The following is a 61,648-nucleotide window of genomic DNA, read 5'->3' on the forward strand; positions in this document are numbered from 1 at the left end:
CTCAAAATGATGCACGGCCAACACCAAAGAAGAGCCTCCTTTTCTATGTTACTATAACTTCTTTGGTGCCTGTTACTTTTTGCCGAGAAGCAGCCGAGTGGTATTACTTGCCCTGCTCTACCCTGCAACAAGACTGCCCCAACCCCTGTAACATTTTGCAAAACCCGGGGTGGGTAACTCAGGATTATCCATAAAAGATCTTGAGGGTTAATGGCATACAAAAGGTTCAAGTACAGAGATATTAAAGTTACAAATATGGGTGTGTCCCTTGCACACATGGTCATGGGAATCAGATGATCCCCCCACGGTTCATTCACACAATTTACGTGTAGTTCATCAAGAGGAGACAAAACCTTATTTCTGAAATGTACCTGGCGGCAGTCAGTGCACGTTTTCAAGGTATCACTTAGTGTGAGACCAGTAAAAGGCAATGTCCACCGACTCTCGCTGGATACCAACACAGTCTCTAGAAATAAACACGTCACTTCCTTCAAGGAACCTATTTCACCCCAGCTTACATCATGCCAGGCCTGCTGACACTGCACAAATTTCAAAACCTCTACCTCATGGGGGTTAACATGGCCCCATTTTTCAGCATCCCAAAACTCTTTCACTAAGGTGCACCATGGCTGAGCCAACACTACAACTAGTCTTTCAGAAGATCTAAGTCTTCCACAATCTCTTACAATTTTCCTGCTTACATTATCTTTCTCAGGGACTTTATCCACCATCATTTTGAAGCCACCACACAGTTCCATCATAGCCTTCCCAGGACCAGGCTCCAATGCCAATCCCATCTCTTCAGCTTCCAGAATGTGTAGCACCACCTCATGGTCCCATGTCATCCTGGGCAGACTGGCAGACTGGTGCACTAGTGCCATCGACCTCATCTTAGCCAAGCATTTTCTGAAACTGAGAAAAAACACCGCGGGGGAAACATCACCATCCTCACGTAGCCCATGACTTAATGATTCCAGAGTGCTTCCCAACATGGTAATGAAAAGGAGGGGAGTTCCCTCATCCCAGTCCTTCTGGTACTGGGTAAAACAAACATGCATTACCCTGAGAGACTGGGAAAACCACTGTGATTTTCTTTGACTCCTAGGATGATATACATTGGTAAATTTAACCTCAAGTAGGCCTCTCAAAACTACATGACATTTCATAAAATATGACTTCTGGGTGATTTGTGCAAAGCCTAAGAGACAAAAATGTTTCACCAGAAATCTCAAAACCACACACACAAAATTATTCAGAAAGGGTATATCCACTGGTAACCTGTTAGAAAAGGAATTTATTAATAAACACCGATTATTTAGCCCTCCCGTCTTAACACTGAAATGCCGTTCCTTTAGAATCTGTAAAAAATACTGACAAAGACACTTTAATAGTTTGCCGCGGCCACGTAAGCACAGGTCATTTTAAAAAGAGTCTTGCTCATTTGATCAACTCTGCAAAATAAACACTTGGTAAATTTTGGAACCACATCCTCCACAACAGCTGATAAAAGAATAGCGTTCCGGAGGTCACAACCTTCCCGGGCCTCACTCAGCTGCTGCAGAGTCAGAGGATTTTTTCCCACATCAGCACCAAGACCACTTCTCCAACTGAATTCCGGCTGAGCCGGTTCATCACTGCTCAGAGTCTCCTGCAGGTCAGACTCAATGAACATGCTCCCCATGCCCAAACCATCACCACAGTGTGCAGAAGGGTCACAGGGAGGCACAACTCCTGCCTTGTTCCCCTGTTTAGTCCTAGAGCACACTGAAAAGTTTTCAGGCACCGTTGCTCCACTTAGGTCATTACCACCTTGTAAAGCCGGGTCTTGCAAAACCAAACATTCCTCACTTTTGAGGAGTCCCACAACATTGTTGCCTAGTAGAAGGTCAACTTCTGCAAAAGGTACATCTTCTTCAATACCTACAGGTAGGTACCCAGACTGGTACGCAGACTCTACCCATAATCTGTGCACTGGAGTCCTGACAGAGACTCCAGTTATCCCTTTAAGAAAAATGCCCAATTCGTTGTAGGTGTCATCTGACACTGGCAATACACCCCTGCAAAGCAAGGTGCATGTGCTACAAGTGTCCCTAAAAGACATAACACCCGTGACCCTACCTTCATTTAGGTGTAAGGCCACAGTAGACTTACTTGAATATACCTTCATCCGAGGGTCTAAGACAGCTGGTCTTCTTTGGATACCTTGGGGCAAGACTGCAATGCAAGCCACATCATGTGTAACTGGTGTATTTACTGGAGAAGCATCTGCCGCAGCCTGGTCCCTAAGCATCTTTCGACAATATGGCTGCAGGTGGCCCTGTTTATTACAATATGTACAGTGATAAGGTTTAAAAGCCCCCTGCACACTTGACATAGGCTGGGGCCCATGACCTTGGGAATCTGGACTCGTTCTACCTGTCCCCGGTAGTCCTAGACCTGTGACAACTGACTTAAAACCTTCTCGGGCAGGTACCGGAAAATTAGGCTTATTAAAACTCTGGTGGTTATTAGGCTGATAAATGGGTTGCTTAAACTTCTGAAATTTCTTATTCCTATTGGTGGGTGGAGAAAACTTACCATTATTAGTATGTGGGGCGTGGTAACTACTACCAAATTTTTGGTTAGCTAAAATTCTGCCACCCAGCTCTAAGGCATTATTAAAATCATCAAGATCCTTCTCCTCAAGATATGCCTTAAGGTCAGGAGGAACATTTCTCAAAAGATCCTCAAACAAAATTAAGGTAATTACACCTTCATAATTGCCTACCACCCCCTTTGAGCGACACCACCTATTTAGAAGTGACATCTTCTCCTTACCATATTCCACCAAAGACTGCCCTGACTGAAACTTTAGTCCTCTGAATTTCTGCCAGTACCTTTCCAGCAACATTTGATAAACCAGTAAAACTACCTCTTTTAGCTTATGATAATCAGAAAAAGCCGATCCTTCTAAAGAACTAATGGCCTGTAATCCTTTACCAACTAATTGGGTTCTTGCTAATGTCGCCCATTCCTTTTCCTGCCAAACTTGGGATTTGGCCGTAGTTTCAAATAACAGAAAAAACTGGTCTGGGTCTTTCTCTAGGAATTTGGGCACAAATTTTATGGCTTTATCCAAATGAAAAACATCTACCCTCGTATCTGTGGCTGGGTGAGAAGCAAGCTGCTTCTTTAGCTCTTTCTTGAGCCCTAAGCTCCTCTAAGGCTCTCTGTTCTTGGATCTTTGTATGTTCAATCCTTAACCGTTCCTTTTCCTCCTCAACTAGGGCTAATTTCATTCGTAAAATTCCTACTTCCTTATCCAGATCCCTAACATGGAAATTTGATTCAATGTCACCTTCCAAATACATGTCATCCCCAGAATTTTTACTAGTGTCAGCCATTTTGGGAAACAATAGCACCAAATCTTGCTATTAGCCACAGAACTTACTGATATAAAATAATATAGCACATAGCAAAGTACATACTCTGAGGTATTATATTCACAATGAGTGATTGTCATGTGACTCCCTAAAATTAAACAGGATTGCACACAAGAAAATCCTGGCAAAAAAAATCGAGCTTCTGCACCTGCAAAAGAAAATTATTCCCAGAAATTTAGGTAAACATAACCCCCTAAAAATCAGCAAGATTGTACCTGCAAGGGTAAATTATGCACAAAATACCAGGTATTAATAACACCCTAAAAATCAACAATATGGCACAGAAAGGTAAATTATTCACAGAGTATTAGTTAATAATAATACCCTAAAAACCATTAATATTGCACACAAAGGTAAATTATTCACAGGGTATTAGTTAATAACACCCTAAAAACCAGCAAATCTGCACACAAAGTTAAATTATGCACAGAGTATTAGTTAAAAATAACACCCTATAAATCAGCAATATTGCAAACAAAGGTAAATTATTATTTTAGTGTGAGTGTTATAGTGAATGCTTCCTCTGACCAACCCAGTAAAGAATGATTATTGACTTACCAGGTTGCAAACTTGAATTACCACATAAAATTTGATAATTCTCCTGGACAGGCCCCCATGTTACGCAGAAATGTGGGATAGATGGGGGCTTGAGCCTTGTCTAAGAGCAAAGGTAAAAGTTACACACATCTCAAGCATAAACAGGCCACCCAGGGCAGTCCCAGTCTAAACAGAAAGCGCTAAACCAGTATGTGTACTTCAATGGGTTGGTTAACAGAGGGTTAGGCAAAAATCCCAATTAGGAAAATATATCTATTTATTCAACATAACACTATATACACACTCTAGAAACACCTTAATCCTAAACGCTGGCTGGAGGTCCAGCCACAGTAACCACTAGACCTACTCAGTGCCAGGCCGATTCTACTCCACTCCCAACCTCATTTCTTATTTCCTCACTCCTCCCACAGCACCCTGACCATGTCAGAGCCTGGGTGAACATAGAGGAAAGCCATAGAAGAGCCTATGGCTTGGGTTAGCTAAACAAAAGGAGTACACAAATACAAGCTTAGCTTAAATACACAGCATCTCCGATGCTGGCCTCCACACCATGCTGACTCCACGTGACTACCCCAGCCACGCTTACTCCGCATACCCAAACACACTTGGAAAATAACTACCTAGAAAGATTTCTTTATAATTACAGTTAGAGTACTTTACAGTGCCCCCAAATGCACATTATGAATTATAAAATTATTCTTTACAATTATAGCATTCATACTATTATGGCACACTTCTCCACTATATGTACATTACGATGTCATGCAGGACCATGCATAACAATACGCCTTATGAATTTCTTCCCATAACAGCTTACTGCACTCTCTATTAAGGTTTGGGGGGGCCTATAAATCACACCCAAAGTTAATTTGTCACGACCCTCGGGAAACTGTAGCCAAACAGATTCTGTGTCCGTTGTTACTAATCTTATATCATGTCAAAGACAACAATTTAAATTTTAATCTGACAAACATCGCCACACCACCACCCTTCCTGTTGACCCTATCAGCGTGGAATAGTTTATAACCCTGTCTGTTGCATTCAGAAGGTATTTCTCTATCTTTCAGGTTGAACCATGTCTCTGTTATAGCAATAATATCTATATTACTTGCGCTTGCAAGTAATCTTAGCTCATCTAACTTATTTCTCAGACTCCTACTATTTGTATAGTAAACCTTATGAGAGCTAGTCACTCATTGCCCTGTACTATCTCTCTTTGTTTGTTGATCAATTGATTTGCCATTACTAGCAACTTTATTTTGAATATTGTCTTTTAAACATATCCCTGAGGTATCCAGGTAATATCTGCTGTTTTCAACCCTAATACTGCAGCCTGAAAATTCGCTCCTGCTCCTCCCGCTCCTCGACACACGGATTCTGCTTTTGACTCTCGCCTCGGCAGGTCATAGCAGCTCTCCTTACTTACTCAGTCTAACTACGATCCCCGTTGGGGAGGGGAACGTAGTCTTCGCCTTGACTTGCACGATGAGCTACTCAAATCGTGTAAAGATCAAGCCAAAAAGTGGTACCGTTGATGATTCAACGAAGCTTGCTCTTGCAACTGTTGTGCAGGGAGCATTGCATGTGAAATTCAACGCTATTTTATCACTCAAAGAAGCAATCATTGTTGTGTGCCACAATGATGCAGAAGCAGAGAAGTTACTAACTACAGAAGCCACCACTGCTCAAGGGTTTACTGTTATATCATCTCCTGCTCTCAGGGAAAGGGAATCAGTATTCCTGAAAAAGCTGGATAAGATTTTGACCTCTCAACCAATTGCTGAACTCACGTCATCTATAGAAACTCAAAATACTTGGGCTACTGTTGACAGCATTACCAAAATCCCGAATGCATCGTCTATGCTCAAGGTCACCTTTACCAACGTGAACATGGCTGCCACTGCTCTGAACGAAGGTCTTGCTGTTTACTACTGTTACATCAGTCCTACCTACATAGAAGCAGAGATACCACTACATCCAACATTGCTGGAACTGTTATTATTACCATCACACCACCAAGGCATGTCCAGCAAAAGACAAGAAGTTCTGCACTACATGTGGTAGTGAGGGACACACCTTCAGTTCCTGTACCGCTGCTGCTCCAACACAACCAGCGTGTTTAAACTGCAAAAGTAATGATCACCATACATTGGCAGCAAAATGTCCCACAAGAAAGGATATTATGAAGAAAACATAATATGCAGCAAAGAAAAAATCTAATGACAACACACCAATGTATGATGCAATTGCAAAGTTACGAGCAGACACTACAAAATTACTTCAAACATCTACTCTACAAGCTAATCAACAGTCGTCTCACCACCTCTCACAGCACCACCACCACCAGACGATATCTCTACCAAATTTTATTACTGCATGATGTTTGCTCACATGCAAAATGCTGCGAAACCTGGCTCTTTCAACACGACTATTAATGAACTTCTTACACTTAACAACATGCCATCATTTAGCTTCCCTGCAAGTCCACCATCAGCTGAGATTTTGAAAATAATCCCGAAGATCGTCAGTTTTGAAGCGCCAGAATACTTGAAGGAATTAATAATTGATAACGACGACGCCTCCTCTTTTGAATCCTCCAATCAACATTCCCCTGACAACAACCAAGACAGCACCACGCCTCCTATTCGTCGATTGGCTTGTCGCACCACGACCAACCAAGATCCTACCCTACCTCCCCCATCAACACCACCTTCCTCAACTCCACCACCGCTTTCTCCACCTCCCTCACGTCCTCTACCTGGATCACTAAGCGTTAAACATAAAAGACTCTCGTTCTTCACCACGACACAATACACAAAATCAATGACTCGCCTAGAACTCATCCAACATCTCCAAGACAACACTGCTAAGTACAACAGCGACGAAAAGCCATTCCCTACCGTCAACCAGATGATCAGCCAACTCCAAACCAACGAACTCTTCTACAGCTCTCCCATACGTGTGATACAACTCTCTAGAACAAAATTCAATGCAATGAAAAGCGGATCAAGAGAATTACCAACTCATCCTGCTTGCTGCCTTCTGACACTCTCTGCTCCTGACGTTGCCTTCGCCATCGTCTCCTAGCGAGCCAAGTAACGACATCATTCAAGCCTCTCCATCTACGCCTCCAGTACTTCGGTACCACATGTCCCAAAGTGGTTGGGCCACTTTCCTTGATTCCTCTTCTTCCCCTCCTTCCCATCCTTTCCCAGTTATTTCCATCCTTCCTTATCCTTCTTCCTTCCCATCTTATGACAGCTCTCGTCGTCTTCGATTCGATTCGACTGCAGCCTTATTGTTTCCCACAAACACCCATACCTCTATAATCTATCAGTTTAAAGTCCAAGACAAGTCATCAATTACCCCCACAATCGAATTGGCTAATGCAACCACTCCAACCCCAGAGAGATGAACCCCATCTCTTGTATACATATCATGTTTGCCATAGAATTTGTCCCAGTTATCAATGAATGGGATTGCAAGCAACTACTCAGAATTTCCCTCCTCCCCTTGACGAGTCCAGTAGGGATAGTGTGTATACCAAACATGAATTTACTTGCAGACGTTCAGACCGCAGTACACGTGCGAAGTGCAAGAAATAATGGGGATTACAATTTTCCAACTTAATGTTCAACATTTCTTTAATAACCGTTGCCTCCTTGAAGTTGAACTACACAATTACAATCCTAATGTTATACTCTTGAATGAGACAGTTAAATAACCGTGCCACATATAAACTAAATAATGTAGATCTTAATACTACTGATTGTGCAAAGGATTTAGGAGTTCTGGTTAGCAGTAATCTAAAACCAAGACAACAGTGCAGTAGTGTTCGCAATAAAGCTAACAGTATTCTTGGCTTCATATCTAGAAGTATAAATAATAGAAGTCCTCAGGTTGTTCTTCAACTCTATATATCCTTGGTTAGGCCTCATTTAGACTATGCTGCTCAGTTCTGATCACCGTATTACAGAATGGATATAAATGCTCTGGAAAACGTACAGAGGAGGATGACAAAGATGATCCCATGTATCAGAAATCTTCCCTATGAGGACAGACTGAGGGCCCTGAATCTGCACTCTCTCGAAAGGCGTAAAATTAGGGGGGATACGATCGAGGTGTATAAATGGAAAACAGGAATAAATTAAGGGGATGTAAATAGCGTGCTGAAAATTTCCAGCCAAGACAGGACTCGCAGCAATGGTTTCATGTTGGAAAAATTCAGATTCATGAAGGATATAGGAAAGCACTGGTTTGGATGAGTGGAACAAACTCCCGAGTACAGTTATTCTGGCTAAAACGTTGTGTAGTTTTAAAAATAGGTTAGATAAATACATGAGTGGGTGTGGGTGGGTGTGAGTTGGACCTGACTAGCTTGTGCTGCTCGGTCTGGTGCAGTGCTCCATCCTTGAGTGGAGATGACCAGACTGGGTGGGTCATTGGGCTAATCCGAGGGGGGGTCATTGGTCTAATCCATGGGGGGGGGAACATGGACCTGCTCCGCATGGGTCAGGAGGCCTGTTGCAGTGTTCCTTCTTTCTTATGTTCTTAAATTACGTGGTTACTCTACTGTTGAGAAATCGAGAGGACCCTATAGTGGCGTAGCCATCTTAGTTAAATTAGGCTATGCATTTAGAAATATTCATGTTGATGAAGATAACATTCTTGCAATCGAACTGACGACGTCTCATGGCCAACTATTAATAGGAACTGGATATTTTCCCCCGAGACAACCATATATTGAGTCAATTCCTCTACATAGGATATTAAGCAGAAATATTCCAACAATTCTAGCGGGAGATTTAATGCTCATCACCCTGCCCTCTTTAACTGTGGAGCTGGTAATCCACTGGGTGACTTAAAAGGAAAACAACTATTTAATACCATGACAGCCAGAAACTTTTCATTTCAAGGCCCATTCTTTAAATCGTATATTGGTCCTCATCCTGGGACACCAGATATAGTCCTGACAAAGAGAGACTGTGACCTCTTTCATTGTCGTATCTCTCCTGGTGGAAACGTAGGATCTGACCATATCCCTGTTATAATACAACTACAGACTTCTCCATTTAGAATACCTGTACCTCCTAAACCCAATCTTAACACCCTAGGATTTGACCCCTTCAGGGCATTTCTGGGTGAAGATGAAATTGTGTCATTGGAAAATTTACCTTCCACTGCAATTGACGCCATGATCAGGTCCCTTCACAATCGAATAATTGATGCTACTAATGCAACTTGCCAATTAGTTTCCACAAAGATCTACCAACAATATAAACCTACGGGGGAAATTAGAGACGGTATGAGAAATTATCAAACAGAATGTCGAAGGCATCTTCAAACACGGCAACCACCAGTAGCTACATTGTATAGATTGAGGCAAGAATTAATTAACATGACTAGTCATCATAAACGTGACTTATGGAAACTGCTAGTTCTAAAAGCTAATCAGTATAAACGAGAGCCTGCAAAATTTTGGAGTAAGATTCGGCAACTTTTAGGTGCAAAACACAAGGCTCCTACCTACCTAATTCATACCTTCAGTGATGATGATGATGAAGAGGTTGAGATTAAACTTGATCCACAGGACCAGGCTAATTTGATAGGTGATGTATGGGAGAAAATTCTCTCCCACAGTAAGAGTCATCGATTTAATAATAGTCACTATCAGTTGGTCAATGAATGGAGAGATGAGAACTTAGATGATCTACAACCACTACCTACCATCGATACATCAACTCTTGAAGACACCCACCCGCTTACTAGATCTATCACACTACTTGAGAAGAGTCATGTTATTGGAAGAATGTGAAATAGAGCCCCTGGTCTTTCTGGAATAACAATGAAACAAATAAAGTTCCTACCCAGAAATTGTAAACAATCTTTGGTTAATATCTTTAATGCCATCTTGGCCTCCGGACATTTCCCAGTGGTTTTTAAGACTGCTAGGATGATCTTTCTTGCTAAACCCAATAAAAACATCCATCAGCCAGAAAATTATAGACTAGGGATGTATCAGATATCCGAATCCGCATCCACATCCGCATCCGTGGAACATCCGCACAATTTCTTACATCCGCATCCACATCCTTATTTTTTCTAAATGAGATATCCACATCCGTGTCCCCATCCGCATCCACAATCACGATTCGATATATGTCCGCATTTGCATCCGCATCCGCGCCAAACAAAGAGGATGGAGCAGATATTATAACCTAAATTACAGAGCTTGCATGTTTATTTCCCAACAGTAGGCCTGTTGCCTCATACTAGGCAGGTCTTTCACAAATACATCCCACTAACAGAATAAACGCTACCTAAGCAATAAGCTAGACAATTCCATTTACTCACATGCACGTCCCGCTGAAATCCAACCCCTCTCCCTCATGTACTTATCCAACCTAAATTTGAAACTACCCAAGGTAGTGTCTTGTGTGCTCTCTGTGGACTGAACCAAGATGCCCTCCATCGATCAACTTTACCAGCAGCTTAAAGAAGATTTGAGGGTAGCGAAGATGGAGATACAGCGATTGACTGAGGAAAACAAGAGGATTCGTAGTAGTCCTCCTGTTTTGAGTCCTAAGGTCAAGAAGGGAATGTGGTCAGTGGCTGGACAGCTTGAACGAAGTTGACAATTAAGAAGACGAAAGGAAAGATAGAAACAATGAAGAAAAAAGACTGCTGCGGAAACTGTTGTGGAAACATCTAACACATTCTCCATGCAACCCGATGAATGTGAGTCGACTACTGGGAGCGTCACGATGAACGACACCAAGGAAGGTAAGAATATTGTTGTCGTTGGGGATAGCCAGGTTAGTTACATGGAGAGGGCGTTCTGCTTGAAGGACAGGAGTAGGAGACAGAGGGTTTGCTTTCCTGGGGCTGGGACGGAGGATATTGTTAGCCATCTGGATGACATCATGAGAGTAATCCTATTATCTGTCTCAGTGCTGGAGGCAATGATGTTGGCAGACGTATGAGTGAGGACCTGATCAGCAGGTGTAAGTCAGCAATAGAGATAATTAGAAGGAAGGGTGGGAACCCTGTCATATGTGGTATTTTGCCAAGGAGATGAGTTGGAAACGAATGGTTGTCCAGGGCAATTGGTGTCAATTGCTGGCTAGACAAATATTGTAAGGAAACTGAGGTAACATTCATTGACAACTGGGACCTCTTCTATGGCAGAAATGACATGTATGCCAGTGATGGGGTTCACTTATCTAGGTCTGGGGTGGGGGCACTGGCAACTGCAGTGGGGGGAGCTGTTAGGACTTTAAACTAAGAATAGTTAGAGGTATGGGTTTTGGCCGGAAAACAGTGAAGTCCCAGTGTAGTAATATGAGTACTAGGTGGATATTGGAAAGCCAGTGACACTAGGTGACAAGGACAGTAATAGGTTTAGTGGAAAAGCAGAAATGAGCAGGAAGGGTAAACAAAAAGGAGGGTCTTTAAATATACATTATGCTAATTCCCGTAGTGCTAGGAATAAGATGGACGAGTTGAGATTAGTTGCTAGAGCAGGTAACATTGATGTATTTGCTATAACTGAGACGTGGTTTAATTCAAAAAGTCGGAACATGCCTGCAGAATGTCACATTCAGGATTTTAAAATGCTCCTAGTAGATAGAAGTATCAGGAAGGGGGGTGGGGTGGCACTGTATGTCCGAGATCGCTTGAACTGTTGCATAAAAACGGGTATAAAGTCTGAAGTAACACATACAGAGTCTGTTTGGATAGAATTTTCAGAGGGGTGTGAAAAATTTATTTTAGGTGTAATATACCGCCCCCCAAACTTTAATAGGGGCCAAGGGAGACTACTATGGGAGGAAATTGTTAAGGGCACTAGGCACAATAACATAGTAATTCTAGGAGACTTTAGCTTTAGTCATATTGATTGGAATTTCTTGACTGGTAATTTAGAATCAAACGACTTCTTAGAAGTAGTTCAGGATTGTTTTTTGAAGCAAATAACCTGCTTGACTTGGTTTTGGCAAACAAGGAAACCCTTGTAAATAATTTAGAAATTACAGAGGAACTCGGCACAAGCGATCACAAATCAGTTACCTTTAGCATTGAATGGAAGTGTGATAGTAGGGATAATTCAGTAATGGTCCCAGATTTTCGTTTAGCAGATTACAATGGGCTTAGAGAACACTTACCATCTGTAGACTGGAGTAACAAAGAGAGCTATCAGTATGACAGCTTTTTTAACACAATACATGCTGCCCAAAGGGCATTTATCCCATATAAGGAAATTAGATCGAATAGAAATGACCCCAAATGGATGAATAATAAGCTCAAATATCTTTTAGGACATAAGAAAGGAATTTATAGGCGTATCAAAAGAGGTGAGGGTCATCTTATGAATCAGTTTTCACTCAGGAGGACACTTAATATATATATGAAAGCTTACACTTTATATATAATTTCCTTTCATATAACAGTTATATCTATAAGTAACTTAAACACAATCTCTTCTCTTAATTTCTGTCTATAAACATTATAAACACTATGTGTATATATACTCAGACAAACTGACGGCCATCTGGCTTGTTGATGTGGTCAGTGTTTCTCGAGCTTGAGAGCAGTGGATGACGGGTGCCATCCCCCGTTTTCTTGTTGGGTGAGTCACCCAGCTCCCGTTTTCTTTGGGTGAACGCTGGGCGAGCGCTCGTTTTCTTTTGGCTGCCCATTCTCTGTGATTGAGTCTAGAGGGACTCATATATACTGATTTATATTGCAAAACACTAGTTTTACAGCTTTTTTCGAAGGACCTTGGCTCGTATATTATTTGTACACTGTAGCACAACATATTTGGACACCAGTGTGGCCTTTATCCGGTTCGAGCACGACCAAAATTGTTGAGAAATGGTTTACCAGCTAAGGTTAAAGATTAAATATAGGGAGTAATTAGCTGATGAGACAGCTATCGTCCACACAGCCGCCCTGGCAGACGAGGTCTTGAGAAGCTGTCGAAGTCACTTCTCAATGGGCTGTAATAGATTATATTATGTTAATAATAATTTACCCCTAGGTGTCTGATATATGTCAGCATATGTCAGACACTGATGGCTGATGACACTTGTGTGGCCTCAAAGGTCCACTTATCACCGGAGTTTATGATAAGTGACTAACTCGTAACTTATACTCAACTGCACAGTCAATAGTAGTAAATCACGAGTTAGAACCCTTACCTGGGTATATGTATCTGACCCATAGTTACACCCGGATATCCGATGAGTTGATTGAAGAATAGTGTTCTTTGAAGAATGTTGCACTACACTCTGTTGGATCGCAACACTCGTTGTTACACTGTTCATCAATAATTGTTCACAACATATCACTAAAGAAGCTGATCACACTTCTCTGTAAGTGTTTATTGAGATTCTTTTGTGCAAAACGTGCAGATCATTGTTCTTTGTTGGTTTTCCCGGCACGTCAATGTCTCTCTCAGTAGAGTCAAAAGTAATCTGACCTCATAACGTTCTATGCCAGTGCCCCTCGAACATAAAGGAAAAGCTGACCTAGTACTTTTTGCTTCCTTGCCAAACTTCCTCCATGAAGCAAAGCAGAATGCTTGATTCTTGCTGTCTTAAGCATAGACAACAATGTACACTATCTTTACCATGGTAATAAAGTGGGAGCAGGATTCTCCTTAATCGTCCTGCTAAGGTAAGAGACGGACTGTCTCTTATTAAACTACACTTTGCAACACTGGACTCTTGCAAGGAGCGGTGGTCCCTTGACCACGTCACATATTTGTACTGCATCTGGGATCAATTACTTGCTGTAGCAGTAAATAAGACTTTGCCCCTTCTGAGAGGGCTGGGCCCCTCAGGGCTGAAAGGGGGTGAAAGAGGCAGAAGGGGGCTGATACACCCCTCCTGGAGAAAATTTCTCCACAATCGGACCCTTACTCCCAGGTATCAGTGTCTTTATTGAAGAATAGTGTTCTTTGAAGAATGTCGCACTACACTTTGTTGGATTGCAATACTCGTTGTTACACTGTTCATCAAGATTTATTTACCATAATGTCACTTGTCCCCAGCATAAAGGAAAAGTTGACATAGCATTTTTCCCCTCCTTGCCAAACTTCCACTTTGAAGCAATGCAGAATGCTTGATTCATGTTGTCTTAGCATAGACAGCAATGTACACTATCTTTACATGGTAATAAAGTGGGTACACTATTTTCTTGCAAAGAGCCGCGTGACCATGCTACATGTTCGTACTGCATCTGGGATCAATTACTTGAAGTAGCAGTAAACAAGATGCTTGCCCCTTTTGAGAGGGCTGGGCCCTTCAGGGCTGAAAGGGGCTGAAGGGGTCTGATACCCCTCCTCCTGGAGAAAATTTCTCCACAGGTTATGTTCTTGACCCAGTGTATTATCAGAAGGCTGGCCGAAGGATTAGGGCCATGATCCAAGGTAGTGTTGGGCTGTCGTTCTTGGTGAGACTGTGAGACTGGTGGTGTGAGGTTTTATTCAAGATTCACTATTTGGCTGGTAGTTAGTTAGTGGAGGTTTTCCATACATGGTCCAGAGGAAGTCTTAAACATGGTGACAGGAACGGTAGGAGTGGCACTGCGTGGCGATGATAAGTGGCAGAGATGTTGCACGGCGATGGCAGCTGAATGCCTGCATGCGCTCGCACTCTAAACTGAAGCTTTTAGGCGGAGTTGAAGGTTTCGGAGACCACTCCTTTATTTATGAACCGATTACATTCATTTTTGGTGTACTATTAGAAGCTTATATTAAAGAGCCTTTGCTGAAGTTTCAATCATATCGGCCAAAAAGGAAATGAAATATGCAAAATTTACGAAAAATTACATTTGGCAGTACTCAAGTACTCAGTGGTACTTGGAAAAGTGGTTTTGACAGTTTCTGCTGATAGAACACTTCTAATTCCATCATATTTGAAGCCCCAATTATATAATAAATCTTACGTTCATGCTAAAAAAATAAAGTTTCATAACTTTTTTGACATTTTGGAAGATGTCGGTCTTGTTGCCCACACAAATCTGAAAATATTTGGGATACTTCAGAAACGTTTCTGACATTTTGTAAAGCAATCATTCTTCTATGTTTGTTGTGAAAATCAAGTCAATTCATTCATAAATAAGGATAGAGAATCCATAAATAGGTAAATAACTTACTTTCGAGATATAGGCCGAAGCGCGCGGCACCCCAGGTGCCCGGGAAATATTTTTTTTCCCCGAAAAATTCGCTTTATTTTACACTTTTTGCGTGACCTACGAGTGTTTATTACAGTTAATCATCGTAAATCCGTTTTCTCTCATCACTGATGAGAGAGGTCGGACCCTCTCTTCACCTTCAGGGGAAATATCGATAGAAATTTTTTCCTCGGGGCGTCATATTATGCTATATATTTTTTTTTAAGGTGTACTTTTTATGTTTATATGCTATTATTATATTGCATTATATCATAATAGATCAATTGTGATAGATAAATAAGCCTTATAATTGATATTAGCGTGGGTATGGAATATTTTGTTGGCTGGAGGTCTCGGCCATTTTGTGCACTATTCCCAGGGGTTCCCGATTGGTTCCTTGATCATATTATCTCCGCCCACTCTGGCATGATCTCAGACAGTGAATTTGTATTATATTAGACATAAAGATATAAGAAAACGATAACAATAACACGGGGAAAAAACGTAAACAAAGCCGAGTCAGCGCTTCTTACGCAATATGACGCGTCAGCACTGTCACCATGCCTGTTATAAATGGCTGTAATTCCTTTTAGAAACATCGTACAAGGATAATAATTATACCAGAGTGTAGCCAGAAAGTTCAGCTATTTTTTGGTAACAATAACTCAATTTTCATATTTCTTCGAGTGTTTTCTCTCTCCACGCTCCGAAACCTTCAACTCCCCCTTTAGTGAAGATGCTCCTAGTATTTTCTCCCAAAGATTTCTATATGTGTTACCACATTAAACAGGACACATATGAAAAAATAAAAAGGCTAACTTTATTTACTAACACACATGGCGTTTCTCTCCGAGGTAGTATGACTCAAAAACAAAGATAACATTCCCCGGCATACCCGCAGTTTCTGTCTTGCGGAAAAGTGCTGAGATCACAGTTCAGATGATTTTTTAAATCTCAAAATCCCCACCACTTTTACAGATTGCACGAACTATACTTCTCACCTCAAAGATTCAAGTCTAGTTAATTGATTATATTTTTGTTGTGTTGCTGCAATTATTTTGAAAAATTGATACCCATTTTATATGGCAACCTTTAAGTGGCACATGGGCGCTGCAACAATTAACTGCAACAATTAACTGCAACAATTAACTGCTGACGTGAGATGGTATATGCAGTAGTCTTTACTAACACAAAGGTGACTATGGTAACCACAGACCCTATGGCAGGGAGAGCGAAGGTTCAGAGACGAGTTACCACTGTTTACCAGTTAGACTCAGTGGTCTGGAGTTAATAGGTCTCAGGCAGCATTGCCTTTTTAGTAAGTCATTTACACAACTACTATTTGATGTATACTGTGTATTAAATGCAGACACTAACAAAAAAAAATACAGATAGTAAAACAAAATTTACATTGATCAATTTTATTAAACAAGTATTAGAAAGCATTCCTAATGCAGGTTTAACGTTTGTGATATTTTTGAGATATACACCTAGCAGGCAGCTCTCACTGATCCTAGTACAGTGAGAAGAAAAATGCGCTAAGCAAGCAACCCATACTGGTTCTAGTGTAGTGGGAGTGAGAGGAATTATACTAGCAGGCAAGCCAAACTTATCCTGATATACTGAGACTAGAGTAGATGCCATTGGTATGCATCCCATTCAAATCTTTGTGTACCGAGAGTAACTGAGAGGCACGTAGTTGGCTGGTTCACTAATCTTAGTACAGTGGGAAACGCATCTAGCAGGAAGCCAATACTTGTCCTAATATAGCGGGAATGACAAATGTGTGCCTAGTAGGGATCCCATATAGGTCATAGTACATTGGAAGTGAGAGAGATGCTTCAGGTAGGTAGCCCACACTGGTCCTAGTTTAGCGGAAGAGAGAGAGAGATTTCCTTAGCTCGCTTCTCAAACAGGTTCTAGTATAATGGAAGTGAAAGAGAAGGCGTTACGAGACAGCCCACGCTTGTACTAGAGTTCTGGAAATGAAACAAATGCCTCTAGGAGGCAACTGTTTTGCAACTGACAAATATGCCCAAAGTTCTCAGCCAACATTGGCTCCAGTTTCATTGGAGAGATAGAGTGGGATACCACTTGCAGGCAGTCCACACCGAAACTAGTTCTGTGGATGTTTGAGGGATGCATTTAACAGTCAGCACACACTGGACCAAGTGTTTTGGGAGTTAGAGGGATGCCAATAGCACTCAGCCCACACTGGTCCCAGTGTCATGGTCCTAGTATTACATGGGAGTAAGAATAATATATGCTCATAGCACTCAGCTCACACTATTCCTAGTGATATGGAAGCGAGAGCGATGTCCATAAAAGTCAGCTCAAATTGCTCCTTGTGAAGTACGAGAGAAATGCTCATAGCTTACATTTCACACTCATCGGATGTGGAAATGACAGAGATGTTCAAAGTACTCAGCTCACACTGGTCCTATGGACGTTGGGGCAAGAGATGCCTATAGCACTTAGCTCACGCTGGTCCTATGGGCGTTGGAGCAAGAGATGCCTATAGCACTTAGCTCACACTGGTCTAATGGCATAGAAGTGAGAAAGGTATTTTTAACGCGTGTATAGTAACAGGGATCCCTTTAATAAACATAAACGCAGCATATATGCATAAATACCTTGTTTAAACATGGAAAACATGTTCATGCGAGGTACACATGTTTATGAATGTTACACTATTTAAACAGATACCATTCATAAACATTTCACATGAGAAGGATACCCACTATAATAAGGGATATCCTCCATGATCTTGGTTAACCTGTTTTAATGACTATTTTATATAAACATTATTACTCTACAAGACAAACAATTTAAACAGTTGAAATATTCAGTTATAAAGTTGTCAAAATATCATTTCCTCTTGAACATTAAAAGACGAACAACTGTACCTGGAAACAACTAATTATTGTCAAAGAAATGCTCATTGTCATGTAATAATTCAGTGTGAATGTTCAGTCTTGTGGCCATTATTGATGTGTCGTCGTGGTTGTGGCATCAATAGTTGTGTGCTGGTGGTGGTCATTGATGTGTTAAGGTGGTGATCAGTGTTGAGTGTGAGTGATGGTTGGTGTTATGGGGTTTGGATGGTAATCAGTGTTGTGTGGGGAATTTTTCAAATGCCTGAACCATCATCAGAGGCTGAGAAAGAAGAATGGTGAGCCCAACAACATGATGAAGTAGAATCAGGACGATCTAATGGTGAGGGATGGTGACATCTCTGCGAACCATCATCTCTAGCTTGGATAATGGTGTGACAACCCACACACCTGGGTGAAAGGATTGCCAGGACAACACCTCGTGGTAGCTAACACTTGTGGTAACATGTGGGGAGGTGGGTGAGGCCACACCACAGCGTGCGAACCACCATCCGCCACCATTACGAATTTCGGCAGCACAATTCCCTGTGGAGTGTAAGGTGACACTGATTACACCACAATAAAGAAAATAAGATACTTTTAATGTGACACATATTAATATAAGTGGTAATTCAGGGAAAACAGACGAGCATCATGAGCCCAGGGACTGCGCCTCAGTGTTTTGATAGCTAAGCAAGTTACAGACGTAATGAAGTATTTAAAAGGTAATGATATGATAATGTAAATGAATACATATATTGCCAGTAAAATTTATCAATAAGCGAAAAACTCAGCGACTCAACTAATGTTATTATTACCAAGAATATACGCAATCTCCATAATTAGTAACCGGCACTTGAGTGACTTACGCATGTGCTCATGCGCATAGCAAAGAGGAAAATCTGTTAGAATAAGCAGAAAAAGTTTGTGTATGTAGAAAGGTGGGTGCGGGAGGGAAGAAGAGCAACTGGTGGAAAAATAAGGTAATAGCAGTGGTTAGGGAAAAATATCTAGTATGTGAATGTATGCATTATTGGTAGTGTAAAAGAAGAACAAATGATAGTGTGAGGTTCTGTCAATAAATTTTGCTGAGAATAAGCAAAGGTTTTAGAGAGTAGGAAAGGAATGTATTTCTCAGTTGAAAACATAATATGGGTAGTTGGATCTACTGGAGAGATGGCGGGAATATTCTGAGCTGTTAAATGTTGATGAAGAAAAGGAGGCAGTGATGTCATGGATTAACCAGGAAGTTCTAACATCCTTTAGGAGTAGGGAAGTGCATGATGTAAGAGTGATGGAGGTGCGTGAGGATGTGTTTAAAATGAAAAGGGTTAAAGCAGCAGATATTTATGGAATCATGACAGAAATGTTAAAAGCAGGTGGCGATGAAGTTATGGAATGGTTAGTACTTTTGTTCAACAAATATATGAAAGAGGGAAAGGTAACTAGCGACTAGGAGAGAACTGGATCACTCCTTTGCATAACGGAAAAAAAGTGTAAAAAGATTGTAAAAATTATAGGGAAATAAGCCTGTTGAGTATACCAGGTAAACTGTAAGGTAGATTTACCAAGAAAAGAGTGAAGGGTAGGATGGAGAGCAGGGTTGCAGGTCGATGTAAACCAAGTGTTTACATTGAGCATATAAATAAACAATATGAAGATAAAGAAAAGAAAATTTTCGTTGTTTTCATGGAGTTAGAAAAGGCATTTGTTAGGGTGGATAGAGAAGCAATGTGTTAGATGTTACAAGTGTATGTTACTGAATACTGTTAAGATATTTGTGACCATAGTTAGGATCAGGTTCTGAAATAAAGGAGAGGGATCATTTTTTAGTAAAAGTAAGACTTAGACAAGGATGCATGATGTCACCATTGTTGTTTAACATATTAATAGATGGTATTGTAAAAGAAGTGATTGTTAGGGAGTTGGAAGGAGGCATGGGATTATAATATGGGGAATCTAAGACAAAATGACAGTTGTCACAGATCACTTTTGCTGATGAAATTGCGCTTTTTCCGGAGTTCTGAAGAGCAGTTGAAACGGTTGGTGGACGAATTTAGAGGTGGTATAAATAAATGAAATTAAAAGTGAACATAACAAACAGCTACGTAGTGAGGGCAACAAACGAGATAAGTAATGAATGACTGGATATCAGAACGGAAGGAGGTAGTAGGGGGAAGAGAATGTATTCACCTATTTGGAAGCGGATATGTCGGCTGATGGGTATATGAAAGACAAGGTGATCCATTAAATTGATGAAGGGAAAAAGATAAATGGTGCAATAAACCTTATCAATGGAGGCATAGAGGGGAATGTAGAAGAGTATAGTGGTTCTGGAGGTGGGAAGTACATGCAGGTACTGAATGTATTTCCCACTTCCAGAACTCAAGTCAGGCTAACAGGTCTCCAAGAATTCTTTCTAAAAATGTTACAGTGCTCTCACTCCAACAGCTCATCAAGCCGCAAAAATCAATTACTTCCAATCTGTGTCTTCAAATCTGCAGCCGAAATCCATCCCTCACCGAGCTGTATAATCGAGTCTCGGCTCCCAGCCCCTCCACTTATATTACTTTCGCTGGTATTATTAGTTCCGAGCCTCGAGGCTTTAGCACTAATTAAATCAGCAGCTAGAAGGGGTGCCAACATCATTTCACGTTGCAGTTCAAAACATTATTAATATTGGATGGAAAAAAATTAAGGTATTGTTTAGAAATCTCTCGTGCTCTTCCCCAAGTGACTAAGTCTTACAGCATCACAATCTTTTTCAATTATGAAATCATCTTTCACTGCTTTGTGAGATTTCGCTTTTTGAAGCCAATTTTTTAGCATACATGTTTGATGAAAAATCTATTGTGGTTCATTTTTCTGAAAGGATTGACAAAACCTAATGAGGAATTGATTTGTCTTAATATTATGTACCACATCTTTAAAATCAATGTGGAGTATAAACTCTCTAATTTCAATGAAAGTAAAACCATAACCTGCTTCTAGAAGTGCGTGAAAGCTATATTTTGCTTATTTAAATCAAATGAATTTGGACGATTAGTTACCATCCTAGGGCTGTTTCCGTTAATGTTAACCAATCACACAATTTTCATTCTTATAATTTACATGTGTCTTGAAATCAGCAGCAAAAATCCTTCCCTCATCACATTGGTCTGAGACACTCGAATATTGCATCACAGAATAAATTTGCCGCTAATAGCAATATGTTGACTAGCTTTTCATCACAAACTCTGAATTTTGTCACTCGAATACTTCTCATATTACACTAGGAGATTCTTGGCTGTTGTACCGAACTCGGAGAAAGTGGTCGCGACATACACCTGCCTAAATAAACAAGATGTAATGACTGGTTACAGCCTTCATGTGTATCATGATGACTGGTTACAACCTTCATGTGAATCATGATGACTGGTTACAACCTTCATGTGTATCATGATGATTGGTTACAACCTTCATGTGTATCATGATGATTGGTTACAACCTTCATGTGTATCATGATGATTGGTTACAACCTTCATGTGTAGCATGATGATTGGTTACAACCTTCATGTGTATCATGATGATTGGTTACAACCTTCATGTGTATCATGATGATTGGTTACAACCTTCATGTGTATCATGATGATTGGTTACAACCTTCATGTGTATCATGATGACTGGTTACAACCTTCATGTGTATCATGATGACTGGTTACAACCTTCATGTGTATCATGATGACTGGTTACAACCTTCATGTGTATCATGATGACTGGTTACAACCTTCATGTGTATCATGATGATTGGTTACAACCTTCATGTGTAGCATGATGATTGGTTACAACCTTCATGTGTATCATGATGATTGGTTACAACCTTCATGTGTATCATGGTCAAATGCTGTAGCTGTTCCTTTCCAAGTGGAGTTCAATGTTTTGTTCATTGTATAACGTTTATAGCAGTCATTGTCTCTATGGTAATACATGCAGTCATCATCTTGCCTCATATCTAAAGCATCACATAACTATTTCTGACCAGTGTCAGAAGATAACAATTTGGTTTCCTTTGGTTTTCCCTTTACATATTTCACACTGCAACTTGCTGAAGCTCTACAAAGGCTTCAAACACAGTAGCACAACTTTTATGAAATTACTGTCTACCTGCATGATGGATTTGTTACTGGGTTCCCACAAGCTTGGAGAGGAGTGTTCATCATTTTTATTTCACAACAGCCTGAAAAATATTACATACTTGTTCCAATTATTCTAAATAATCAACAAATGTATAATTTAACAGTAAATAGCAAAATGTCTAGTTGTCAACTAAATAAATAAAGAATTAAAATTGCCAAGAAATTGTAGACAAGAATTCGTAGCCAGCAGCCACCCTGGGAGGTACTACCGTCCTGCCAAATACATGTGAAAATATACATGTACATGGATACATATACATGGATGTGTATACTGTCTATGTATACATACGCATCTGAATTTTCTCCTATTTTCAAATTAGTGTTTGTTCTTATCTATTTCCCTTCATCTCCATTTGGAAGTGGAAGAAGAACCTTCCATCTGTAAGCCATGAATATCGTAAGATGGGACTAAGATGACGAGAACAATAGGCTAGTAACCCCTTCTGTTTAAATTACTGAAAATAAAATTAAGAAAACTTTATGAAACTGGGATGTTTGAATGTGCGTGGATGTAGTGCAGGTGATAAGAAAGAGATGATTGCCAGCTTTATTAATGAAAAGAAGTTGGATGTCCTGGCTCTAAGCAAAACAAAGCTAAAGGTGGTAGGGGAGTTTCAGTGTGGAGCAGTAAATGTGATTTTGTCGGAACTGTCTGAGAGAGTTAGAGCAAAGGAAGAGGTAGCAATAATGATGAAGGATCAGTTATGGATGAAAATACGAGTCGGATGAAAAACGTGGGTTTTGATAAATGTTTATATACCTGGAGAGCAGTGTAAAGGAGAGAAAGAGATTATAAGAGATATTAAGAGAGTGTTCAAGAAGTTTTGAACCATGTGAGGGAGTAATTGTGGTATAGCACCTGTATAATACAGTGGGAGAAACGGTTCTAGAGGGTGTGTGTGCTGGGTAAGTTTGAGGTGCCAGGGGTAAATGATAATTGAGTCCTTGGATTGAACATTGTATAGAAAGAGGTTTGGTAATATGTAATAAATATTTTAAGAAAAGAAAAATGATAAATAAGTACACGAGAAATGATGTAGGGCGTAATGACAGTAGTTTGTTGGACTATGTATTGAAAAATAAAAAGCTGATGGGTAAACTTCATTTTTTAGTTGTAGCTACAGTGAGAGTAAAAAGTAGATGTGATACAAGGAGAATATCATCAAGTGAGAGGTGAAGGTTTATAAGCTAACCATACCCCGGCCGGGATTGAACCCGCGGTCAGAGAGTCTCAAAACTCCAGCCCGTCGCGTTAGCCACTAGACCAGCTAGCCACAATAAGATTCATCCAACTAGGTATATTTCTACACCATAGGAAGGTTAGCACAGGCACCACTGTGACCACAAATGCAAGTTTTTACAGACGAATCTCCAGCTAGTGTGGCCGTGACGAACTCTAGTTCATTTGTGGTCACAGTGGTGCCTGTGCTAACCTTCCTATGGTGTAGAAATATACCTAGTTGGATGAATCTTATTGTGGCTAGCTGGTCTAGTGGCTAACGCGACGGTCTGGAGTTTTGAGACTCTCTGACCGCGGGTTCAATCCCGGCCGGGGTATGGTTTGTTTGCAATCGTGTCATTACGATTTCGCGAGTCATGTTTATAAGCTAAAATAGGAGTCAGACAAATAACTAATGGAAAAAAGATGGGCTAATGAGAGTACAGGTAATGAGGTTGAAGAGGTATGTGACAGATTTAAGAATGTAATGTTACAGTGCTCAGCAGAAATGTGTTGTTACAGGAAAGTGGGTGCGGGAGGGAAGAAGAGCGATTGGTGGAATGATAATGTAAAGAGAGTAGTAAAGTTATCATATGATAGGTTTTTACAGAGTAGAATTGATATGAGGAGGGAGGAGCATATGAAGAGAGAGACAGTGGTGAAGGAATGTAAACGGATAACAAATGAGAGTGTGGGTGAGATGCTATCAACAAATTTTGATGGTAATAAGAGAATTAATAATTTGAGAAAGCCTAGGGATTGAATGGATTTTACAATTTAAAATAGAAGAGTAGAGTTATTAGATGGAGAGTTGGAAGTATTGGGAAGATGGAGGGAATATTTTGAAGACTGTTAAATGTTGATGAACATAGAGAAACTGTGATTTCATGCACTGGCCACGGAAGTATAACCTTTCGTAGAGGAAGAAAAAGTTGTGAGTGTGGGGGAAGTTTATGAGGCTGTGGAGAGAATGAAAGTGGGTAAAGCAGCTGCAAATGATGGGATAAAGAAGTAATGTTATAAACAGCTCGGGATATAGGCTTTTATTTAATAAATGTATGAAAAAGGGGAAGGTACATAGGGATTGGCAGAGAACATGTATAGTTCCTTTGTATACAAGCAAGAGGGTCAAACAAGAGTGTATAAATTATAAGGGAATAAGCCTGTTGAGTATTCCTAGTAAGGATTATGGTAGAGTTATTAATGAAAGAATTAAAAGTGAGATGGAAAGCAAGATCGCATATGAACAAGGAGGAATTAGGAAGTTTGGTGGTGTGTAGACCAAGTGTTTATAGTGAAGCATATAAGTGAACAGTATTTAGGTAAGGGTAAAAGGTTTACGTTGCATTTATGGATTTCGAAAACGGAATATATTAGGGCGGAAAGTGGAGCAATGTGGCAGACGTTGTAAGTATATGGAATAGGTGTAGGTTGCTAAAAACAGTTAAATTGTTTTTACGAAGATAGTGATGCTCAGGCTAAAGTATGTAGGAGAGAGGGAGAATAGTTCTCAGTAAAAGCAGGTCTCAGATAGTGATGCATAATGTCATCCATAACCGATCCATCAACATTATTGCTGCCACTTCCTTAGCTCTAACTCTCTCAGATAGTCCTGACCTAATGCCATTTACTTCTCCACACTGAAACTCCCCTACCACCTTCAGCTATGTTTTGCTAAGAGCTAAAACATCCAACTTCTTTTCATTAATAAAGCTGGCAATCATCTCTTTCTTATCACCTGCACTACATCCACGCACATTCAAACATCCCAGTTTTATGAAATTTTCTTAATTTTATTTTTAGTGATTTATACAGAAGGGGTTACTAGCCTATTCTCGTCATTTTAGTCCCATCTTACAACATTCATGGCTTACAGATGGAAGGTTCTTCCACTTCCCAGTGGAGATGAAATGAAATAGATAAGAAAATTCAGATGCGTATGTATACATAGACAGTATACACATCCATATATATGTAGCGTGCTTAAATATAAGTAGAAGTAACAATACATACGTGTTTTCTTACTTGTAAAACAATTACAGGTTTCCGTTTCACATGTATTTGGCAGGACGGTAGTACCTCCCAGGGTGGCTGCTGGCTACGAATTCTTGTCTACAATTTCTTGGCAATTTTAATTCTTTATTTATTTAGTTGACAACTAGACATTTTGCTATTTACTGTTAAATTATACATTTGTTGATTATTTAGAATGATTGGAACATGCATGTAATATTTTTCAGGCTGTTGTGAAATAAAAATGATGAACACTCCTCTCCAAGCTTGTGGGAACCCAGTAACAAATCCATCATGCAGGTAGAAAGTAATTTCATAAAAGTTGTGCTACTGTGTTTGAAGCCTTTGTAGAGCTTCAGCAAGTTGCAGTGTGAAATATGTAAAGGGAAAACCAAAGGAAACCAAATTGTTATCTTCTGACGCTGGTCAGAAATAGTTATGTGATGCTTTAGATATGAGGCAAGATGATGACTGCATGTATTACCATAGAGACAATGACTGCTATAAACGTTATACAATGAACAAAACATTGAACTCCACTTGGAAAGGAACAGCTACAGCATTTGACCATGATACACATGAAGGTTGTAACCAATCATCATGATACACATGAAGGTTGTAACCAATCGTCATGATACACATGAAGGTTGTAACCAATCATCATGATACACATGAAGGTTGTAACCAGTTATCATGATACACGTGAAGGTTGTAACCAATCATCATGATACACATGAAGGTTGTAACCAATCATCATGATGCACATGAAGGTTGTAACCAATCATCATGATACACATGAAGGTTGTAACCAGTTATCATGATACACATGAAGGTTGTAACCAGTCATCATGATACACATGAAGGTTGTAACCAGTCATCATGATACATATGAAGGTTGTAACCAGTCATCATGATACACATGAAGGTTGTAACCAGTCATCATGATACACATGAAGGTTGTAACCAATCATCATGCTACACATGAAGGTTGTAACCAATCATCATGATACACATGAAGGTTGTAACCAGTCATCATGCTACACATGAAGGTTGTAACCAATCATCATGCTACACATGCTACACATGCTACACACAAGAGATTCAAAGAAGTGTTCACAGAGGAGACAGAAGGGGCTCCAGAAAGACGGAGAGGTGGGGCACACCACCAAGTGCTGGACACAGTGCACACAACCGAGGAAGAAGTGAAGAGGCTTCTGAGTGAGCTAGATACCTCAAAGGCAATGGGGCCAGATAACATCTCCCCATGGGTATTGAGAGAGGGAGCAGAGGCGCTTTGTGTACCCCTAACAACAATATTCAATACATCTATCGAAACAGGGAGATTGCCTGAGGGATGGAAGACAGCAAGTGTAGTCCCAATCTTTAAAAAAGGAGACAGACATGAAGCATTAAACTACAGACCAGTGTCACTGACATGTATAGTATGCAAAATCATGGAGAAGATTATCAGGAGAAGAGTGGTGGAACACCTAGAAAGGAACGATCTCATCAACAGCAGCCAACATGGTTTCAGGGACGGGAAATCCTGTGTCACAAACCTACTGGAGTTCTATGACATGGTGACAGCAGTAAGACAAGAGAGAGAGGGGTGGGTGGATTGCATTTTCTTGGACTGCAAGAAAGCGTTTGACACAGTTCCACACAAGAGATTGGTGCAAAAACTGGAGGACCAAGCAGGGATAACAGGGAAGGCACTACAATGGATCAGGGAATACTTGTCAGGAAGACAGCAGCGAGTCATGGTACGTGGCGAGGTGTCAGAGTGGGCACCTGTGACCAGCGGGGTCCCACAGGGGTCAGTCCTAGGACCAGTGTTGTTTCTGGTATTTGTGAACGACATGACGGAAGGAATAGACTCTGAGGTGTCCCTGTTTGCAGATGACGTGAAGTTGATGAGAAGAATTCACTCGATCGAAGACCAGGCAGAACTACAAAGGGATCTGGACAGGCTGCAGACCTGGTCCAGCAATTGGCTCCTGGAGTTCAATCCCACCAAGTGCAAAGTCATGAAGATTGGGGAAGGGCAAAGAAGACCGCAGACGGAGTACAGTCTAGGGGGCCAGAGACTACAAACCTCACTCAAGGAAAAAGATCTTGGGGTGAGTATAACACCAGGCACCTCTCCTGAAGCGCACATCAACCAAATAACTGCTGCAGCATATGGGCACCTAGCAAACCTCAGAACAGCATTCCGACATCTTAATAAGGAAGCATTCAGGACCCTGTACACCGTGTACGTTAGGCCCACATTGGAGTATGCGGCACCAGTTTGGAACCCACACCTAGCCAAGCACGTAAAGAAACTAGAGAAAGTGCAAAGGTTTGCAACAAGACTAGTCCCAGAGCTAAGAGGTATGTCCTACGAGGAGAGGTTAAGGGAAATCAACCTGACGACACTGGAGGACAGGAGAGATAGGGGGGACATGATAACGACATACAAAATACTGAGAGGAATTGACAAGGTGGACAAAGACAGGATGTTCCAGAGATTGGACACAGTAACAAGGGGACACAGTTGGAAGCTGAAGACACAGATAAATCACAGGGATGTTAGGAAGTATTTCTTCAGCCACAGAGTAGTCAGTAAGTGGAATAGTTTGGGAAGCGATGTAGTGGAGGCAGGATCCATACATAGCTTTAAGCAGAGGTATGATAAAGCTCACGGCTCAGGGAGAGTGACCTAGTAGCGATCAGTGAAGCGGCGGGGCCAGGAGCTCCGACTCGACCCCCGCAACCTCAACTAGGTGAGTACAACTAGGTGAGTACATGAAGGTTGTAACCAGTCATCATGATACACATGAAGGTTGTAACCAGTCATCATGATACACATGAAGGTTGTAACCAGTCATCATGATACACATGAAGGTTGTAACCAGTCATCATGATACACATGAAGGTTGTAACCAGTCATCATGATACACATGAAGGTTGTAACCAGTCATCATGATACACATGAAGGTTGTAACCAATCATCATGATACACATGAAGGTTGTAACCAGTCATCATGATACACATGAAGGTTGTAACCAATCATCATGATACACATGAAGGTTGTAACCAGTCATCATGATACACATGAAGGTTGTAACCAGTCATCATGATACACATGAAGGTTGTAACCAATCATCATGATACACATGAAGGTTGTGACCAGTCATCATGATAAACCTGAAGGTTGTAACCAATCATCATGATACACATGAAGGTTGTAACCAGTCATCATGGTACACATGAAGGTTGTAACCAGTCATCATGATACACATGAAGGTGTTGAAGCTGTAACCAGTCATTATATCTTGTTTATTTAAGCAGGTGTATGTAGCATCCACTTTCTCCGAGTTCAATACAGCAACAAAGAATCTCCTAGTGTAATATCAATTGAAATTCAAATTCATTTATTTTTTTGCAAGTGGTACATTGATATTATATTTTTATAATGATGGGTTGCAGTGCAAAGAGAGCCTCTATTATGCCTCTATTATGCCTCTATTATGCCTTGGCATTATGGGCTGACTTAATTTAATGGCTTACTGACAACTTATCACTAAAGAAATTATCACAGTTGTACAGTAGTTCTATTAATTATAAGTGAATCTAATTTATACAAACCAAACGATATATTTAATTTTTTCAAAAATACTTTTTATGAAACATGATTCAGTAGTAGTGTACAGTAGTTAACTGTAATTTACAGTAGTTAGTTAGTTAGTTAAAGATTAGCCGGTATTCTCCCGGCCCGGGCCTTTTCCAAGTGGTGGCCCGGCCTGGGCTCCCTGTTTAGGGAGTGTCTGAGACCTAAGTCTCCCATGGGAGGAGGCTCAAGTACCTCCTCATCTTTGGGACCAACTGTCCCCAGGCCTAGCCACAAGCTAGGCCTCTCTGGTCTGCCATCCCCGCCCCAAGGGGGCTAATGGGAATGACAGTCTTATGAGCTAAAGGCTCGGGCTCAGGCACCTACCCTACCCTAGAAGGGTTAGGCATGGTGTCGATGAATTTACAGTATGAGACTGTTACAATTTGGTGAAGGACAATACTGGTTTTGGTAGGTATGTATACTTCTATGTGGTTGTCTATATATGAAGTTTTAAGATTTAGGTAATTGGTAGATTTATAGGTCATGTTAAATATTGAGTATTGAATATTTAGTCTAGGGTGATTAAGTGGCTTTTGAGAAGAGTCTTAAATTGATTTTCAGACCGGGTTACTTTGGTATTTTCTGGTAATGAAATCCAAATTTTGCGGCCCTTTATGTGCATAGAATTTTTACAGTGTGATATGGACACGAGGTACATTAAAAAGAGATCTGTGTCTCGTGTTATGGTCGTGTGTCCTGTTAAAGGTTGGTGAAGAAAAGTTTGAGTGGAGGGTTTATGTTTGCGTGCACAAATAACCCGCACATAGAAGAGAGGAGCTTACGACGACGTTTCGGTGCGACTTGGACCATTTACAAAGTGTGACTTTGTAAATTGTCCAAGTCGGACCGAAACGTCGTCGTAAGCTCCTCTTTTCTATGTGCGGGTTATTTGTGTATTAAATTCAATTCAATTCAATTCAAGTTTATTCTCTATAAGGGTTACTATGTGGTGTTTACAGGTTTTGGGTATTGTGTGGTTTACATGTTATAAAATACTAATTACAGAGGGGGCCACTAGGACACCTAGCATGGCTAGGCATTTCGAGCAGACTTAAATTAATTCTTAACATTAAATCCTTACAGATTATGGTATTAAGGCTAAGTGACTACATCATAATTTGTGAGTTTAGCAATGTGAATGCTTTTGTTTTGGCACAATACAAAGTGTCTATATTGGAGTATCATAGGCAAACTAATGACTAGTTAGGATTTATTATTTTAAGATTAAGATTAGTATTTCTGGGCTTATAGTCAGTGGGTGAGTGAGTGTAATTGTGAACCACCAGGTGGTTATCATGTAGTTAGTTGTCGGGGTGGATCAGGGAGATAAGATGTTTTCTAACTGTAGTTTGGAAAGTGATGAATGTGTCTGCAGTTCTAGAGTTTACAGGTAGCGTGTTCCAGATTTTAGGTCCTTTGAAATACATTGAATTTTTGTAAAGGTTTAGTCGAACACGGGGAATGTCATAAAGATGTTTGTGTCTGGTGTTATGCCTGTGGATCCTGTCACAACTATCAAGAAAGCATTTTAGGTCAAGGTTAATATTGGAATTTAAGGTCCTGAAGATATAGACTGCACAGTAGTAAGTGTGGATGTTCTGAACAGGGAGTAAGTTTAGATCTATGAAGAGTGGGGGGATGGGGCGTGTTCCCAGGGATGGGATTTAGTGGTTATTCTTACTGCGGCTTTTTGTTGGGTTATTATTGGCTTTAGGTGTGCTGCTGCAGTTGAACCCCAAGCACAGATAGCATAGGTGAGGTATGGATATATAAGTGAATGGTATAGTGTGAGAAGTGCAGTTTGCGGCAAGTAGTATCGTATCTAGGAGAGGATCCCCACCGTTTTGGATACTTTTTTTGTTATATGTTGGATATGGGTGCTGAAATTTAGGTTGTTGTCGAGGTATAGGCCAAGGAATTTGCCCTCATTATGTCTGGTAATTAGAGTGTTGTCGATCTTAATGTTAAGTTGCGCAACACCTGCTCTGCTACCAAACATAATATAGTAGGTTTTGCCAGTGTTAAGTGTAAGTTTATTGGCTGTCATCCAAGTCGATATTTTGAGCAACTCGTTAACGATGGTGTTTAGAGTCGTGTTTAGGGTGGCAAGATTAGGGTGGGAGATGACATAAGTCGTGTCGTCAGCAAAGAGAATGGGTTTCAGGTGCTGGGATATGTTTGGAAGATCATTGATGTAAATGAGGAAGAGCAGGGGTCCAAGGACACTTCCCTGCGGAACTCCAGTATCAAGTGGCCGTACTGATGAGGCTGTGTCTTTAATGGTGACATACTGATACCTATTAGAAAGGTAGGATTTAAAATATGCAAGCGCATGGCCTCTTATACCATAGTGGTCAAGTTTGTGGAGTAGGATGCCGTGGTCTACTGTGTCACACGCTTTTCTTAGGTCAATAAAAATTCCTAGCGGATATTCCTTATTTTCCAATGCTGTGTAAAGCAGGTCTAGCATTTTTATAATTGCATCATTAGTGCTTTTATTTTTCCTGAATCCAAGTTGGTAGGGGCTGAGTATGTTTTGTGACGTTATAAATTAATATAGTCTCCTGTGCACGAGTTTCTCGAAGATTTTAGATAGCAATGGTAAGTTTGATATTGGCCTATAGTTGTTTACGTCTGTAGGGTCACCACCTTTATGTATTGGTGTAACCCTTGCTGTCTTAAGTAGTGTCGGGAAAGTGCTAGTTTCTAGTGACTTGTTAAAAAGTAATGTAATAGCATGCAAAAGGACATGGGCCGCTTGCTTGTACAATAATGGTGGGACGTGAGACAGATTCCCCGAGTTATTTTTAAGTGCCTTTATGATCGTGGTGACTTCCGAGGGCTCAGTTGGTACAAGATAGAAGGAATTTGGGAAATTCCCATCTAGGTAGTCCCCGGCACAGGCATTGATACGTGGGATTTTACTGGCGAGATTAGATCCTATGTTTGAGAAGAAGTCGTTTATCTTGTTAGCTGTATCAGTGGGATGTAGTGGTGTTTCATGAGGTTTAGTTAGAACAATATTCTTGGGTTTTTTTCAGTTTGTGGGTCCCCAGAATCTGGGAAAGTGTTTTCCAGGTCATTTTTATATCTCCTCTTGTGTCAGTGAATCTGCTGGAGTAGTACAGTTGTTTGGCTTTCTTTATTAATTTGGTGAGAACTGTTGAATATTGCTTAAGAATATCTTTGTGTATTAAGCCCTGTCTATACTGCTTTTCATATTAGTGTTTCTTATCTATGGATTTCAGAATGCTGCTGGTTAGCCATGGGCAACCAAGCCGTTTATTCGTGATCTGTTTCGTTTTTATAGGACAGTGTTTGTTGTATAGTCTATGTATTTTGTTAAGAAAAATGTCTGTCCAATCGTCAGTACCGTTGGCATTGGAGAATTCTGTAGGCCAGTCAACAGTCTCTAGGTCTGCTGTGAACTTCCTTATTGAGGCCTCGTCATGGAGTCTAAATGAAACTTTGTTGTATTCGAGTGGTGGCTTACTAATGTTTGTTAAGAGGAAGGTTGGGTAGTGGTCAGTAGTGCTGTCTGTGATTATCCCTGATTTAAGGGGGGTTAGTATATTGGTCCATATGTGGTCTATTATGGTTGCACTTGTCTCAGTCAGCCTGGTTGGTTTAGTTATTGTTGGTATGAGAAGTGTGTTGTTCATATTGTTGATGAAATCCGTTACAGTCTGATCATCTGGTAAGCCAAGGTTGATATTGAAGTCTCCAGCTAAGAGAAGGTGGTGCTTGTTCATTTGTCTGTTTGTTATCAGTCACGGTATTGTGCCTTTTTTTGTTATTTATATTTGCGTGTATTGTTCTATGTATATAGTAGGCACATGAATAAGTATGGATGTTCTTAATGGTGAGCAGATTCAGACTTTTGAATATTGGTGGAGTATACTGGAGGGAGTGGGAATTTGTTATCATTCTGACTGCTGCCTTTTGCTGGGTTTTTAGTGGCCTTAGGTGATTTAATGTTGTTGATCCTCATGAACAAATTCCATATGTGAGATAAGGATAGCTGATTGTGGAACATAGTATCGTATCTTTGATAGCATGCTTACAGTCTTGGAGATTTTTTTTTTTTTGGTTATTTGTTGTATATGTGTCTGGAACTTGAGGCGACTGTCTAGGTGGATTTCTAGGAATTTTCCCTCTTTGAGTCTTGTGACGGATGATCCGTTTAGCGTTATGTTAAGTATATTATTTGCAGCTTTGTTTCCTAACTGAATGAAGTAGGTTTTGTCAGTATTTAGTGTAAGTTTATTAGTCATCATCCAGGCAGATATTTTCTGCAATTCGGCACTGACATTGTTGGCGAGCATGACTGGGTTTGGGTGAGAGAAGACGTATGCAGTGTCATCTGCAAATAATATTGTTTAAGAAGCTGTGATGCATTCGGTAGGTCATTGATGTAGATGAGAAAGAGGAGTGGTCCAAGGACGCTTCCCTGTGGGACTCAGACTGTGAATGGTTGTGTGGAAGAGTTTGCACCATTTGTGTGCACATATTGGTACCTGTTGCTAAGGTATGACTTTAGGTAGTTGAGTGGCCTCATATGCCATAGTGTGTTAATTTAGTGAACAGCAGTTCATCGTCAACTGCATCAAAAGCTTTACGTAAATCAATGAAAATTCCCAGCAGGACTTCTTTCTTTACGAGAGCGGTATATATTAGTTCTAGCATGTGTATGATAGCATCATTTGTGCTTTTATTATTCCTGAATTCAAATTGACAGGGGTTTGGTATGTAATGTGAGACGAGGTAGGAATATATCCGTCTATGAATTAATTTTTCAAAGATTTTAGAAAGCAGTTGTAAGTTAGATATTGGTTTATAGTTATTCAAGTCAGCTTGGTCACCTCCTTTGTTTATCGGAGTGACCCTCGCTATTTTGAGAATTGTTGGGAAGGTGGAGGACTCAATGGATTTGTTATGGAGTGTTGCAATAATTGGTGACACTACTTGAGAAGCTTTTTCGTACATAGAAGTTGGCAAGTTGTTTATGTCTCCTGCCATGTTTTTAAGGGTGTTGATGATGAGCGAGACCTCTGTTGGGTTGGTTTGAGCTAGGAATAGCGTGTTCGGGTGGGTGCTCGTGAGGTAGTCAGATGGAAGGGTGTTCGAGTTGTGGATTTTGCTTGCTAGGTTCTTTCTTATGGTCGAGAAGAAAACATTGAGTCTGTTTGCTGTTTCAGTTGGTGTGAGTAGGGGTTCGTCTGATTTTGTTAATTTGATTGTTTTGTTTTGAGATATCTTTTTAGTTCCAAGAATTTCAGATAGATTTTTCAAGGTCTTTTTCATATCACCTTAGATGGTTTGTAGTCTGTTTTCATAATACAATTTTTTAGACCTTCTTATGAGGCTGGTAAGAGCTGACGAGTATTGTTTTGACTGGTCTCTAGTTATTTGGCCCATTCTATACTGTTTTTCATATTGGTGCCTTGTGTTAATGGATTTAAGGATGCTGGGTGTTAGCCAGGGACTATTCAGTCTCTTAGCTGTGATCTGTTTAGTTTTACTTACTGGGGCAATGTTTCTTATAGAGGTAATAGGCTCTTTTTAGAAAATTATTTATACATTCATTCATATCTGTATACGTTTCAAGCTCATTTTGCTAGTCAGTGTTATTCATAGCTGCTATAATGTTATTTACAGCTGTCTCGTTATGTAGTCTGAAAGTAACTTTAGGAATGTCTTGGAGCAATTTACCTAGGTTGGTTATGAGAAAGGTCGGGTAGTTGTCTGTGGTGCTGTCTGTGATTATGCCTGATTTTAAAGGGGATATGGTGTTAGTCCAGATGTGGTCTATTAAAGAGACACTGGTCTCGGAGATTCTTGTAGGTTTAGATATTGTTGGTAACAACAAGCAGTTGCTCATAGTGTTTGTGAATTTGGTTACTTGTGGGTACTGGTCATGTAACAGATTTATGTTGAAATCTGTTAGCAGCAGGTGGTCTTTGTTCATATGTGCATCAGTTATCAAGTTTCCTAATCTTACACTAAAGTGGTAAATGTTTGACTATGGTATTCTACAGATGTTTATAACTGTGAGAGGTTTTTGCAGGTCTTTTGATTTAAATTTAGCTATGATATATTCACCATGCTGATCCCTTGTACAAGATTTATAGATACATTGAAGTTGATTTGAGTAGTACATGGCTGTTCCACTCCCTAGCTGGTCCGTCCTACAGTTGTGTATGGCAGTGTAACCAGGAATGGCATAGACATCTGTAATACCAGGTTTTAGCCAGGTTTCTGTGAGTGTGATGATTGACAGACCGGAATGAAGGGAATTGAGCAATGCTATGAGGTCATCATAATGTTTGCTCAAGGATCTGACATGTAATTATAGATAGTTATGTTATTGTTTGCTCTAAGTAATGTCTTTGCTTGGTCTGCTGTATAATAATTACAGTTGCTGTTTGATTCGTGTAATTCATTTAAGAAAAAGTTTACATCAGGATCAATGCTTGTAGTCATAATAATGAGAGCGACTCTACGACTAGATTTTTTTAATAAGATATTATGTTATTGCTTTTATTTAACAATTAAGCACAAATGAGTATTTCAAAGACAGGTCATGTGGTCATTTACTGTGTTGCTGCGCATTCATTAGAATGGAGTATTCTGTTAGGTAACGTAATTAAAAATAACAAAGTTTGACAGGGTCACAGGTTAAACATTTATGAGATACAATTATTCAGTATTTATTTAGTTGTGGGTGAGTAAGTGATTTTTAAGAAGAGACTTGAATTTATAAACAGACAGTGTTTCTTTTATATTCACAGGTAATGAATTCCAGATTTTTGGGCCTTTTATGTGCATTGAGTTTTTACATAGTGTGAGATGGACACGAGGAACATCAAAGAGTGATCTGTGCCTTGTGTTAAGGTCATGTGTTCTGTTGAGGTTGGCAAGGAGACGTTTGAGGGGAGGGTTTATATCAGAGTTAAGTGTTCTATGTATGTAATAGGTGCAATAATAAGTATGGATGTTTTGTATGGTGAGTAGGTTTAGAGTTTTGAATATTGGTGGAGTGTGCTGCTTGTAGTGGGAATTTGTTATCATTCTTTATTAGAAGCCCGAACATCCGAGGTTGTAGAACATGATCTCTGCTTATTCACTGTCATTTATTTATTACAGCTTAATCTGAGTTCATAATGCTATGTGTGTAACAAAGTAACTCCAGCATCTTTGTACAGAGGATCTCTTCGTCAACTGTCCCAGTCATCTCGCCTCACTCATGTATTTGTTCATCCTATTTTTAAACACTTGCCCTACATAATGGCATGACGTACTTCAGTAAAGAGCTCCACCCAACTCGTCTCACTCATATAATTTACTAATCTGTTTTAAAACAATGGCCCAACTTACTAGTATGACTTAGGTCCACTAGCGTGATTAACAACCTCAAATACCAACTTAAATTGTTGTATCTCACCTCTGGTTTAGGCTAAGGTACCGAAAACCTTCAGTCTAAGCTAAAATATTAAGTACCGTATAATTACTTCTCTCTAACATGAAATTCTTTTCCGTGTTCGACATTCAGAATTTTAGCTGCTTCGTTGACAAAATGTTTCTGCAAAAGCGATAACTAATTAAGGTTCTTGTGCCTTATTCATTAGAATGTCTGTAATGTATACCATTAATATAATCTTAAATGACACAACCTCACCGTAGAATTTTGAAACATAAGATGTTTTCTAAAACTATATATCCCGACGCATACGTTTGTCCAGCCTGTTTTCTAAAACCCTGGCCCAGGTTACTGATATGACCTTCTTCAGATGAAGTTTTCAGTTACTACGTCTCGTTTCTGGCTCCAGTACGTGATTCTTCATTAAGCTAAGAGACCAAACTCCTTCAATCAAAGCTATGTGTCTGTATACCTTAAATAAACTGTTCAAGACCTTAAAATTACATCTCGGCATCTACTGTCTCGGGTATAAAACTCACCTCTGTATTCCATTCAAAGAGTCGTAAAGTTGTGATGTTATCTACTTGAAACACACACAAGCACAGACCCACACAGACACAGACCCACATACACACAGATCCACGTATACACTGGTACACACACACACACACACACACACACACACACACACACACACACACACACACACACACACACACACACACACACACACACACACACACACACACACACAGGAGGAGAAAAAAGCGATTGAAGGTATCATGAAGGTGATAGGCGAAGGGGACATGACCCAGGTGGCAAATTTTCGGAGAATCGGGTGGTTCACAAAGAAAAGGAATCGGCCTCTCAAAGTAATTTTCAAGGCAGAATCAACCCGAACCATGATCCTGCAGGAGAAAGCACGGCTGAGAGGCAAACAGGAGTTCATGAGTGTGTACCTCGATCGAGACAGAACACAGGAAGAAAGGACGATGCAGAAAGAGAGAGTGCAAAAACGAAAAGAGAAATGGGAGGAAATGAAAAAGGAGAGCAGAAATAGCTTTTATATCCTTTTACTCATGTACGAATTAATTGCTCTACCATATTGTATTACTTTTGTCACTACCACTACTACTACTACTACTACTACTACTACCACTAGTGAACATCGAAATGGTACCTCACTAGTATTCACCTCACTCTGAGCCTTTATATACCCTCTGTGTCCATGTATTGTTTGTAATGGCTTGATAAAGCTCCTGGAGAGCGAAACGTTGCCACAATAAATGTCACATTAGTTGCACTTGTGTCCTTTTACTTTACAACCCAGGAACAAGTGGAAGGACAAACACACCCCCCAGAAACACCTGCAGAAGGACTCCAGCCACGACACCCCCAAGGCAACTGAACAATCCAAACCAACCATCACACACCGATCCCTCTGTTCCCACCCCCCACACCACAGTTACAGTATTAGAACAGAAGTTGAAGGTTTGGTACACAAATGCGGATGGATTAACGAATAAACATGAGGAATGGCAAGAAAGAATCAATGAGAAGTCCCCAGACATCATAGCAGTTACAGAGACAAAACTCACGGAGACAATAACAGATGCAATCTTCCCACCAGGACACCAGATCATGAGGAAAGATAGAAGGGGCAGAGGGGGAGGAGGGGTTGCTCTGCTCGTAAAAAAACCGATGGAAATTCGAGAAAATGGGAGGCATAGACGAGACGGGAGAAAGAGACTACATAGGCACACTTCAGTCTGGGGAGCACAAGGTGGTCATTGCAGTGATGTATAATCCACCACAGAACTGCAGGAGGCCAAGAGAGGAATATGAAGAGAGCAACAGAGCAATGGTGGACACATTGGCTGAGGTGGCAAGAAGAGCTCACTCGAGCAGAGCAAAGTTGCTGGTTATGGGCGATTTCAACCACAGGGAGATCGACTGGGAAAACCTGGAGCCACATGGGGGTCCCGAAACATGGAGAGCCAAGATGTTGGACGTGGTGCTGGAAAACCTCATGCACCACCATGTTAAGGACACTACCAGAGTGAGAGGGGAGGATAAACCAGCAAGATTGGACCTTGTGTTCACCCCGGGCAGTTCAGACATTGAGGACATCACGTATGAGAGTCCCCTAGGAGCTAGCGACCACATGGTTCTGTGCTTTGAATACATAATAGAGTTGCAAGTGGAGAGAATAACAGGAGTTGAATGGGAAAAGCCTGACTATAAAAGAAGGGACTACATAGGGTTGAGGAACTTCATGCAGGAGGTCCCGTGGGACAGAGAACGGCAGGAAAGCCAGTAAACAAAATGATGGAATATATAACAACAAAATGCAAGGAGGCAGTGGAAAGATTTATCCCCAAGTGCAACAGAAACAATGGGAAGACCAGAACGAGCCCCTGGTTTACCCGACGGTGTAAGGAGGCAAAAACTAAGTGCAATAGAGAATGGAAAAAGTACAGAAGTCAGAGAATACACAAAAATAGGGAGATCAGTCGCAGAGCCAGGAACGAGTATGCACAAATAAGGAGGGAGCCCAAGCGACAGTATGAAAACGACATAGCATCGAAAGTCAAATCTGACCCGAAGCTGTTGTAAAGCCACATCAGGAGGAAGACAACAGTCAAAGACCAGGTGATCAGATTGAGGACACAAGGTGGAGAACTCACAAGAAATGACCAGGAGGTATGTGAGGAGCTAAACAGGAGATTTAAGGAAGTTTTTACAGTAGAGACAGGAAGGACTGTGGGAAGACAGACCAGAAGGGAACACCAGCAGGGAATATACCAACAAGTGCTGGATGACATACATACAGATGAGGAGGAGGTGCAGAAGCTGCTAAGTGACATCGATACCTCAAAGGCGATGGGACTGGACAACATCTCCCCGGGGGTCCTTAGAGAGGGAGCAGATATGTTGTGCGTGCCACTTAACCACAATCTTCAACACATCCCTGGAAACTGGGCAACTACCTGAGGTATGGAAGACGGCAAATGTAGTTCCCATTTTTAAAAAAGGAGACACAAAATGAGGCACTAAACTATAGACCTGTGTCATTGACGTGTATAATATGCAAAATTATGGAGAAGATTATCAGGAGGAGAGTGGTGGAGCACCTGGAACGGAACAAGAGTATAAATGCCAACCAGCATGGATTCACGGAAGGCAAATCCTGTGTCACAAACCTCCTGTCATTTTATGACAAGGTAACAGAAGTAAGACAAGAGAGAGAGGGGTGGGTTGATTGCGTCTTCTTAGACTGCAAGAAGGCCTTTGACACAGTTCCTCACAAGAGATTAGTGCAGAAGCTGGAGCATCAGGCGCATATAACAGGAAGGGCACTGCAATGGATCAGGGAATACCTGACAGGGAGGCAGCAACGAGTCATAGTACGTGAAGATGTATCACAGTGGGTGCCTGTGACGAGCGGGGTCCCACAGGGGTCAGTCCTAGGACCAGTGCTATTTTTGGATATGTGAACGACATGATGGAAGGAAAAGACTCTGAAGTGTCCCTATTCGCAGATGATGTGAAGTTAATGAGAAGAATTAAATCTGATGAGGATGAGGCAGGACTTCAAAGAGACCTGGACAGGCTGGACATGTGGTCCAGAAACTGGCTTCTCGAATTCAATCCTGCCAAATGCAAAGTCATGAAGATTGGGGAGGGGCAAAGAAGACCGCAGACAGAGTATAGGCTAGGTGGCCAGAGACTGCAAACCTCACTCAAGGAGAAAGATCTTGGGGTGAGTATAACACCGAGCATGTCTCCGGAGGAACACATCAACCCGATAACTGCTGCAGCATATGGGCGCCTGGCAAAGCTGAGAACAGCATTCCGATACCTTAATAAGGAATCATTCAAGACACTGTACACCGTGTATGTTAGGCCCATATTAGAGTATGCAGCACCAGTATGGAACCCACACCTGGTCAAGCACGTCAAGATATTACCTAAAGTACAAAGGTTTGCAACAAGACTAGTCCCAGAGATAAGAGGTATGTCCTACGAGGAGAGGTTAAGAGAACTCGACCTGACGACATTGGAGAACAGGAGAGATAGGGGGGACATGATAATGACATATAAAATACTGAGAGGAATTGACAAGGTGGACAGAGACAGGATGTTCCAGAGACTGGACACAGCAACAAGGTGACACAGTTGGAAGTTGAAGACACAGATGATTCACAGGGATAGTTAGGAAGTATTTCTTCAGTCATAGAGTTGTCAGTAAGTGGAATAGCCTAGAAAATGACGTAGTGGAGGCAGGAACCATACATAGTTTTAAGATGAGGTTTGATAAAGCTGATGGGACAGAGAGAGAGGACCTAGTAGCAACCGGTGAAGAGGCGGGGCCAGGAGCTAGGACTCGACCCCTGCAACCACAAATAGGTGAGTACAAATAGGTGAGTACACACACACATACACACACACACATACACACACACACATACACACACACAGAGGGTACAGAGACGCAAGGAGGAACAAGAGGCAATGACGAAAATGAGCAGGACCCAGACACAGGAGGAAGGGCAAACACCCCACAGAATCTCCCACCAAAAGACTCCAACCGCGACATTCCCAACGCAACTGAGCAACCTATACTACAACCCACTCACTGTTCCCTCTGCCACCAACCCCCATATCACAAACCTCACCCCAACAGCTGTCCCTTATGGGCATTCTGACCCCACCCCCATCATCACAAACCCCACCTACACCACAGCCCCACATAGGCCCCCACCAAGGCTCTCGCTCCCCCAACCCCAATATTCTTGCATGACCACAATGATAGAAAAGAAACTGAAAGTTTGGTACACAAACGCGGATGGAATAACGAATAAACATGAGGAGTGGAACGAAAGAATCAGTGAAAAATCCCCAGACATCATAGCAGTCACAGAAACAAAACTCGCTGAGACAATAACAGACACAATCTTCCCAACGGGATATCAGATCCTGAGGAAAGATAGAAGGAGTAGAGGGGGAGGAGGGGTTGCACTGCTCATAAAACACCGATGGGGATTTGAGGAAATGGAAGGCATGGACATGATTGGAGAAAGAGACTACATTGTAGGTACAATTCAGTCCGGAGAACATAAAGTAGTCATTGGAGTGATGTATAACCCACCACAGAACTGCAGGAGGCCAAGAGAGGAGTACGAAGAAAACAACAGGGTGATGGTGGACACACTGGCTGAGGTGGCAAGAAGAGCTCACTCGAGCAGAGCAAAGTTACTGGTAATGGGCGATTTCAACCACAGGGAGATCGACTGGGAAAACCTGGAGCCACATGGGGGTCCCGAAACATGGAGAGCCAAGATGATGGATGTGGTACTTGAAAACCTCATGCATCAACATGTCAGGGACACAACCAGAGAGAGAGGGGAGGATGAGCCAGCAAGACTGGATCTTGTGTTCACCCTGAGCAGTTCAGACATTGAGGACATCACTTACGAGAGGCCCCTTGGAGCTAGCGATCACGTGGTTCTGAGTTTTGATTATATAGTAGAGTTACAAGTGGAGAAGGTAACAGGAACTGAAGGGGACAGGCCAAACTATAAAAGGGGGGACTACACAGGTATGAGAAACTTCCTGCAGGAGGTTCAGTGGGACAGAGAAATGGTAGGAAAATCAGTAAACGAGATGATGGAATATGTGGCAACAAAGTGCAAGGAGGCAGAGGAAAGTTTTGTTCCCAAGGGAAACAGAAATAATAGGAAGACCAAAACGAGTCCTTGGTTTACCCGAAGGTGTAGGGAGGCAAAAACTAAGTGCAACAGAGAATGGAAAAGGTACAGGAGGCATAGGACCCAGGAAAACAAGGAGATTAGTAGAAGAGCCAGAAACGAGTATGCACAGATAAGGAGGGAGGCCCAGCGACAGTATGAAAACGACATAGCATCGAAAGTCAAATCTGACCCGAAACTGCTGTATAGCCACATTAGGAGGAAGACAACAGTCAAGGACCAGGTGATAAGGCTGAGGAAAGAAGGTGGAGAACTCACAAGAAACGATCAAGAGGTATGTGAGGAGCTCAACACGAGATTTAAGGAAGTATTTACAGTAGAGACAGGAAGGACTCTGGGGGGACAGACCAGATGGGGACACCAGCAAGGAATACACCAACAAGTGTTGGACGACATACATACAGATGAGGAGGAGGTGAAGAAACTGCTAAGGGACATCGATACCTCAAAGGCAATGGGATCGGACAACATCTCCCCGTGGGTCCTTAGAGAGGGAGCAGATATGTTGTGCGTGCCACTTACCACAATCTTCAACACGTCCCTGGAAACTGGGCAACTACCTGAGGTATGGAAGACGGCAAATGTAGTTCCCATTTTTAAAAAAGGAGACAGAAAAGAGGCACTAAACTATAGACCTGTGTCATTGACGTGTATAGTATGCAAAATTATGGAGAAGATTATCAGGAGGAGAGTGGTGGAGCACCTGGAACGGAACAAGAGTATAAATGCCAACCAGCAAGGATTCACGGAAGGCAAATCCTGTGTCACAAACCTTCTGGAGTTTTATGATAAAATAACAGAAGTAAGACACGAGAGAGAGGGGTGGGTTGATTGCATCTTCTTGGACTGCAAGAAGGCCTTTGACACAGTTCCTCACAAGAGATTAGTGCAGAAGCTAGAGCATCAGGCGCATATAACAGGAAGGGCACTGCAATGGATCAGAGAATACCTGACAGGGAGGCAACAACGAGTCATGGTACGTAATGATGTATCACAGTGGGCACCTGTGACGAGCGGGGTCCCACAGGGGTCGGTCCTAGGACCAGTGCTATTTTTGGTATATGTGAACGACATGATGGAAGGGTTAGACTCAGAAGTGTCCCTGTTTGCAGATGATGTGAAGTTAATGAGGAGAATTAAATCTGATGAGGACCAGGCAGGACTTCAAAGAGACCTGGACAGACTGGACACCTGGTCCAGCAAATGGCTTCTCGAATTTAATTCTGCCAAATGCAAAGTCATGAAGATAGGGGAAGGGCACAGAAGACCACAGACAGAGTATAGGCTAGGTGGCCAAAGACTGCAAACCTCACTCAAGGAGAAAGATCTTGGGGTGAGTATAACACCGAGCATGTCTCCGGAAGCACACATCAATCAGATAACTGCTGCAGCATATGGGCGCCTGGCAAACCTGAGAACAGCATTCCGATACCTTAGTAAGGAATCGTTCAAGACACTGTACACCGTGTATGTCAGGCCCATACTGGAGTATGCAGCACCTGTTTGGAACCCGCACTTGATAAAGCACGTCAAGAAACTAGAGAAAGTACAAAGGTTTGCGACAAGGTTAGTTCCAGAGCTAAGGGGAATGTCCAATGAAGAAAGATTAAGGGAAATCGGCCTGACGACACTGGAGGACAGGAGGGTCAGGGGAGACATGATAACGACATATAAAATACTGCGTGGAATAGACAAGGTGGACAAAGACAGGATGTTCCAGGGAGGGGACACAGAAACAAGAGGCCACAATTGGAAGTTGAAGACACAAATGAGTCAGAGAGATATTAGGAAGTATTTCTTCAGTCATAGAGTTGTAAGGCAGTGGAATAGCCTAGAAAATGACGTAGTGGAGGCAGGAACCATACACAGTTTTAAGACGAGGTTTGATAAAGCTCATGGAGCGGGGAGAGAGAGGGCCTAGTAGCAACCGGTGAAGAGGCGGGGCCAGGAGCTAGGACTCGACCCCTGCAACCACAAATAGGTGAGTACAAATAGGTGAGTACACACACACACACACACACACAACAGTGATAGATGAGTTAGTGAATACAGTGTATAGTTCATACAGTGATAGATGAGTTAGTGAATCCAGTGTATAGTTCATACAGTGATAGATGAGTTAGTGAATACAGTGTATAGTTCATACAGTGATAGATGAGTTAGTGAATCCAGTGTATAGTTCATACAGTGATAGATGAGTTAGTGAATACAGTGTATAGTGAATACAGTGATAGATGAGTTAGTGAATACAGTGTATAGTGAATACAGTGAAGAAGAAACAGAAGAGGAACCAAGACTGGAAGCATCTTACAACGCATGAGCGGAGCAGACGTGGGCCTGCCAGACGTAACGTACAAAGCTTTTTTTTGTGGTTGCAGTGCCCTTGATCACTGCTCTGGAGAGCTGGGTATCATACTTAGGGTACTTAACAAAGGAGTAGAATTGGGGAGAGGATTAAGTGTGGGGACCACAGGCTTTGTAGTGCATGCAGAGGCACTAAGGTCAGATAATTAACACTAACATGGTTTATTGTGGTGGCCCGGTGGTCTGGTGGCTAAAGTTCCCGCTTCACACACGGAGGGCCCGGGTTCGATTCCCGGCGGGTGGAAATTCCGACACGTTTCCTTACACCTATTGTCCTGTTCACCTAGCAGCAAATAGGTACCTGGGTGTTAGTCGACTGGTGTGGGTCGCATCCTGGGGGGACAAGATTAAGGACCCCAATGGAAATAAGTTAGACAGTCCTCGATGACGCACTGACTTTCTTGGGTTATCCTGGGTGGCTAACCCTCCGGGGTTAAAAATCCGAACGAAATCTTATCTTATCTTATTCAGTAAGCAAGTAAGTATAGTTTCAGGTATACACGATATAAGATAAGATAAGATAAGATTTCGTTCGGATTTTTAACCCCGGAGGGTTAGCCACCCAGGATAACCCAAGAAAGTCAGTGCGTCATCGAGGACTGTCTAACTTATTTCCATTGGGGTCCTTAATCTTGTCCCCCCAGGATGCGACCCACACCAGTCGACTAACACCCAGGTACCTATTTGCTGCTAGGTGAACAGGACAATAGGTGTAAGGAAACGTGTCGGAATTTCCACCCGCCGGGAATCGAACCCGGGCCCTCCGTGTGTGAAGCGGGAACTTTAGCCACCAGACCACCGGGCCACAGCCACCAGACCACCGGGCCACCCAGACCACCGGTGCATATGCAGTAGGTGCATATGCATAGGCATGGTACATAGCAGCATGCGTGTAGAGAACCTAGGATAGCCCAAAAAGCCTGACAGCACGACCTACTTAAATCAAGGTAGGAAGGTTAGAAGGCTGGCGACAGCCAGCAGACTCGTGGAAATTGACCACACATAAACCACTAACCCCATCCTTCCCTTTCTCTCCCCATCCCTCTCTCTCTCTCTCTCTCTCTCTCTCTCTGTTTTACACAGGGTTTGACAAGGTTAAGGATCTCTAGCTTTATTGACAAGCTATTTACAGGTTAAGCATTCCTAACTTTATTGGCAAGCTAAGAGCTGTTACCTACATCAGCTCATTTGAAAGCATTTTTATTGTTATTAGACATACAAGTAGGGAGCAGGATGAAGTTGGAGCCATCTGTGGGCCAGCATTTTCATTTGATCAACTGACTTTATCTTGTTGACATCATTATGCTGTACGAATGTGTTCCATACTCGAGTCATCCTGGGTATATATGATCTCAGATGGAGTAATGTTCTGGAGAAGGGTACAGCCAGAGTGAAGTTGTTGCTTTCTGCCCGCCTTGTGGCATAAAAGCTTGTTTCACGCTGTCCTCGAAGTGGATCCAAGTGTGGTACTTTGACAATATTGGCCTTGTACATAACAGTAAGGCCACCCACATCCCTCCTGTGTTGAAGGCTCTGCTGAAATGACAGATCTATCCAGGATGGGTCCAGGCGAGAGATGAGACATCTTGCTCTGTTCTCTACTCTGTCAAGCAATCGCAGATGAGAGGGGGGGGGGGGGCAGGCAAACCAAGAAAGTGGAGCATACTCAAGGTGTGAGCGTACTTGTGCCTTGTACAGGATCTTGCAACCCCTACTGTCAAGCAGATGCGAGATACGACGAAGTGCTGTAAACTTCCTGGCTGCCTTGTTTGCAAGATTTACAACATGGTTCTACATGGTTAGTTTGGAGTCAGATTTCACCCCAAGGATATCAACTTCTTCTCCAGGTGCCAACAGCCTCCCATTCATCCTTACTACTGCACCAGCATTACCATTATGGTGCCTAATGACCATCATCATTTGGTTTTCTCAGGTGCAAATGTTACTTGCCATCTATTTTCCCAAGCTGATATAGCTCTTAGCTGGTGATTGATGTAGCATAGAGCAGCTGGCATTTCTTCTCTTGGATAAGTGAATGTCAGTGTACAGTCGTCTGCATATGCATGTGATTCTGGGATGAGATGAAGAAGGTCGTTGAAGTAGACATTCCATAACAATGGTCCCAGCACACTTCCTTGTGGAACACTTGCCCCAATAGGGTGTCTTGCTGATTCCGTTCCATTGAGAACTACACTTAGAGATCTACCATGAAGGTAATCACTGAGGAGACATAGCGTAGAGCCTGCAATTCCCAGTGCTTGAAGTTTTGCTAAGAGGCCCTGGTGCCACACCCGGTCGAAAGCACCAGTAATGTCCAGTGCTACCACACAGCTGACTTTGGATTCATCCAGTGACTGGTGCCACTTAGTGGAGAGGTTTAACAACAGATCAGCAGCAGAGTAACCTTTCCTGCAGTCATATTGACGATCACAAAGTATTGAGTGGTAGTTAAAAAACTCTGTCATTTGTCTTGAGATTATTGTCTCAAGGACCTTACCAGTGATTGACAGGAGTGACACTGGTCTGTAGTTGCTGATTTCTGCTCTGCTCTTCTTTTTGTGAACAGGGACTACATTTGCCTCTTTCCACAGAGAGGGCCATTTACACTGTACCAGGCAGTGCTGAAAGATGCGAGTTAGAGGTGCTGCTGGCTGGTCTGCACATCTTCTCAGCAATCTTGGGCTCAACTTCTTTGGGCCCACAGCCTTTTCTTGGTCAAGCGATTTAAGAAGGAAATGCACCTCCTCCTGCCTGACTGTCACCACTGACAGTTTTGACACAGTTCTTGCAGCTAGCCAAGGAGGGTCCCTTGCTGGATCAGGAACTTGCATTTTGGTAGCAAAGTGTTCAGCAAAGAGGTCCGCCTTCTCTTGACTACTAGTAGAGGTGGTCCCATCCTGTCGATTTAGTGGAGGAATGAGTTCATCAGGCAGATACCCTTGTCTGTCCTTGACCAGGGACCACCAGGTTTTGGAGCCTACCCTACCTGATTCTAACTTTCTTTTTGTGTTCACCTCCCATTTAGCAATGGCCCACTTTTGAACGTCACCCATATGCCTACAGGCTTGCCTGTGCAAGTTCCTGTTATAGGTGGTAGGATGTCTCTTATACCTTCGCCATGCTTTGTACTTAGCAGTAGCAGCCTCTCTACAACGAAAGCCAAACCAAGGCTGATCTGTAGGCTTCGTCACATATTGCCGGTGAGGAATGTGTTCTTGTTGTAGATTAAGGATGTGTCCAGTGAAGACTTTCACTTGGTTGTCAACATCCCCTTGGAGAAGAGCATTCCAATAGGTGGTGGCGAGCTCAAAGCAAAGGGCTGGCTAGGTACCTCTACCATAGCCAGGTTGTGCGTGTGGACTCCTCACCTCGTTCTGTTGGGATCTTAAGTGTCGTAAAAACAGCCTTGTGGTCTCTCTCTCTCTCTCTCTACCCCTCTCTCTACCTCTCTCTCTCCCTATCCATCTCTCTCTCTCTCTCTATCTCTCTCTCTCTCTCTTTCTCTCTCTTCTTCTTTCTACCTTTCTCTCTTCCCCTTCCCTCTTGTTTCTGTCTTTCTCTCTCCCCTGTAGCCTTTTCCCTTATCCTACTCTCTCTCTCTCTCCCATAGCCTTCGCCCCCACCCTCCTCCCTCCTCTCCCTCTCGTTTCTCTCTTTCTCCCCATAGCCTTATTCACCCACCCTCCTCTCTTTCCCATAGCCTTTTCCCCACCATCCTCTCTCTCTCTCTCTTTCTCCCTCCCATAGTCCTTTCCCCCACCCTCCTCTCTCTCTATCCTTCTCTCTCCCTCTATCTCTCTCCCTCTTTCTGTCTTTCTCTCTCCCTCTTCCCTCTCGTTTCTCTCTCTCCCATAGCCTCTTCCCTCACCCTCCTCTCTCTCTCTCTCTCTCTCTCTCTCTCTCTCTCTCTCTCTCTCTCTCTCTCTCTCTCTCTCTCTCTCTCTCTCTTTCTACCCTATCTCTCTCCCCTTCTCGTTTCTCTCTTTTTTTTATTTTTTTTTACACAGGGTTTGACAAGGTTAAGGATCCCTAGCTTTATTGACAAGCTATTTACAGGTTAAGGATTCCTAAATTTATTGGCAAGCTAAGAGCTGTTACCTACATCAGCTCATTTGAAAGCATTTTTATTGCTATGAGACATACAAGTAGGGAGCAGGATGAAGTTGGAGCCACCTGTGTGTGTGTGTGTCTCACTCTCTCCCCTAGCCTTTTCCCTCACCCCCACCCTCCCTCCTCTCTCTCTCTCCCTCTCTCATTTCTCTCTCTCTTCTAACCTTTTCCCTCCCCCCCCCACACACCCTGAAAATACATAAGCTTCTTTCTGTGGTAAAAAAAAAAATATGTTACTCAAGAGGGCAGAAAATCAGAGATCTGTTGGATGAACCTAGGAGGGAAGAACCTGAGAGAGAGAGAGGGGAGGATGAACCAGCACGACTGGCCCTTGTATCCACCCTGAGCAGTTCAGACATTGAGGACATCACTTAGGAGAGGCCCCTTGAAGCTAGTGATCACGTGGTTCTGAGTTTTGAATATATAGTAAAGTTACAAGTGGAGAGCATAACAGGAATTAAATGGGAAAAGCCAAACTATAAAAGGGGGACTACACAGGTATGAGGAAAGACTGGAAGTTAGAGCTCAAAAAAGGGAGGAAGAGTGAGTAAGGAAGATAGAAGAGCTTGGAAGGAATAGCGAATAAATACGAGGAGTGGCACGAAAGAATCAGTGAGAAATCCCCAGACATAACATCAGTCACAGAAACGAAACTCACTGAGACAATAACAGATGCAGTCTTCTCACCAGGATATATGATCCTAAGGAAAGATAGTAGAGGGGGAGGAGGGGTTGCACTGCTCATGAAAAACCGATGGGGATTTAAGGAAATGGAAGGCATGGACGATATTGGAGAAAGGGACTATATAGTAGGAACAATTCAGTCTGGGGAACATAATGTATAACCCACCACAGAACTGCAGGAGGCCAAGAGAGGAATACGAAGAGAACAACAGAGCGTTGGTGGACACACTCGCTCAGGTGGTAAGAAGAGCTCACTCGAGCAGAGGAAATTTACTGGTTATGGGCGATTTCAACCACATGGAGACTGATTGGGAAAACCCGGAGCCACATGGGGGCCCCGAAACGTGGAGAGCCAAGATGATGTGGTACTGGAAAACCTCATGCATCAACATGTCAGGGACACTGCCAGAGAGAGAGAGAGAGAGAGGGGAGGATGAACCAGCACGACTGGGCCTTGTATCCACCCTGAGCAGTTCAGACATTGAGGACATCACTTAGGAGAGGCCTCTTGAAGCTAGTGATCACGTGGTTCTGAGTTTTGAATATATAGTAAAGATACAAGTGGAGAGCATAACAGGAATTAAATGGGAAAAGCCAAACTATAAAAGGGGGACTACACAGGTATGAGGAACTTCCTGCAGGAGGTTCAGTGGGACAGAGAACTGGTAAGAAAGTAAACGAGATGATGGAATATGTAACAACAAAATAAAGGAGGCAGAGGAATGGTTCATTCCCAAGGGCAGTAGAAATAATGGGAAAACCAATGCGAGTCCTTGGTTTATTCGAGGGAGTAGCGAGGCGAAAACTAAGTGGACCAGAGAATGGAAAAGGTACAGGAGGTAATGGACCCAGGAAAATAAAGAGATTAGTCGAAGAGCCAGAAGCGAGTATGCACAGGTAAGGAGGGAGGTCCAGCGACATTACGAAAACAACATAGCATCGAAAGTCAAGTCTGCCCCGAAACTGCTGTATAGCCAAATTAGGAGGAAGACAACAGTCAAAGGCCAGGTGATCAGGGTGAGGAAAGAAACGATCAAGAGGTATGTGAGGAGCTCAGCATGAGATTTAAGGAAGTATTTACAGTGGAGATAGGAAGGCCTCTGGGAGGACAGAACAGAGGGGGACACCAGCAAGGAATATACCAACAAGAGTTGGATTACATACAAACAACTGAGGAAGAGATGAAGAAGCTGCTAAGGGACAATGATACCTCAAAGGCAATGGGACCAGACAACGTGGGTCATTAGAGAGGGAGCGGATATGCTGTGTATGCCACTAACCACAATCTTCAACACATCCCTTGAAACTGGGCAACTACCTGAGGTATGGATTACGGCAAATGTAGTCCCCATTTTTTAAAAAATAGGAGACAGAAAAGAGGCATTAAACTATAGACCAGTGTCACTGACGTGTATAGTATGTAAAGTCATGAAGAAGAATATCATTAGGAGAGTGGTGGAGCACCTGGAATGGAACAAGAGTATAAACACCAACCAGCATGGATTTATGGAAGGCAAATCCTGTGTCACAAATCTTTTGGAGTTTTATGATAAAGTAACAGAAGTGAGACACGAGAGAGAGGGGTGGGTTGATTGTATCTTCTTGGACTGCAAGAAGGCCATCGACACAGTTCCTCACAGGAGATTGGTGTAGAATCTAGAGGACCAGGTACATATAAGAGGAAGGGTGATGCAATGGACCAGAGAATACCTGACAGGGAGGCAACAACGAGTCATGGAATGTGATGAAGTATCAGAGTGGGCACCTGTGACGAGTGGGGTCCCACAGGGGTCGGTCCTGGGACCAGTGCTATTTCTGGTATATGTGAATGACGTGATCGAAGTGTTAGACTCAGAAATGTCCCTGTTTGCAGATGATGTGAAGTTAATGAGGGCAATTAAATCAGATGAGGATCAAGTAGGACTTCAAGGAGACCTGGACAGGCTGGACACCTGGTCCAGCAACTGGTTTCTCGAATTTAACCCCACCAAATGTAAAGTCATGAAGGTTGGAGAAGGGCAAAGAAGACCGCAGACAGAGTATAGGTTAGGTGGCCAAAGACCGCAAACCTCGCTCAAGGAGAAAGATCTTGGGGTGAATATAACACCGAGCACGTCTTCGGACGTTCACATTAACCAGATAACTGCTGCAGCATTAGGGGCGCCTGTCAAATCGAGAATAGCATTCCGATACCTTAGTAAGGAATCGCTCAAGACACTGTACACCGTGTACGTCAGGCCCATATTAGAGTATTCACCACATGTTTGGAACCCACTATTGATCAAGCACGTGCCAAGTGCAAAGGCTTGCGACAAGGTTAGTTCAAGAGCTAAGGGGAATGTCCTGCGAAGAAAGGTTAAGGGAACTCGGCCTGACGACACTGGAGGACAGGAGGGTTAGGGGAGACATGATAACAACATACAAAATTCTGCATGGAATAGACAAGGTGGAGAGAGACAGGATGTTCCAGAGAGTGAACACAGAAACAAGGGGTCACAAGTGGAAGTTGAAGACCCAGATGAGCCAAAAGGATATTAGGAAGTATTTCTTCAGCCATAGAATAGTCAGGAAGTGGAATAGCCTAGCAAGTAATGTAGTGGAGGCGGGAACCATACATAGCTTTAAGATGAGGTATGATAAAACTCATGGAGCAGGGATAGAGAGGACCTAGTAGCACTCAATGAAGAGGCGGTGCCAGGAGCTGGGACTCGACCCCTGCAACCTCAACTAGGTGAGTACAGACACACACACATATTCACACACATATAGACTCCGAAGTGTCCCTGTTTGCAGATGATATGAAGTTGATGAGAAGAATTCAATCGGACGAGGATCAAGCAGAACTACAAAAGGATCTGGACAGGCTGCAGACCTGGTCCAGCAGTTGGCTCCTGGAGTTGAACCCCACCAAGTGCAAAGTCATGAAGGTTGGGGAAGGGCAAAGAAGGCCGCAGACGGAGTACAGTCTAGGGGGTCAGAGACTACAAACCTCACTCAAGGAGAAAGATCTTGGGGTGAGTATAACACCAGGCACATCTCCTGAAGCGCACATCAACCAAATAACTGCTGCAGCATATGGGCGCCTAGCAAACCTCAGAACAGCATTCCGACATCTTAATAAGGAATCATTCAGGACCCTGTACACCGTGTACGTTAGGCCCATATTGGAGTATGTGGCACCAGTTTGGAACCCACACCTAGCCAAGCACGTGAAGAAACTAGAGAAAGTGCAAAGGTTTGCAACAAGACTAGTCCCAGAGCTAAGAGGTATGTCCTACGAGGAGAGGTTAAGGGAAATCAACCTGACGACACTGGAGGACAGGAGAGATAGGGGGGACATGATAACGACATACAAAATACTGAGAGGAATTGACAAGGTGGACAAAGACAGGATGTTCCAGAGATTGGACACAGTAACAAGGGGACACAGTTGGAAGCTGAAGACACAGATGAATCACAGGGATGTTAGGAAGTATTTCTTCAGCCACAGAGTAGTCAGTAAGTGGAATAGTTTGGGAAGCGATGTAGTGGAGGCAGGATCCATACATAGCTTTAAGCAGAGGTATGATAAAGCTCACGGCTCAGGGAGAGTGACCTAGTAGCGATCAGTGAAGAGGCGGGGCCAGGAGCTCGGACTCGACCCCCGCAACTTCAACTAGGTGAGTACACACACACACACACACACACACACACACACACACACACACACACACACACACACACACACACACTATAATATGCAGTGATGCATAATCCACCATAGAACTGCAGGAGGCCAAGAGAGGAATATGAAGAGAACAACAGAGTGATGTTAGACACACTGACTGAGGTGGGAAAAAGAACTCACTCGAGCAGAACAAAGTTAATGGTTATGGGCGATTTCAACCACAGGGAGTTCGACTGGGAAAACCTGGAGCCTCATGGAGGCCCCGAAACATGGAGAGCCAAGAAGATGAATGTGGTACTGGGAAACCTCATGAATCAACACGTCAGGGACAATACCAGAGAGAGAGAGGGGAGGATAAACCAGCAAGATTGGACCTCGTGTTCACCCTAAGCAGTTCAGACATTGAGGACATCACAAACGAGAGGCGCCTTGGAGCTAGTGACCACGTAGTTCCGAGCTATGAATATCAAGTAGAGTTACAAGTGGAGAGGGTAACAGGAGTTGAATGGGAAAAGCCAAACTATAAAAGGGATGACTACACAGGTATGAAGAACTTCTTACAGGAGGTTCAGTAGCACATAGAATTGGCAGGAAAGTCAGTAAACGAAACAATGGAATATGTAACAACAAAATGCAAGGAGGCAGAGGAAAGATCCCCGAAGTGGGAATTAAACACATCTTGTAAATATTGTAAAGGTGAAGATGTGTACTAGGAGGTGCACCGACACGCTGAGAGGGTGATCATTGTGTCTGGCGTCAACTGAGAATTTCAAATAATTACAGATGACTTAAGAGCAAACACTTATCACTTACCTGACCAGTCGTCATTGTCCCTGTCCTTTGTTGAGAAATACATGCCGTTCATGGTGCCCCAACTGCCACTCGTAATACAGTCGCCGAGGCTGCTTGTTTGGACATACTCCTTCGCGGTGACACGATACCTGAGGAAGTGATTGTTGTTGGTAATATTAGACACTGTCTAATATTACCAACTATCCTAATATTACAAACTATCCTTCTTCCTGTTACCTGGAAGAAGGATAGTTTGTGGTCATCCCCAACACTGGAGTAGGTCTTCACTGGAGTAGGTCCTCCCTGGAGTAGGTCCTCCCTGGAGTAGGTCCTCCCTGGAGTAGGTCTTCCACCAAATGGAAGCGATAATAATTAAGACATATGTTGCACGTGTTTTATTTATAAACTTGTCTCACAAGAGAAGGTTGTGTTGGAGGAAGCCAGGAGAGAACTCACAAGAGACGATCAAGAGGTATGTGAGGAGCTCAACAAGATGTTCAGTTCCATAGTCAGGAACTGAACTTCTCCAGGCTGAGGGACTGACAACCTCAAATCTACGACTTCAAGCGTGATGGACTGATTACATCGTCTTCACATCTCTACTGTTCCTGCCTACTTTCTGTATTCGACTGAAGAAGCCTACTGTGTAGGCGAAACGTTTCGGAATAAAGTTGCCTAACTGTTGTCTATGTGTCTTATCTACCAACCTGTCGGTATTGTATACTATTTTGATATTCAAGGAATATACCAACAAGTGATGGATGACATACACACAACTGAGGAAGAGGTGAAGATGCTTGATGCCTCAAAGGCGATGGAACAGGACAACATCTTCCAGTGGATCCTTAGAGAGGGAGCAGAGACACTATGTGAGCCACTAACGACGATCTTCAACACATCCCTCGAAACTGGGCAACTACCCGAGGTATGGAATACGGCAAATGCAGTTCCTATTTTTAAGATATGAGACAGAAACGAGGCACTTAAGTATAAACCAGTATCACTGATGTGTATAGTATGCAAAGTCATGAAGATTATCAGGAGAGTGGAAGACAACCAGCATGGATTCATGGAAGGAAAATTCTGTGTCACAAACCTTCTGGAGTTTTATGACAAGGTAACAGAAGTAAGTCACGAGAGAGAAGGGTAGGTTGACTGCATTTTCTTGGACAGCAAGAAGGCCTTCGACACAGTTCCTCACAAGAGATTAGTGCAGAAGCTATAAGATCAGGCAAAAACGAGTCATGGTACGAAAAGAGGTATCACAATGGGCGCCTGTGACGAGCGGGGTTCAACAGGGGTCACTCCTAGGACCAGTGCTGTTTTTGGTATATGTGAATTACATGACAGAAGGGATGAGGATCAGGCAGGACTCCAAAGAGACCTGGACAGGCTGGACACGTGGTCCAGCAACTGGCTACTCGAATTTAACCCCACAAAATAGAAAGTAATGAAGATCGGGGAAGGGCAAAGAAGACCGCAGACACTACGAGTATAGGCTAGGTGGCCAAAGACTGCAAACCTCACTCAGGGAGAAAGATCTTGGGGCGAGTATAATACCGAGCACGTCTCCAGAAGCACACATCAGCCAGATAACTACTGCAGTATATGGGCGCCTGGCAAACCTGAGAATAGCGTTCCGATACCTCAGTAAGGAATCGTTCAAGACACTGTATACCGTGTACGTCAGGCCCATACTGGAGTATGCAGCACGAGTTTGGAACGCACACCTGGTAAAGCACATCAAGAAATTAGAGAAAATGCAAAGGCTAGTTTCAGAGCTAAGGGGAATGTCCTACGAAGAAAGGTTAAGAGAAATCGGCCTGAAAACACGAGGACAGGAGGGTTAGGGGAGACATGATAATGATATACGAAATATTGCGACGAATAGATAAGGTGGGCAGACACAGGATGTTTCAGAGATAGGACACAGAAACAAGGGGTCACAAGTGGAAGTTGAAGACTCAGATGAGTCAAAGGGATGTTACTAAGTATTTCTTCAATCACAGCGTTGTCAGGAAGTGGAACAGTCTGGAAAGTGAGGTGGTGGAGGCAGAAACCATACATAGCTTTAATACGAGGTACGATAATTCTCATGGAGCAGGGAGAGAGAGGACCAAGTAGCGATCAGTGAAGAGGCGGGGCCAGGAGCCGAATCTCGACCCCTGCAACCATAAATAGGTGAGTACATATAGGTGACTACACACACACACACGCACACACACACACACACACGCCAACAAGGGATACACCAACAAATGTTGGATGAAATATACACAACCGAGGAGGAGGTGAAGGAGCTGCTATGTGAACTTGATACCTCAAAGGCTAAGGGACCGGACAACGCCTCTCTGTGGATCCTTAGAGAGGGAGCATAGATGCTTTGTGTGCCACTAATAAAAATCTTCAACACATCCATCGAAACTCGGCAACTACCTGAGGTATGGAAGATGGCAAATATAGTCCTAATTTTTAAGAAAGGAGACAGATGTGAGGCATTACACTGTAGATCTGTGTCACTGACCTGTGTAGTATGCAAAGTCATGGAGAAGATCATCAGGAGGAAAGTGGTGAAGCACCTAGAAAGATGTAAGCTCATAAGTGACAACCAGCACGGTTTCAGGGAAGGAAAATTCTGTGTCACCAACCTACTGAAGTTTTATGACAAGGTAACAGAAGTAAGACGAGAGAGAGGGTGGATAGACTGCATTTTCTTGGATTGCAAGAAGGTCTTCGACACAGTTCCTCACAAGAGGTTAATGCAAAAGATAGAGGATCAGGCACACATAACAGGAAAAGCACTGCAGTGGATCAGAAAATATCTGACAGGGAGGCAACAATGCATCAAGGTACGTGATGAGGTCTCAGAGTGGGCGCCTCTGACCCAGCGGGGTTCCACAGGGATCAGCCCTAGGACCTGTGCATTTTTTGGTATATGTGAATGACGTAGTGGAAGGGATAGACACAGAAGTGTCCCTGTTTGCAGATGATGTGAAGTTAATGAGGAGAATTAAATCGGATGATGATCAGGCAGGACTACAAAGAGACCTGGATAGGTTGTAACTCTGGTCCAGCAACTGGCTCCTTGAAAAGTCAAATGGAAAGTCATGAAGAACGGGGAATGGCACAGGAGACTGCAGACAGAGTATAGTCTAAATGGCCAAAGACTGCAAACCTCACTCAAGGAAAAAGATCTTGGGGTGAGTATAATACCGAGTAAATCTCCTGAGGAGCACATCAACCAGATAGCTGCTGCAGCATGTGGGTGCCTGGCAAGCCTTAGAATAGCGTTTCAATACCTCCGTAAGGAATAGTTCAAGACTCTGTATACCACGTACGTCAGGCCCAGATTGGAGTATGCAGCACCAGTTTGGGATCCACACCTGGTCAAGCACGTCAAGAAATTAGAGAAAGTACAAAGGTTTGCAACAAGACTAGTACCACAGCTAAGAGTGGTAGGGAAATCGGCCTGACGACAATGAAGCACAGGAGGGTTAGGAGAGACGTGATAACGACATATAAAATATCGCGAGGAACTGACTAGGAGCCAGGAGCAGGAGCTATGACTCAATCTTTGCAACCACAAATAGGTGAGTACACACACCCACATATACACACACGGCAAGACGAAGAAATAAGGGTACCGGAGATAGGTTGGCAGAACATTAAGCACTGGCAGAAATGATGAAGAGCAAAATGGAACAGTAGAGGGATAAAAAGTTAAGAGGGTTTTGCGTCACAATGGTCAAGAAGATATCTATAGAGAGCAAGATATGGGAGAGGTCCAAGAGGAACAAGGAACTTGGAGAAGGAGCAACAGCAGATAGTGAGGGAATTGAAGGAGAGGAGAAAGCAGAGAACTCCCTCAGGAAAAATGATACCAGGCAACCGGGACGTTTGCAAAATAAGAAATACAACAAAGGAGATACTTAAATCGGACCCAGAAATATGGAGGGAAGCAAAATGAGATAAAAGGGAGAGGACACTCATTTTTCACGGGGTTCTTGAATGAAGCAGAACAGGAGACATGTGATGAAAGAAGACAGGGGGAATTTAACCCTAGGAAAATGGAAAATCATGGAGTCAGAGGAAAGGCAAAAAAGACCTCAGATAAAGTAGAAGGTAGGGAGCCAATTACTGCAAACCTCACTCAAGGAAAAGGATCTTGGGGTTAGTATAACACCGAGCTCATCTCCTGAGGTATACATCAACCAAATAACGGCTACATCATATGGGCGCCTGTCAAAGCTAAGAATAGGTTTACGACACCTCGGTAAGGACTGACCACCTCAGAACTAGATCTTCAAGGGTGATGGACTGATTATATCGTCTTCACATCTCTTCTACTACTAACTTTTCTGTACTCAACCGAAGAAACACGTACAACATCTGGTTATCTTTATCGTAGACGTTTCGCCATCCAGTGGCTTTATCAATACAGATTCTAGGACATAACTAGAAGATAGTAGAACTGGTGTGGAGAGTACCGTGGTCGTAGAGAATCTCTACGACCAGTTGTCAGCAGTAGACAGGATTCTACTGTGCTCCTGAGTTCATCTGAATAATCTTCCTACGATCTGCTGGTCTACCCTACCTAAAGTTTTCCAGTAAACTCTCTACACTAGTCACTCTATCATAGCCAGTAACAGAGATACAATAGCATTTGATGTGGTAGAGTTGAAAAAATCTAGAAAATTTAAATACAGTGATCTATAAGTGCCCAAACTCTTAGGATGTAAAAAAGGTGCTAGAGGTCACTAACTCCTTCAACATGTAGAAGCTGCCAGCACTCACCAGTTCGCCAAACATTCAAGCCAAATAATAATAGAAATAATAATAATAATAATGTAGTAATAATAATAATAATAATAATAATAATAATAATAATAATAATAATAATAATAACATAGTCTATAAAAATTGTATATATCAAACTACAGTATATGTATCAACATACAAAAGAAAATACTTTCTTAGTGGACCCTTATCCTAGCTAGTCTACCCGGAACTGTTAAATTTACCAGAAGGAAAGATTGTTGCGTAGGATACTGAAACTATAAATAATACATAAAAATTACATAAAAAATACATATAGTATTTATACCATCATTTACAACAAAATATTTGTATAGTAGACGTTATCCTGGCCAGCCTACCCCAGGATAATTGTTCAAGTATACCATGAGGAAAGATTGTTGTTGGGGATACTTAAACTATAAATATTACATAAAAATTATATATATTAAACTACAGTATATATGACAACATATAAAGCACAATACTTATAGTGAACTTTTAATATCAAAGTTACATTTAAAAATCTTGATACAATAAAAAAACTGTTGATAAAGAATTCCCCCCAAAATGCTGATGGATGTGTCTATAAGATTCCTTGTAAAATTTGTGATAAAGTTTATTACGGTCAAACTGGTAAAAGTCTCGAACTAAGATTAAAACAACATAAATATAGCATTAGAACTGGACAACATTCCAGTGTTCTATTTATTCATGTGAGAGATTTTAACCATCCAATTGATTTTCAAAAAGTTGAGAAAGTAGTATCAAGCAAGTCCATGGTCGACAGGAATATAATTGAATCTTGTTTCATAAAAAGCAGTTTTAACAATAATATGAATATTTCCTTCGGTTTATATAAATTAGATCCACTTATAATTAATAGAGTTTGGGAAGAATTTAATAATACATTGGACAAATAATAAATTTTAAAATTCTTAATTCTTGAGTAGAATAGTTTGTTGGTGGGTTGTGTGAAGGACCTGTCTAGTTGGGCCAGCGGGCCTGCGGCAGTATTCCCTTTCTTATGAGTCATGCGTCAGGTGTTGCTTTGTTGTGGGGTGTGATAGTGAGGTGTGGTCTAGACCCTTTATATGCCTTCCTTGATGCATTACTTTTATTGTTCCTTAATAATGTGAGTAGCTACGAAAGAGCTTGGAATTTCTCTATTCTTTCACAGTGGTTGTTTTGCATATTCTGAAATCACATGTTTAATGTGATTGTTTTGCATGTATGTATATATATAAAGAGTAGTTTGATAAGACAGTACCTGCAGGACTCATCACTGACGCTGAAGGTCCTCCACTCTGCAGATCGCTCTTCTTCCTCCATGTTCGTAGCGACTACCTTGAGCCGGAAACGAAGACCTCTACTCGTCAGCGCGTGAAGATTGTCATTGCCTGTAAGTTATCGCAATAACAAGACAATTTAGAATCTTTCCTGGTAATGTAACATCATGAGAATAAACACTACTTATACTTATCATTATGTAACTTTATGTTTTAAAACACAACATAGAGCTACATGCTCTACAACACAACATAGAGCTACATGCTCTACAACACAACATAGAGCTACATGCTCTACAACATAACATTGAACTACATGCTCTACAACATAACATAGAACTACATGCTCTACAACACAACATAGAGCTACATGCTCTACAACATAACATAGAACTACATGCTCTACAACACAACATAGAGCTACATGCTCTACAACATAACATAAAACTACATGCTCTACAACACAACATAGAGCTACATGCTCTACAACATAACATAGAACTACATGCTCTACAACATAACATAGAACTACATGCTCTACAACATAACATAGAACTACATGCTCTACAACACAACATAGAGCTACATGCTCTACAACACAACATAGAGCTACATGCTCTACAACATAACATAGAACTACATGCTCTACAACATAACATAGAACTACATGCTCTACAACACAACATAGAGCTACATGCTCTACAACATAACATAGAGCTACATGCTCTACAACATAACATAGAACTACATGCTCTACAACACAACATAGAGCTACATGCTCTACAACATAACATAGAACTACATGCTCTACAACATAACATAGAACTACATGCTCTACAACATAACATAGAACTACATGCTCTACAACATAACATAGAACTACATGCTCTACAACATAACATAGAACTACATGCTCTACAACATAACATAGAACTACATGCTCTACAACACAACATAGAGGTACATGCTCAACAACATAACATAGAGGTACATGCTCTACAACATAACATAGAACTACATGCTCTACAACATAACATAGAACTACATGCTCTACAACATAACATAGAACTACATGCTCTACAACATAACATAGAACTACATGCTCTACAACACAACATAGAGGTACATGCTCAACAACATAACATAGAGGTACATGCTCAACAACATAACATAGAGGTACATGCTCTACAACATAACATAGAACTACATGCTCTACAACACAACATAGAACTACATGCTCTACAACATAACATAGAACTACATGCTCTACAACACAACATAGAACTACATGCTCTACAACATAACATAGAACTACATGCTCTACAACATAACATAGAGCTACATGCTCTACAACATAACATAGAACTACATGCTCTACAACATAACATAGAGGTACATGCTCTACAACATAACATAGAACTACATGCTCTACAACACAACATAGAACTACATGCTCTACAACATAACATAGAACTACATGCTCTACAACATAACATAGAGGTACATGCTCTACAACATAACATAGAACTACATGCTCTACAACACAACATAGAACTACATGCTCTACAACATAACACATATATTAATGAACAACAAAATACACAGAGCTACGTAAACTGAAGCAAAACACAAGATGTATTAGCTACAACACAGAGTAACATAATCT

At 42.0% G+C, this 61,648-nt stretch overlaps 1 protein-coding gene across 1 annotated transcript; it reads right to left on the reverse strand.

The window, feature by feature from the left end:
• Positions 1-16,574: 16,574 nt before the first annotated feature.
• On the reverse strand, positions 16,575-60,238 carry LOC138851617 (fibrinogen-like protein 1). Its single transcript, XM_070080914.1, has 3 exons — positions 59,964-60,238; positions 53,921-54,048; positions 16,575-18,574 (listed from the first exon to the last, which is right to left on the reverse strand). Exons 1-3 carry the CDS (start codon positions 60,023-60,025, stop codon positions 18,366-18,368), a joined length of 399 nt encoding a protein of 132 aa, XP_069937015.1. The 5' UTR covers positions 60,026-60,238; the 3' UTR covers positions 16,575-18,365.
• Between the last annotated feature and the right edge of the window lie 1,410 nt (positions 60,239-61,648).

The sequence above is a fragment of the Cherax quadricarinatus genome, unplaced genomic scaffold, assembly GCF_038502225.1.
Source record: "Cherax quadricarinatus isolate ZL_2023a unplaced genomic scaffold, ASM3850222v1 Contig1238, whole genome shotgun sequence".
NCBI classification, from domain to species: domain Eukaryota; kingdom Metazoa; phylum Arthropoda; class Malacostraca; order Decapoda; family Parastacidae; genus Cherax; species Cherax quadricarinatus.

What these genes read in the sequence shown, in the direction of transcription:
- LOC138851617 (XM_070080914.1), bottom strand. Translation starts at nt 60,025, where the DNA reads ATGGAGGAAGAAGAGCGATCTGCAGAGTGGAGGACCTTCAGCGTCAGT. An exon ending in GTCAGTGATGAGTCCTGCAG is followed by an intron (nt 54,049 to 59,963) that starts GTACTGTCTTAT and finishes TCACTTCCTCAG; the next exon opens with GTATCGTGTCACCGCGAAGG. An exon ending in GGACAATGACGACTGGTCAG is followed by an intron (nt 18,575 to 53,920) that starts GTAAGTGATAAG and finishes TACACTCCACAG; the next exon opens with GGAATTGTGCTGCCGAAATT.